The 60,357-nt window shown below is 37.5% G+C and overlaps 5 protein-coding genes, 1 non-coding gene and 1 pseudogene across 10 annotated transcripts; 6 read left to right on the forward strand and 1 right to left on the reverse strand.

Moving 5' to 3' along the window:
- Nucleotides 1-9,861: 9,861 nt before the first annotated feature.
- On the forward strand, nt 9,862-13,638 carry LOC125200731 (protein LYK5-like). Its single transcript, XM_048098477.1, has 2 exons — nt 9,862-10,092; nt 11,011-13,638. Exon 2 carries the CDS (start codon nt 11,079-11,081, stop codon nt 12,918-12,920), a length of 1,842 nt encoding a protein of 613 aa, XP_047954434.1. The 5' UTR covers nt 9,862-10,092; nt 11,011-11,078; the 3' UTR covers nt 12,921-13,638.
- Nucleotides 13,639-14,187: 549 nt separating this feature from the next.
- LOC125200732 (glucan endo-1,3-beta-glucosidase 9-like) lies at nt 14,188-16,839 on the forward strand. Its single transcript, XM_048098478.1, has 2 exons — nt 14,188-14,669; nt 15,327-16,839. The coding sequence occupies exons 1-2, from the start codon at nt 14,314-14,316 to the stop codon at nt 16,450-16,452; spliced, it is 1,482 nt and encodes a 493-aa protein (XP_047954435.1). The 5' UTR covers nt 14,188-14,313; the 3' UTR covers nt 16,453-16,839.
- A 9,691-nt stretch (nt 16,840-26,530) lies between these two features.
- Nucleotides 26,531-29,719, reverse strand: LOC125202090 (probable receptor-like protein kinase At2g23200). 5 transcript variants are annotated; one of them, XM_048100417.1, is made up of 7 exons: nt 28,594-29,719; nt 28,257-28,492; nt 28,047-28,167; nt 27,693-27,966; nt 27,506-27,626; nt 27,308-27,373; nt 26,531-26,965 (listed from the first exon to the last, which is right to left on the reverse strand). In XM_048100417.1, the coding sequence occupies exons 1-7, from the start codon at nt 29,612-29,614 to the stop codon at nt 26,825-26,827; spliced, it is 1,980 nt and encodes a 659-aa protein (XP_047956374.1). In that variant the 5' UTR covers nt 29,615-29,719; the 3' UTR covers nt 26,531-26,824. The 5 variants fall into 5 exon arrangements, with proteins under 5 accessions (XP_047956374.1, XP_047956372.1, XP_047956375.1 ...); XM_048100415.1 differs by having other exon boundaries at nt 28,257-28,516; XM_048100419.1 differs by lacking the exon at nt 26,531-26,965 and adding an exon at nt 27,004-27,217 and having other exon boundaries at nt 28,257-28,516.
- A 9,835-nt stretch (nt 29,720-39,554) lies between these two features.
- Nucleotides 39,555-44,515, forward strand: LOC125207022 (annotated as a pseudogene).
- Nucleotides 44,516-44,607: 92 nt separating this feature from the next.
- On the forward strand, nt 44,608-44,730 carry LOC125202928. The gene has a single exon (XR_007173258.1). It is a non-coding gene; the product is annotated as a U5 spliceosomal RNA (small nuclear RNA).
- A 1,131-nt stretch (nt 44,731-45,861) lies between these two features.
- LOC125192467 (protein DOUBLE-STRAND BREAK FORMATION) lies at nt 45,862-49,313 on the forward strand. Its single transcript, XM_048090085.1, has 6 exons — nt 45,862-45,935; nt 46,014-46,221; nt 46,657-46,800; nt 47,466-47,598; nt 48,350-48,513; nt 49,057-49,313. Exons 1-6 carry the CDS (start codon nt 45,871-45,873, stop codon nt 49,069-49,071), a joined length of 729 nt encoding a protein of 242 aa, XP_047946042.1. The 5' UTR covers nt 45,862-45,870; the 3' UTR covers nt 49,072-49,313.
- Nucleotides 49,314-54,612: 5,299 nt separating this feature from the next.
- On the forward strand, nt 54,613-55,538 carry LOC125201597 (LOB domain-containing protein 12-like). The gene is made up of 2 exons (XM_048099770.1): nt 54,613-54,863; nt 54,948-55,538. The coding sequence occupies exons 1-2, from the start codon at nt 54,705-54,707 to the stop codon at nt 55,305-55,307; spliced, it is 519 nt and encodes a 172-aa protein (XP_047955727.1). The 5' UTR covers nt 54,613-54,704; the 3' UTR covers nt 55,308-55,538.
- The last annotated feature ends 4,819 nt before the right edge of the window (nt 55,539-60,357 follow it).

Here is a 60,357-nt window from a genome sequence, read left to right on the forward strand (position 1 = left end):
TGAATTTTAATCCCAAAATCATCTATAAATACACACGATTCATCATCAGATTTTTAACATGAAATTATCTCTCATTCATACTTTTTCGTACTTTTTAATTTTATGGATTTTAATTACATAATTTTTAATTTTTAGGATTTGAATTATGTAATTTTTAATTATTTTATAATTTGTAATAGTGCTGGAATTTTTTAATGCATTTTAATATTGTGAAAATGTTTTTATAAATTGAATAATAGAATGGGTGGGACCGCTTGAGCTTGTCCTTAGCTAAGAGCACAGGATGTGGGTGTTGTGCTCTTAATAGGACAAGCGGTAAAAGTAGGTGCGGAGCTACTAGATTGCTCTTTAGCTAAGAGCACAGAGATGGGGATGCTCTAATAGAGAAGTAAGAGCATAACCATGTCTCAAAAGTACACAATATATGATCAAAACCAAGTAAAACTACCCTCTAAAGTCATGTAAAAATCAGAGTGAATCAACAAAGAAAACAAAAAATATTGGGTGCGTGTTAAAGCTACAACGTGTCAGTTTTTTCAAGTACTAGGGATCAAATCCAGATCTTAAACGAGTTGGACTCTTATGGAATTCCTAGCACGAGATGTCGTGCGGTTTGGATCACGGTTGTAGACATAGAGTTGTGTTATTTGATTGTGAATGGGTGTCAAAAGGAGAAAACGTTAAAGGCAGTCTTCAATGGATTTACATTAGATAATTTTCAAATGTGATACGCCAAAATGAACCATTTATTCTTGCATCTCAAGCTGAGCAAGTCTTCTATGTAGACGATCCAGCGAATCACAATGGAGTAGTAGGTGTCTCCTCTGCGGCTTGAGCTCATTATGACATGGAACCTATTATTGATGTCGAGACATACTTACAAAGTAACATTTGTGTTCTGTGATAGTATAGAGTCAGAAATGGCTTTGGTTGGTTCGTGCGGTACATCGATGGAATAGAGATTGACTTAAATGAATGATTTTGATGACTAAATGTTATCAAATGGTGGTTATAGAACATCATTCGGTATGGAAGCTACGAAAGTGAGTACGAATTATTTTCTTTGACAATACGATATATGATTATTTGATATGCGTTGTTTTTGTGATTCTTGATTGTCTATATATTGTGTATCATACGAATAAACACATCTTTGTCAAAATCGAACTAGTTTTCAAGTTGTTATCTAGTTTTGCCGCATCAATATTTTGGCATCTCGAAATCATAGTCAACTAATTTTCTATTTCTTATTCTATTGCAGCATAAAAATTTTGGAATCTCGAAAATTAGAGTGAAGAGGTGTATTGTTGGTTATTGAGTAAAGATAAATTACATCCTATTTCGGAATTGTTAATTAGGATTTAGGTCCCTCTGCGTAGGTATTTGGTATGAATCTTAGTTTGTGTCGAATTGAGATTGGTGTGAACATTTTTGCGAGTCACATTTTAATTATGATTTTACGCTAAGCTTGTCCTTATTTACGTAAATTATGATTTTACGGGTTATCTTGTCCATGTTGGATATGTGTTGGATATGGAAATTATGTGTCTGTCAATTGAAACCAATACCAAGGCAGAAAAGAAAGGGGGCCAGTGAAGTGTGGTCATCCACATTTCAACTCTTCCTTTATATCTTACAAGAGCTATTATGCTTTATGGTCTTGAAACTTTTGGTCTTTTAATATCTTACGGTATTTGTTGTGCAATTTGGCTCCCATAATTGGATTCGATCGTAGATGGTGTCGTTAGTATGACTACGTGTCTAGTATTTTATGTCAATGTTCTAGTAGATTAGATTGACTTTCTTAGTTTGAAATTTATAAAATAGTGCTAAGAATTATGCAAATTGAATTTTTCAATACCGATTTCAGTTATCTTAATATTGAAATTGTTGGAGTTTCTTTTTTAAGCACATGCCTTGTTGCTTCAAGTGCTCTAGTTCCATTTTAATTTTGATTGAAGTTGCTTGATATTTTTAACTCGATTCTCTTAGATATTGATGTCATGTGCCAGCTTTTGATGAGAGATTCATTTGTTTTCTGTTTACACTTTAGCTCTCAAAATTTGTTTTCTAATCGTTGTTTAGTTGTGCCTTTAAATTTCCGCTGAGTAGAGACAAAAAGTTTGTGTTGGTCTGAAAGTATTCTAAAGCGATGCTCGCATTCCAGTTGTTTTGTGATGGCTACTTTCTAGTTCTGCCCAAGAATGTGAAGATTCGAAACTACAATCGGCAGTGAAGATTAATGCTCGACTTCTAGAACATCTATTTGGAATACAAGGTAAGTATTTTACAATTTTGATGGATAATTTCTGTATACATGTTGAATTGTAGAGTTTCTCGATGGAATTATTTGATGAGGTGAAATAATGATTGATATTAGTTGAAATTGGTTAATATATTTTGTCCTTGTTTTGAGAAGACTATTATTTCAGCTAGGAATACAATTTTTGACATTCTTGGGTGCATTGAGGGAACTTCATTGATAGTTGTTTAGGATTATTTTTGGTGAAATATAAATATAATCTCTTATTCTTCCACTTATATTAGTCAATAGAGGATGCTAAATAATGTAGTTTATCTGCCAAAAATTTAAATGGTTAGCTTTCAATCCCTTTAATGAATGAGTTTTCAACCTAAGGTTCGTTTTCTCTAGAAAATAATCCTAAATTATTAATTTATTGAAGTTTGGCTGTCGATTATGTACAATGTAGAGTTTATAACATAATTGATGCACTTTTTAGTAGCACTAAATAAACACATAGGAAATTATACAGTATATATAGTATAGCTAAAAAGGTTAGTACCGGATATCAAACACGGGAAAGACGAACACAAAGTGTCTATCCTCTACTAAGACTCAAATACTATACGGAAAAACAATTGGGTTTTGAAAGCTTTTGAAAAACTAAAAACAATAGAAAGCATAGATCAACTAAAAGCAGAGATAAATCAAGAGGAAGACAATAGAATAAGGGAATCCCGAGGGATGTGTGTTCTGATAATGGTTATACAAAATTCTACTCTATTGATACCTAACCTGATTTATACTTTTTGAGAAAGACGAGTCACCTAGCTTATGCTCATGCGAAACAAATGTTGATTACAAGATTAGGGTTGTCAATCTAACACGTAACTCCAAAAAGCTCCTAAGACCACATGAAAGTCCTCACTCTCGGTGCGATGCCGTTTTTAAGGGAAGCTAAACGTAATGTCTACTAGTGAATCTAACTCGCTAGAACTACGTCACGAGTTATAAAGCAAGTTATATTAAATCATACACGGTGTGTCACTCAATCATGCAGCATCAAAACTACTTAGGAAAGAAACAAAGTAAAAAACAACTGAGATATTAGATAGAAAAAGAGATTTGTATAACCAAAGTCGTTACTAACACGTCCACACAGAATCCTGTGAGTTTAGTTACATAATTGAATAAGCTAAAAACATAGATTGAAGGAGACAATTTGAACATAAAACTAAAGCAAATATAAAACCATAGGTTGAATCCTTGTGTTCTTGATATTCTTAGTCCTTCTCAACTTCTTGCACCAGTGAGTACTCTAGGTCTTGATCCTCAAGTATTTGCAGTGAAGTTCTCTCCTCTTTTTGATGAAGCTTGAGGTCTTATTTATAGGGGAAAGCCATGCCTTGTTGTAGAGAAAGGAAAAAATCTCAAAATATAGTAAAAACTGAGCAAATCTAGGGCTTCTCGGATTCGCCGCCTTTCTCCCGTGACGCCGCACCGTAATGGCGGTCGCCGCGTTGGAATCAGTCTGTTCCTGGCGGCGGACCGCCCGCATCTTCCGACAGTCGCGGTGGGGCTTCCTCTTCCAAGAACATTTTTTCCAAGCCGGACCGCTGCATTGATCTGCCCGCAGGCTCCGTGATCGCCCGTCCCGACTCAGTTCTTTTGGCGTTTTGGCTCCCTTTTGGCTCAATTATGCACATTTCTCACAAAACACGTCAAAATACCAAATAGATAAAATATGCAAATAATGGACGTGTAATTGACTTTGACATAAAACGGACCAAAATATTATAAGCGGTGCAAAATCCGAGCGTATCCAACTCCCCCAAACTTGCATTTTTGTTTGATATAGACAAAACAATAAGACAAAGAATAAACCGCACGGAATGCACAAGGACTAGATGTCATAGTGCCTCAAAGATGGAAGAGCAGTTTAAACATGTATTAAACGCAATCAAATCAAGCAAGGCTTATTAGTGAACTTTCATTACTAACTCGTGGAACACCTTGAATTCCAAGCCTCGCACGTGGCAAACTTCCAAAAGATGGGAAGTGTTCTCTCACTCTCAAAGTGTATAAAAGGATAATGTGTACATAAGCACTCAAATCATACATCATGAAAAGTTTACCATAGGCTTGCTCAAAGTCTACTCCCTCCTCTATAAATGTGATTAAGCTTTAAAAGTCCGAAGGTCTTTATCTTTGGTTGTAATGTAGGCTCTTTGGTAGGTGGTATGTTGGCTAAAAAGTGACTAAAAATAAAAATATCCCAAGTAGAGTAAAGATAACTCCTTTTTCTAAACCCAGGCACTTTTAACACTTCATTTATCTCCTTCAACTCACTTTTCAATCTTTTGATTTTATTTTCTTTTCACAACCTTTCACACATTTGTTTCCTTTTTTTTTTCCTTCTTTTTTTTTTTACATCCTTTTTTTTTTTCTAAGATCAAGCACATATTTGGAATTTTTCTCAATTTCACAACTTGTACTTTCTTAATATTGAGCACACTACTTTTATATTTCCTCCTTATCTCTCCAATTCCTTTACAAAATAAGATAGCAAAAACTAACTAACCCAAGGAATTGTCCCCATTATTTTGGCTTCCAAAGAAAAGGCTTAAACTTGGCTCCGAAGGTAAAAATTTTTTGAGAGGGTCAAAATTTTGGATAAAAGTAGGCTAAGAAAAGATGGCCAATCATCCTCCTAAATCAACTTAAACACTATGTAAACTTAGGTAAGACTAGGAGCAAGTTCTAGAAAAAAATACATGAATCGAGATAAATCACACAAGAATGAAATAATGGCTCAAATCCTCACAAGGTATAAGCATGATTCAAGGCGAACAAGCAATTCATAATTATGCACCTTTTCACCAAACCATCAAATCAAACGTTAAGCCACACTTAAACATAGATGGAATGTAATATCATCGGCAACTCGATCCCAAAATGTGTCCCCAAGCATGGTGTTTCTAAGTTCTTCATGTTAAGTTCACGACATGGATTCAAGAAAATATTTTTTAGAACACAAAATTCACCTACGGGGTTATTGAAACAAAAACAAAAACTTAAAGCAAAAAGAATAATCCTAAACTCACGGTCCACCACTTCATCCCCCAAACTTATGTACAACAAAGTGTAAAATAAGTTTGCGAGTTGGAGGACGTGAGTGCACTCGAAAAAAACGTACCTAAAAAATTCTCGCTTTGAGGCGACAGGGAAAGTTGAAGATCTTTAAAAAAATGTACATATTCCTAAACCAAAGAACCCTAACAATGTACATATTCCTAAACCAAAGAACTTGGACAATGCCCATCTAGTGTTCAACTTTTCAAAACGTGTTTTGTTTCTTCAAATGGAAGCACAAGTGATGTTTTTTCCAGCAAAATTGTATGTGGTATATTTGTCCATTATATGAAATAAATTATGCAATCTAATCGTGCATTAACTTTTTAAAATTTCTGCATTAACTTTTAAAATTTTTGTAAACGATCGGCAAGGAAAAGCTTATCCTTATCTTCCTTAAAATACTTCAAATTCATCACAAACATCACTTCCCTTTGCAGTCATCCCTCCCGGCCTACCGGCATCCACGTCGAACTCAGAATACAAAGCACAATGACAAAAACAAGGGCCAAGGTTAGGATTTTCGAGCAAGAAGAAGCCATAGTAGAGTCAATATATATAGCTCCAACTTTTTTTGTTTTTGGTTTGGGTGGAGGAGGGGAGGGGTTTATATATAGTTTAGTGCCAAGTATTTTACATGCTAGGGCAAGGGTTTACTAAAATAATTAATCGATCATATATTTCCTTCTACTTTTTATAATTAAACCAAATCAGTTTCGAGTTTAGACTATATTTCCACTGTGTTTGCTCCAGGAATGCATTGCATGGTGTGTCTGTCAACATGGAAAGGAAATCATTAGTAAAGGAAAGGAAGATTGAATGGTAGTAATAGATATTATGGAATTTCTACGCATATAAAATATGTCGATACATATATAGAGTCAGTGGCTGATCCATGATATGCAAACGGAAGGACGGAATATATAGTATTAGCTTGATTTAGTGGGGATATGACTATTTTTTCGTTGTTCGGAGCGAGCCGGATGCAAAGCGAGGGGCGGAAATTGTAATTTTACGTCCCGATAAGGGGAAAAAAGTCGCACGAAGGCGGCTGCCCGCTCTGCCCTAGATCCGCCACTTTTATAGAGTATGAATTCATTACATAGTAGAATATTTATCATTATATATTCAATATTAAATATATTGGAAATATCAAATCTTAAATATTACTCTCTCTCCGCCATTAGGAGTCACATTTACGAGGCACATGGGTTTTAAAAAATGTTTAAAAAGCGAGTAAAAAAAAGGTAATAGTTTATACTTATGGGTCCCACTTATATATAGTACTCCTCGTTCCATAGTAATGGAGGCAAAACTTTCGGCACGGAGATTAAGAAAAATTGTGTTAGGTGAGTTAAGTAAAGAGAGAATAAAGTGGAAAATGAAAAAGGTAGAGAGATGAAGAGAGAAAAAAGTAAGGGAGAGTAAAGTAGGTGAGGAAAAATGTGTTGACTTTTACTAAAAATGGAAATGACTCTATTACTATGGAACGGACGGAAATGGAAACGCCCTATTACTATGGAACGGAGGGAGTATTATTTTTAAAAGAAATGCGAGTGAAATGAGTAAGTTTGCCATGTGAGACCTATTTACCATGAGGATATATTTATAAATTATATAACTTGAATATTAATTATAAATGAAAAATATATTTATAAAAATAAATCTTAAATAATTTTGATATACTAAAGATGGGGTGCGTTAAAATGACAACACTCTTAAAATGACACTGTGACATCACGCTAGGCTACAATATTATATATGCTAGACTGCAATAGTATAAACGCTAGACTGCAATCTACAACAATCTATAGATTGCAGTCTAGTGTATTGGATATTGCAGTCTAGCGTATTGGATATTGCAGTCTAGAGTATTGGATGTTGCAGTCTGCATAAATTTACCCTTGTGATTTTTTTATGATTGCCACATGGCAGCTGATTATTCGTCCACGTGTACAAATGATTGGCAAAGAATGATAGTATGATGTTATTTTAAGATGAGTTGTCATTTTAAATATTAGTAGACATCCCTCCTAAAGATAGTAATATATATTCAATAAATTAATGTATAGAAATTAGTAGTACTTAATTAAAAAGAATTTTATTTTAAATATTATACAAAAATTCTGAGTTCTATTGAGTTTAATTTCGTTATCGGTTAATTGAATGTTTATGAATGTTTATTTCTAAACAATCCAAACAATTTATGGAACAATTAAAAATAATGCACTTCTGAATAAAACATCGTATCGAGAAGAAGACATCCCAATTGTGTTTATTCCTAGTTATATAAATTAATTTATCATAAAAATGACAAATTTGATGCAACAAAAACACTACAGCATTTAATACTAACCATAATACTTTTGCGCAATATATATAATCTTAAAAATTATCTAACTTCAATTTGACAGTAAAATATAGTAATCCCTCCGTCCCATAAAAGTTGATAATTACTTTTGGGCACATGAGATTAAGAATTTATATTAAATAAATAGGAGGAGATGAAAAAAGTAGGAAAAATAAGAGTAGAGTGAAAGTAAATGACTGGAATAAAGTAAGAGTGATTTAGATGTTTTGTCTTTTGTTAAAAAGGAATGACTCAACTTATTTTGGGACCTAACTAAAAAGGAATACGACTGATCTTTTATGGGACGGAGGGAGTACTAATCTAGTACTCCCTATTATATAGTGAAAAGCATAAAAATAAAGCAGACCGTCATTTGTTGTAACAATAAAAAAAAAAGTAAAGACCAAATGTGGTCTTTTAATATATGATTGTTTTATTAATTTGGTCATAAATATTATCTTTTTGATTATTTGATCCCTCATAAATGAACTCGGACTCAAATCGGTCCTTAAATTAATAGAACCGTCTAAAATAGACTGCCAACGTCGTTTAATCATGTTTTGACCAAAAATTAACCATTTTAATTAATATTTTTAATTATATCAGAAAAAATAAAAAAAAATAAAATGGTGTTTTCCGGTAAAATTCCCATACACACTCTCCTCTTCTTCCTCACTCTCTCTCTCTCTCCTCACCCTCTACGCTCTCCACCACCGCCACCGTCACCGTCACCCCTTCCCCTCCCGCTCCTCCCCCGCCGCCAGCCTATTCCTCTCCTCCGCCAGCAAATCCACCGTCTACGTCCTCTCCCAGTTCCGGTCCCTCGGCCTCCCATCAATACGGATTCAACAAAAACCATCATCAAAACCCATCAAACCACAAAATGCCCCAGCTTCCTCTTCCCCTTCAATTCGATCCCGAATTCCCCCAAATCCACGCTCAGCGACGAAATCTTCCTCCCCCAATCCGTTCAACCTCCCTGAATTCAACTCCCTTTTATTCAATCCTTTGGATTCCTCTTCCTCCTGCTCTCCCTCTCAGCCCTTCCAGATGCCCGCTTTTTTACCCCCTAAATCCGCAATGCCCTCTCTCTTCACCGCTAATTTTGATAATGGCAGCTTCGATTTGAGCTGCGATCAGAGCTACTTTCGCGCTCCGAACGCGGTTTCTGCACCTATGATGATGGGTTTTAACTGATTTAATTCTCAATTTTCGACCCTAGCTGTGGATTGTGGAGTGGGATTGAATCCCAACAGGACTAAGCTGTTGAGGCCTCTCGAGGTTCAGCCGCCGGTGGGAGCGCAGTCGACTCTGTTTCAGAAGAGGGCGGCGCTGCGGCAGAGCTCGAGGCTGCAGAATTTGGGGGCTATGAACTCGAAGAGCGACAAGGGCTTGACAAGCGTTGACGATGCAGAAGAGATAAAATTGGGGAGGAAGAGGAGCTTTGATGATGAAATGGAGGATATAGGCGCTGATAAAATTAGAAATTAAGAATTTTAATCAAGTGTAACTAATTACAATTAAAATGGTTAATTTTTGGTCAAAACATGATTAAATGACGTTGACTGTCTATTTTAGACGATTCTGTTAATTTAGGACTCGATTTGGGTCCGAGTTCATTTATGAGAGACCAAATAAAAAAAAAAATGATTCCCTCCGTCCCATGATTATGAGTCACTTTTTGCCAAAACGAGTCATATCTCAGTTTAAGAGTCGGACCTTTGAGAATCTTTACATATTTGATTATACAATTTTACCCCATTCTTTATTAAAATTACATCAAAATGCTATTATCTACACTCAAATAAACCTAAATAAAAATCAAAAGTCAAAAGGGACCCACCTTCAACCAACTCTACCATCTCACCTCATTTATTACACACTCCATCATCTCACTTCATTTATTACACACTTCAACTCTTTCTTAAAATCCGAACCATAACAATAAGTGACTCTAAATATGGGACAGAGAGAGTAATATTTAAGACCAAACTAATAAAACGAACGTATATTAAGAATCACATTTGGCCTTTAGTCATAAAAAAACATAAAATTAATGTGTGTGATGAAGAAATCGTACTCAATATATACTGTCCAATTGTCCATAATAGAGCCCAAATTATCAACACATAAAAAAGCCCAAATTAAATCCTATCGGCTGACTCTAATTGTCAAAGTCAGTCGTCGCCGTCGTCGTTACTTCCATCTCAATCTCATCCTCTATTATAATTCAGAGCATATTTGAATTTTCCTTTCTGTGCACATATATATACCGCACGCCGAGAGCTCACCGATTTCGTGGACGCTAATTTCTCCACCGGATATTCAAGCTCTAAGCTCGATTACACGTCAATCAATCGGAATTGAGGTAACTACTTATCTCAGCTCATCATTTTTTTTCTTGAATTATCGAAGAATTTCAACTTTGAGAAACCCTATTTTCGGTCCTCCTCTGTTGCGTGTATTATCAGTTCAAAATTTATTGTATTTTCATTTTATTTCTCTGCATTTTCATTCAACAAAATTTTTGTAATTCTGTGTTAAATTGGATGTTTACAATTTTAATTTTATTTCCTTTTATATCATTCGATATATTGTAGTTCTACACAAAATTTTCTCATCAATGTTAGTGTACAGTTTACAACTCATTTGTGCATAGTAATCTTGATCTATGATAATGAAAGATTGATTTTGGGGCCGGAGTGTTGCCCGCTAGGGTGACGGAATCGCTTTTTGCTGCTATGAAAGATTGATTTTGCTTTTTTCTGCACCTTGGTTTTCACAGTACCAAGTTAAAACAGATAACTTCGTCGCTTTCAAATAAAAAATTTGAACCACTTTGTGTTCGCAGTTCGCAGATAGCAGAGTGGCATGTGTCCCTCCATAAATTTTTTTTTGGATTGATTGGAACAACATTACTACATAGATATAGATATGATCAGCAATACAACCACAAAAAAGAAAGAAATGAAACTGAAATAGATAAAAACAAAACTGATAACATTAGTAGTTCTGTAAAGCTCATAGACGAATGACGTTGGAAATTAGTTTGTATAATGACAGTGTTGGTTAATAAATTTGGTATTTATAGAAGTTAAAAACTAGTATAGATAAATAAAACATAAAAAATGTTAACCAATAGATAGCTTTCCTGCCAAAATGGTATTTCTGAAAATTTTCCCAAAACTCCCCCTTTATATTAGTATAGTTTGTATAAATATAGATTTATGTAGTATTGCAACTTTAAATTTACTTATTTATATCTAATTGTGAACTTTATATTTAGATAAAAGTGGTTAGGAAGGGGAGAGAATTATAACATCCAGCAACACCTTCACCTAATCCAAATAATCAATGGCAATGGCAATGGCATTTCTTGGTGATGTGGTGGTGGTGTTAGTAGTAGCATTGGCGGTGGCAGCAGAGGCCCAGCAAAGCTACGTAAACAACAAGCAGCTCAGGTGCGAACAAAGCCCCAACACCACTCTAGGATTCGTGTGCAACGCCGCCCCCTCGTGCACCGCCTACCTCACCTTCCGATCCACCCCCGTCTACAACACCCCCGTCACCATCGCCTACCTCCTCTCCGCCAACGCCTCCCAGATCGCGGCCGCCAACAACATATCCGACATCACCCCTCTCCCCACCGACACCCTCCTCATTGTCCCCATCCCCTGCTCCTGCTCCTCCATTTACTACCAGCACAACGCCTCCTACACCCTCAAATCCCTGGGCGAGACCTACTTATCTGTCGCCAACAACACCTACCAGTCCCTCTCCACCTGCCAAGCCCTCATGGCGCAGAACCCCTACGATCTCCTCCACCTCCTCCCCGAAATGACGCTTGCCGTTCCCCTCCGCTGTGCCTGCCCCACTCCCTCTCAGACCGCCGCCGGCTTCACTTCTCTCCTCACCTACCTCCTCCGTCAGGGGGAGGACGCCACCTCTGTTGCTGCCAAGTTCGCTGCTGCTGGAGCCGACGTCCCCGCCATCATGGATGCTAACATGCTCAACCAAACCTCCACCATCTTCTACTTCACTCCACTCCTCGTCCCTCTCAAAACCGACCCCACTCTCCAAAACACCAACACCAACACCACCCCCGCCCCCTCCCCGCCACAGCCTCTCCCCACCACCAGCCCCGCCTCTTCCCACAAGTGGATTTTCATCGGTGTGGGAATCGGGGCTGCTCTTTTGGTAATCCTTTCTGTGATCGCTCTAGTCTGGTTATTCCGCCGCCGCAGCAGCCACAAATCCTCCAGTCCTCTGCCTACAAAGGAGGAGGTGCCGCGGCCGCCATTGTCGGAGTTGTCCCAAGGCATCCGGAGCGCCATGGAAACTCTGAGCTTATACAAGCTGGAAGAATTGGAGATTGCCACTAACTCTTTTTCAGAATCCAACAGAATTGCAGGAAGCTCGGTGTATCGTGGCTGGTTCAATGGTGATGAAGCCGTGGTGAAGGTAATAAAAGAAGACGTCTCGGGCGAGATCAATACGCTGAGACAGATAAACCATTCCCGCATCATCAGGCTGTCAGGCTTCTGCCTCCACCAGGGCACCACCTATCTCGTGTACGAGTACGCCCACAACGGCTCTCTCAAGGATTGGCTGCACAAGCCTCACCTTAATTGGAAACAACGGATCCAGATAGCCTACGACGTAGCCGATGCCTTGAATTACCTCCACAACTTCACCAACCCTCCTTACATCCACAAGAATCTCAACACCAGCAACATCCTCCTCGACTCCAACATGCGTGCCAAGCTCGCCAATTTCGGCCTGGCCAGGGCCTTGGAATTCGACAAGGTCACCACCAGACATGTTGTGGGCGCACAAGGATACATGGCGCCCGAGTACATAGAGACAGGCCTCCTCACTCCCAAACTCGATGTCTTCGCCTTTGGGGTGATCATGCTGGAGCTCCTATCCGGAAAAGAGGCCGCTGCGGATAAGTTGCACGAGAGCATAGACGGGGTGTTGAGCGGAGACAATGTGAGGGACAAGCTGCAAGGATTCATGGATCCCGATCTCGACTACCCCTTGGAGCTCGCCTACTCCATGGCTCAACTTGCTCGTAAGTGCGTAGGTCACAATGTGGATGTGCGGCCCCCCATCTCAGAAGTCTTGCTGGCTCTTTCCGATCTGCTCTCCTCATCCACCGACTGGGAGGATACATCCTTCACCTTCACCGACTAGCTATCTATCTCTAGTTTGTACTACATCACAATACAGTAAAGGAATCAAAGACAGAGAAAATGGATTTGGTGTTCTGGTATTCTATGACCAAAGGAAATATAAACAGAAATGTCATTAAAATTAATAAAGATTGTTGGGGAGCTTGGAATTTACGATTCTATTTTCTGAGATGGCTGATTTAATTGACCTCCTCCTCCTCCTCCTCGAGGTGTTTCCACATGATCTTCTGTGATCCTTGGGAGATGCAGCTGAAAAGCCGTCCAGTAGAGGGAAAGAAGACGACGTTCCAAACGCAATATTTCAACTTCAAGTGTGGCAATCTCTCTCACCAGCTCGGCAGAAGGCTGCATATAACAATCAACATGCAACCAATATATAAGTCTACAAAGTTTCAAAGCTGAACTGCTGAAAAGGGCATGCTTATTTTTGCATCCTAATTCAAGGAATTGCTGCATATAGGTTCTTGTCATTTCTTTTTGAGCTAAAAACACAGCTATGGGTGAAGAATTTTTACTTCAAGAAGTGCAATTCTATTATTGTACGAAATCTTGATTCAACATTACAAGTAGAAAGTAGAATTCACGAAGTAAAGCATATGGGTACCTTAGATGTTGTGTTGCAATGGGAATGAGGAGAACTAATCAAGCTTGTGGTGTCTGAGGCACTACTGTTACATACTTGCATGTATGTTTTTTCCAATGCTTAGTCTAGAATGTAATCAAATGCAAACTCTAAATATTGTGCAAACTTCAAACTATGATCTGGACTACTAGAAAATGTCAATGGATGAAAAAATAATATCAACAGAAAAAGTCAACAGTTGATGTTGTGTTGACAATGGGTTGACATTTTTTGTTGCTGAAATTTTGTCATTTGTTGAACGGATCAAATTATAGGTTGTAAATGGCAGAAGTTTTAATGACACAAGTTATAAATGATTAGTATTGATTTAAAACTTTTTTTTCTAAAATTAATCTAATTTGATGGATAACTCAAAATGATAAAACTTTTACTTTCTCTGTCCTATTAAAAATGAAACGTTTTTTAAAATAAATAATTTTATCTTTACTTTTCTCTCTCTTTTGCTTTACTTTCTCTTCTTTAACTCACAAAACACATCATATAAAATCTCGTGCCGAAAAGCAAACGTTTCATATTTATTGGGACGGAGGGAATATATTGTATTTTTTTTTTTGGATAGAGGGAGTATAATTATAAATTAGAATTGAACCTACCTCACATTGATTTCCATTTATATTGACCAGACAAAAATTCCCTAATGAGAAAATCTGTGTCACGAAAAAAGCAAACCTTTAATTTTATGCTTTAAACAGGTGGCGCGCAACATCTAGCTAACACGGTAACACCGGCGGCGAAATCTCCCACCGCCGAAATGCTTCTACCAAAATCCAACTCTTCCCTCATTTCCCTCTCATTCTCCCTCCTCCTACTTTCCCTCTCCTCAAATGTCGGATGCATCGGCGTCAACTGGGGAACGGCGGCGTCGCACCCTCTGCCGCCGCCCAAGGTGGTGGAGCTTCTCAAGGCCAACGGCGTCGCCAAAGTGAAGCTGCTCGACGCCGATCCGCTGGTTCTCCAGTCTCTCTCCGGCTCCAGAATCCGCGTAACCGTTGGCATTCCCAACACCATGCTTCGCAGCCTCAACGCTTCGCTCAAGGCCGCCCAGAGCTGGGTGCACGATAACCTCACCCGCTTCGTTTCCGACGGCGCCTCCAGAGTCCTCATTGAGTGCGTTTTCTGATTGATTCCATTTGTTTTCGTGCTCTTCTATTTTGCAGTTGTGATTTTGAATCGCAGTTTAATTTCTCTCGAGAAACGAAAACCTAATTGATAGATGTTTGAGACAGAGAGAGATAGCTGCTCGAGAGAGGAAAATTAAACATACACACAGAGGGAGAGAGATGTGATTGATACTGAATTTTGATGGATGAAATTGAAAACTGTAAACTCAATAGAGAGAGAGAGCTGCTTGATACTGAACTTTGATAGATGGAAACTGTAAACTCGAGAGAGAAAAGGGGAGAGCTGCTTGATACTGAACTTTGATAGATGAAAATGTAAACTAGATATAGAAAATCAAGCTGCTTGATACTGATTCACGATGAGTTTCGTTCAACCTCAAAGTTTGTTTAAAACGTGATAGGTAATCAAACTAATGTGATAACATCTGAGTGTAACTTTATCGAAGCTCGAAATAGATTCATACATGCATAACTAAGTTCCTGAATGATCAAGAGGAGTGGACGACTGATTGTTAGATGGTGCATGTTTCATTGCATTGTTGTAACTTATAAGGGAAATGCTTGCTGCTTTTGATTGTTGATTTTTGCGGATGTTTGATTCTTTTATCATGGATTGTCTTATGTACCTCTAACATTTTTGTAGTTATGTTGCTATTGGAGACGAGCCTTTCCTCCAAAGCTATGGTGACCAGTTCCACCCCTTTGTTGCTGGAGCGGCTGCCAACATCCAAACAGCGTTGCTCAAGGCTAACTTGGCTGAAAAGGTGAAAGTTGTTGGAACCTGCAGTTTTGATGCTTTTGTATCAGAAACTGGTCTGCCATCAAAAGCGCGAATCAGGCCATCAGTCAATAGAACCATGATTGAGCTCCTCACGTTTTTGAACAGACATAGATCTCCGTTTTTCGTATCCCTAACCCCCTTCCAGAGCTACCAAAATAACAAGAACATTTCACTTGACTTTTCTCTTTTCAGAGAAAGAGCACGGCCCCGAAATGATAGCCACAAGACCTACAAAAACAGCTTTGACATGAGCTATGATACCGTCATTTCAGCCCTATCTGGTGCTGGATTCCCCCAGATAGACGTAGTCATTGGGCGAATTGGTTGGCCCACTGACGGTGCTCCAAATGCTACCTCATCTCTTGCCGAGGAATTCACTAAAGGCTTGATCAACCACCTCCCGAGCAATGCAGCAAAATCTTCTAAGCAACAACAAGCCTTGCCAACGGAAATATACATCTCTGGCCTTTTGGACGAAGATAACAGAAGCATAGCCACAGGGAGCTTTGAGAGGCATTGGGGTGTGTTCACATTCGATGGCCAAGCGAAATATCAAGTCGACCTTGGGCAGGGATCGAAGAAACTGGAGAATGCTCAAGGCGTGCAGTACCTCTCTCCCAGATGGTGTGTTGTGAACAACAACAAAGACTTGTCAAACGCGGCAGCACTTGCCTCCGAGGCTTGTGCTGGTGCTGCGGACTGCACTGCAGCGTCGCCAGGTGGTTCGTGCTTTAACCTTAGCTGGCCTGGCAATGTCTCGTATGCGTTCAACAGTTACTATCAGCAGCATGGTCAAAATGCAGATAGCTGTGGTTTCTCAGGCTTGGGATTGATCACTACCGTCAATCCATCCATTGGTGCATGCAGGTTTATTGTCGGACTCAAGACATCTCTTTCGATCTCCCTACAAGAATCTGCGCGCATCTGTCAATTTATACCGCCAACAGTAACTGTCTTGCTGTGGTTGCTTGCTGAGTTATGGTCGTAGATCTTGGTTAATGTTTTGAGGATTCATGGTTGTACTTTTCATCATTTTGGTGCGTGTAACCAAATTTTCAATTGTATCTATATTATGCTACTTTCTACTACTAGTCAGGTTGCATCGTTAGTGTAACATTTCAGAAATGGTGAGAATTTTGATGTATTTTGATACCATTTTTGTGTTTTAAGAGACAACGTTGGTTGTCTCAGGACACATTCGAAATTTGGTATGGATTATTATGATTGTGCAGGATTGAAGTTCATATCTCTGCATCAATCGTTTAGTATTGATAAGTCTGCAAATAGGAGATCAAATATAGAATACACATTTACCTTGGTGTACTAAGAAGATGGTGTATATTCATATACGTAGTATTTTCACTTCTTCTATCAACACATAAATTCCTATGTCAATTCGAAACAAATTATTCCAGCTCACAACACTACAAAAAGTAACCAAATACCTAAGCGTACACTGCTTGTATTATATTGATAGTTTACGACTAGATGTTGTAACTAATTGCAAAAAGAAAAAAGAGAAATATCTCCTACTCAAGGCAAAGTGACTTACTGTTGAAGAAACCCCCAGCTGAATGTGCTGCAGATGGATCTTCATAAGATAAAACCGCACAACCTTTATTCTTTCCTTGTTCACCTATGTATAATTTGATGCTCCAGGGCCATTGATCTTTGTAGCCTCGCTTTTGCTTGATTCCTGCTGCACATATTTTTATGAGATTGACGAAAATGAAAAATGCACACGTCTTTATAAGAGCATCTCCAATGGTACTTCGGCAAAAAATCGGCCAGAAATCGGCCAGCAGTTTCTCCCCCTGCCACGTCAGCAGCACTAAAAATCCATCTCGCCACATTAGATTTAGGCCACCATAGGTCAGCCATATAAAGCCAAATTCGCAATAAAAATAATTCAAAAAATACTATATTTACGGAATTAAAATTACGATTAAATTACGGAATTAAATTTACGAGACATATACGGGAAAATTCATTAATTGCATTTAAAAAAGGTACATAGATAAAAAAAAATACATTTAAAAAGGTACATAATAAAGAAAAAACACTATCGCCGTGCAATCCTCCGTACCCACAACTCTTCAATTATATCCTTTTGGAGTTGAATATGAGCATCCACTTGGCGCATGTTGACAAATTTCTTGAGGCGGCCGGCTTCATCGAGAGGTACCCCACGTCGTACACTAGGGGTGGCCGTTCCGTGGCTTGGACCGGCTTCATCATCATTGGCCCAACTAGTCGGTTGTACGTCTTACGCCTTCGACGATCATGTTGTGCAGGATAATGCAGCGTACATTATCCGGGAAACGCATCCGACATCCCACAAACGCGTTGGACCCTTAATTGCCGCCCATCGAGACCGGAGCACACCAAATGCGCGCTCCCACGTCCTTGCGCGCCGACTCTTGTCGTTCCGCAAAGTAGGCCTTCCTTTCATCACTTGTTTGCCTGATCGTCTTCACAAAGACCGGCCACCGAGGGTATATCCCATCCGCCAAGTAGTAGCCCATATCATGCCGGTTGCCGTTGGCCACAAATGAGACGGCCGGACCGACGCCCCGGCACTTCTCGTTGAAGAGGGGAGACGAGTTTAGGACGTTGAGGTCGTTGTTCGACCCGGCTACCCCAAAATACGCATGCCGACCCGGTAATCAGCTACGGCCTCGAGGATCAACGTGGGATTCTTTGACTTGGAGCCGGTCGTGTAGGCCCCCTTCCGAGCAGTCGGACGCTTCTTCCACTCCCAATGCATACAATCTATGTCGCCTAACATCCCGGGAACCCATGCTTCTCCTCGTGCATCTGCATCAAATTCCGACAATCTTCGGGAGTAGGGCTTCAGAAGGTACCGCTCACCGAAAAACGTTTATCACGCCCCCCTACGTAAATCCTTCGACATTCCAGGGTCAAGTCGATCCGACCGATGGAGGTACTCATCCCACATGTCTGCCGCGCCTCCATAGGCCAACCGCCCGATTGCCGCCGTGCACTTTTGAATAGGGGTGTGGCCGGGTCTGCCAGCCGCATCGTGCCTAAAGCGGAAACACAGATATCGACGCTCTAATGCGCCAACGATGCGCATAAACAACTCCCTGCGCATTCTAAAACGCCGCCGGAACATGTTGGCGGGAAACCGCGGGTTCTCTGAAAAGTAGTCGTCGTACAGCCGCTGATGTGCAGCGGCGTGATCCCGATCAATCACCGCTCGGCGGTGGATAACCCGTGGAGGGCGAGGTATCGCCTGCTGTTGCACCCTACGCATGTACCGCTCCATCCCGCGGTTCATGTAGGCATTCATAGCCTCGTTCATCCTCCTCAGCATCCCCACCACTACCACCACCGTTACCACCCGCGTTACTCATCGCTCGATGATGCTCTTGTACAGAAAGTTAGAGAGAGAGAAAACTCGTTAAAACAAGTGGTGCAAATGAAAATGAAACTAAAATCGCGTTTATATAGGTTTTTTTTTTTTAAAAGAATATTCGGCGCTGGTCGATCGGGCTGCCACAATGGCGGCCAGCGCATCGGCGCGCCCACCCAATGACGGAAGGAGGTGGGGTCGCGCGGGGTCGGCCGACCCCACCGTGGGACCACGAATACCGAAAATCTCTATTGAATTTCGGCCTTTTGATCAGCGGTCGACCCTACCAACAACCTTTCGTCCCAAAAAAGATAGCCACTCTTTGAAATAGATGATGAAAATTGTAACTTTGGTTCTTGTTTATTGTTGTTTTTTGGGCTTGTTAAATGGTAATGAATTTATTCACATATATATCAAGGAATTATATATGGTGTTCGTGTTTCTGTTTTTTCTTCAATAAGCTTGTTGTGTGTGTGTGTTTTACAGAGAAAACTGAAAAGAGAGACCGAGGGAGTTCCTTCGTATATATGGCTTGATGATGCTTCTACTGTTAATTTTACTTTGTGTATTGAATGACTAGCAGCAATATATCATTACATGCTGTGTTTTTCAATAATTTTATTATAAATCATTTAAAAGTGACATTAATTAATGGGGTGTAAATTATTACTACAAGTGAATAAGAAGAACTATATCATATCACTAGTTGTCTAACCATACATTCACCGACTTTACAAAAATATATCACCATTATCTATTTGATGCACTCATCAACTATAAAAATTTATCAAAACAAAAAAAGTTTTCTTTAAGATTTTACATCAACAACGTCGAGCAGAGACGAAAGTCGGCCTTAGTGAGCTGATATGCCGAGTGGAAGGGTCGTCGCCTAATGGATAAAAGTTACTCTAGGATTTAATGCTAATTCGTCCGACCCCACTTTGAATGTTTTCGGGTCCGTCATTGCGCCCACCAATCGGCCAGCCCACGCCGATCGGCTCGCCGGTTGGCCGCTCGCCGCCTCCAATGGTTCGGCTAGCCGATCTGCCAGCGCGAAGAATCGGCTAGCCGGTCGCTAGCCGTCCAATGGAGATGCTCTAAGACGGAGGGAGTTTATAAAAGCACCATTTAATGAATATAAGATTCAAAATTTGCATTTACTTGGCTAATACTTCCAAACAGTTCTCTGAGCTCGTCGGTGGTGACATCTGGAGGCAAATTTGATATGTGAAGCTTTTCGTATTTTTGGTGGTGTTCTGCAATCTTCTTGCGATTGGATTTATAGGCAGCACTGTTTTTACAGTATTTTTACCTTCATAACTCTTGAGATTATGGGAAAACATTGCTAGATTATGCAAATCACCTTCTTAAGCATCACAGTTGCCTCCTCATCAAAATCGAACTTTGCCGTCATGGGGTCATCAATACCATAGCAACATCGAATAACAAGATAATAAAGAGTTTGAGAGAGAATCATATAATTCACACTCAGGGGCTTGGTAACCAGAATGAAGATTAGCAACATCGTAATTGCCAAAAACCAGAATGTTTGTGGTCTGTGGACTTGATGTTGTGATGAAATAATTTTATAGTTTGAGGACAGTGTCATTTCTATGAGAAGAAAGGAAAATTATCCAATGTTTACAATTTTCATCCGATATTTACCAATTAAAGTTTTTATTTCTTATATTTTAATTCACTTCTAAGTAATTAAACAATACTATTAAGTTATAAATTAAATTACGAAATAAGATGAAATTATATATATTTAAAATTAAATCTAACTAATAAAGTTCGCATAACTTCTTAATATAAGGAGTACGTTGAATAATAGAATTGAAATTGGGAAATGTAATACTAAAATTAAAGAACATCAAGAAATTTGAAGACTATATTTTGATAGATGACTTTGTTGGTTTTTTCAATAATATGGCACCCTTATATAGGGTATTACAAAACTTGTGCTCCAAGTAATCTTTGGCACCAAACTAATGTATTTTTTAGCCGCTAATATGTTTCTTCTCCTCCAAGCTAACACATTTCTTGATCTCCAAGCTAACACGTTTCTTGACCTCCAAGCTAATATATTTTCCTTTTTCTAACACTCCCCCTCAAATTGAGCATCTTCAAAGCTTCTTGAGTTGACTGTCTTGGTTCCTTAATTTTCTCTTAATTGATTTCTTCATTCCAACACTCCCTCTCAAGTTGAGTATCGAATCTTTCGATACTTAACTTGCACGATCTTCAATTTTCAAGTTTGATAAATAGTTTATACTCGTATTTAAGAGTTCTTCAATTTCCATTGACAGTTTAGGCTCGTATCAAAGAGCTTCTTCAATTCATCATTGAAAGTTTAGACTCATTTCATGGAGTTCTTCAATTTTTTGTTGATAGTTTTAACTCATGTCAAGGAGCTCTTCAATTTTTTGGTTGACAGTTTTAACTCGTGTCAAGGAGCTTGTTTAAACAGTTTTTACTCATATTTAGGAGTCATCATAGATAGTTTTAGCTCGTATCTAGGAGTCATCTGAAACAATTTTTACTCTTGTCGTGGAGCTAATCTAGACAGTTTTTGCTTGTATCTAGGAGCCGATTCAGATAGTTTTAACTCTTGTCGAGGAGCTAATTTAACAGTTTTTGCTCGTATCTAGGAGCCATCAGATAGTTTTGACTCATGTCGAGGGGCTAATCTAGACAATTTTTGCTCGTATCTAGGAGCCAACTTAGACCATTCTCGGTCCATTCTAAACTCAAACTATGAGCTCATTATTTTCATTTCTTTTCTTTCTTGAGCCTAATAACCAGTAGGCCCAAATTTACTTCTCGGTGACCACTTCGGGCGCCAAACTTCCTCCAACAGTGTGGCGGTTCTCTCTCTCTCTCCTCAGTGGATGATCATCACTCTTTCTCGAGGACCTTCTGACTTCAACACCGATTACTTGATGAAACTTCACCAGTATTCACCTATTAGTTCTCGCTCTCTTGGCGACTCCATCTCTTCCGGCAGGGTATTGTTTCTCCCCCTCTGCCGGATAATTCTTCGACTGCTTTACCTTTCCGGGTTGTCTTGGTACCAATCTTTCATGCGATTGTATCTGGGATTCAGCTCTTTTCCAGCAGTATTCTCTTGCTGAGGGGGAGAGTAGTACCTAGTAGTACCACAGCCGGATAGTTCCACCCAGAGTACCAAGAAACCAGAAGGAGGCGGCTCATTAGAAGGAGGAGGCTTTCTCTCTGTTGGCGAGACTTTGTTGCCATCTCTTTTCTTTGCAATGGCTGTGTGGAGGGGATTCGCGTAGACGTTGGGGTTGCTGGGGGAGGTGTTGTTGACGGATGGATTTGTGGTGTTCCTTGGTTGTGAGCTTGGATTTGTGTCCAATTTGGAAGGCTTGAGTTGGGAATCTGGTATGTTTTGTGGTGGGTTTTGGTGGTGGAATGGATTGACTTGATCGTTTTTTTTTTCGACAGGTTGAAGAGCACAAATCCGGGCACCATTTGAAGGATTTGGCCTTATTTTCTTATTCTTATTTTTTCTTTTTGGTTTTCGAACAAAACTAATGAATAAGGATCGTTAGCTGCTCTGATATCATGTTGAATAATAGAATTGAAATGGGGAAATGTAAATACTAAAATTAAAGAACATCGAAGAACTTCGAAGACTACATTTTGATAGATGACTTTGTTGGTTTCTTCAATAATATGACACCCTTATACAAGGTATTACAAAACTTGTGCTTCAAGTATTCTTGGGCACCAAGCTAATGTATTTCTTAGCCTCTAAGCTAATATTTCTTCTCCTCTAAGCTAACACATTTCTTGATCTCCAACCTAACACGTTTCTTGATCTCCAAGCTAATATATTTTCCTTTTTCTAACAGAGTAGTATAAATTGTCACATTATTCAACACAAACAAGATGGATAAATATTATCATTGTTAAGTGATAATTTACTTTTTATATGTATATGTGGCGGAAAGTAAGAAATTTATTCTTTCCAATATTAAAAATTCATTTAATCTTTGGCCATGCTTATCAAGTTATGCTATGGTAAAAAATAAAAGGAAGAAATAAATAGTCAACTAAAATGTGATTATTGGATAATACAAATTTTCCAACTTTGACTTTTCAAAGAAGTTTTAAATTTTTATGATTTAAATTATTCATATATTTAATGTGTATACGTTTAAATTTTAATATTCCATATATATTTTTCAAATTAATTTTTTTAATTAAGCTATTAAATTTATATATTAAATTATCTTTTATTTGGAATAATGATTTGCATAGCATTGTCAATAAATATTTTTACTCACACATATTTTCTTTATTTGTATATCTTATTTTAATTAACTCATATTCTTTGATCATTAGTCACACATCTTTTTTTTGTCATTAATTTTATTGTTTTTACTCCACTTAGATTATAAATTAAAATTATATAAATGTTTCAAGGGAGTAGTAAATTCTTCATTTAAAGTACATTGAATTCTTATTTTCTATATATTTATTATATTTTGTATTCATTATTTGAAATACTTATGTTTCATGCATTGCACGAGTGTTAATACTAGTTTATGCAAACTCAAACTCATTTTAAAACAATATTTTCTATATTATGTCATTTTAACTCACGAAATTTGAAAAGAGTTTTTGACTTTATTTTAGTGTACACCTAAAATTGGGTACTTTATACTCAAAAATGAAAAATGGATTGATTTTGGATAACCATTAGGCAGTGTTTGGTACCCAGAATTCAACTCATGGAATTGGAATTAGAGGCTTCAATTCCAAATTTGTTGTTTGTATTAGAAAAGTATGTAGACTGGGAATTGAATTGTAATTCCAAAATTTTGAATTTCATAATTTCAATTCTAAAATTTTAAATGAAGAATTCCAAATCCAACATCTCAATCCAACAGGTCAAATTGAAAAAGTGCGGATCCTAACAGGGTCGAAAATAAAAAAAAACGGGTCAAACAAAATTCTCGCTTCCTCTCTCTCCCTCTCCTCCCCCCTCTCTCTGCGACGGGAACCCTCCCCTCTCTGGAGAGCTTCCTTCATCTAACAACAATCGATCAGGTATTATTAGTCATCAAAAATTTGTTATTCTTATCGTGCTTGTGCTTGATTTTGTTTCAGTTTTGCCAATTTTTTCAAATCTCCATTGTAGGTTTCAGTGAGATGGTCTTAGGATTATTTTTTTGATTTGTAGACAGCTGGCCTAAGGATTTAAGGCTGCTCCATATCAAAGACAACGATCAATTCATTGACCATTTGATTAAGAATGGACAAGTCTCATTTTACTGACCACACCCATTGGGTTTGTCTCAGGGAAACTTCGATAAACGGACAACTTGAAGTCTTTGGCATCCATGCCAGTGCTCCTTGAGACACATCTCCCTCACCTTGAGAAATGTCATTGCAGAGGAGAGGATTCCGCTGCAAGTTTGATCGCAAACAATTCCATATCACCAACTCATTTTAGGTCCTTGCACCGTTGCACAGCCATGCTCGTTGTACAAGATTCCATAAATATTGTTTCGAAGATTGAGAATTCAATGAGGATTCAAATCTTCAACGAGAGCAAGAATAAAAATCACAATGTACGAAACCATACCATGACCATTCTTCATTGTTTAAGAAAGATTAGGAGAAGAAGTTCACTACTTCCTGGAACCATGAGGCATTCAAGAAATCATTATTAATGCCCAAGATAAATAAACTAAACATGATAAAAACACACATTTTAGGTCTTTTTTTTCATAAAACTCCAAGATAGATGAGTCATCTATCTTAAGGAAATGCCCCTTATTAGGTTACAGTCTTATAACCCTGAACTCGTCATCATATACTGAGTTATAATTACAAATTATTTGGCTATGAAAAAGAGCTGAAGAAACCCAAAGCTTGAGTAGAGAGAGTGTTGTTATCCCTTGATTGGAGGCTTTTCTTTTGGATGCTTTGAGCAATTCACAAAATTCAATAGATGATCTTGCATATATGAGTAATCGTCAGTACTACTGTCCCTTTTAACCCACAGACCATATATACTGGAATATGATTGATGATCACAAGCTTGCAATACTCACTTCAGGAGATAACCTCTATTTATCATACTACTATTTTAGAATAAATTTCGGGGGTTTATTTTATAAACTGCATTCATTCAATCACGTTATGTATAGTGTTGATATATCCTCCATAAGATAATAGGATTAAGACAAGGACATCTAAATGAGAAGCTAGCCAGTATGAGTCGAGCCAAGAGCTAACAACGGTTAATGCTGAACAATCAATGTCAATTCATAAACAATAGATAGATGCTCCTGCATATATGAATAATCCCTTTTCACCCACAGGCCAGACTCTATGATTGATGATCACAAGCTTGCAATATTCAGTTCAGAAGCTAATCTATAATTCTCAGCAGTTAGAATCTAAAAGTGATTGACAAGATTTTTGCCATAATACATCAATAAAACTTGGGGCTTTATTTAAAAAACTGCATTTGATTCATCACTCCATATGATAATGGTGGCACGACAAGGACATCTAAAGCAATGCACATAAATGAGAAGCTAACTACAGTTAATGCTGAACAATCTATTGCTTACTTAATTGGGTTGCTTATTCATCAGGAATCACTTTTTTACCATACTCAACATATCCATCCATAAATTAAACATAAGTCAAACATGCACCTAAATAAAACTGTTCATATAGGCTTAGGAATGAGGATGTGGCAAAGAGAGAAAGAGTGCTATCAGTATCATTTTACTGCCAGCCATCTCAAGAGCTTCTAGTTAAAGCGAATGAAAGCTGAAGCATAATGTGTCAGTGTCACCACAGAAAGGAAACATCGTAAAGCATAGCTTGCTTATATCCAACTTACTTGAATTTCTTCTTCGTTTTCACCTCCACAACCCAATGACCAACGCAATTAAAATCAGTTCGTTTGGGAGAAGGACCTAAAACCATCGACCATAAAAGTTAATACCTATATTTGGAAAAAATCAAAACAGAGCAACACAAAAACATTAATGGAACCACTCAAGGCAGGAAAGACTAGCTAGTAAGGTCACCTTTGGAGGGTTCTGCGCTCGTTGGCAGGGCTCTCTCTCGTTCTTGAGTGGAAGAGTGGAATAGGAGATGACATAGGTGATCTCATCTGCGTAGCTTTTCTACAGCAGAGTAGCTACTGCCCCAAAATGGTGCAATATGCATTTCAAGCTTGGCCTTTTACATGCCTTTCCACTTATTACATCTAATTTACTTTATTCTTATTTTTTATTTTATTACCTATTTCTACTGTACCTACTATTTTATTTGTTCTTCTACTTTATTCTTTATTCACTTAATTATTTCTGTTTATTCTCTATTCATTAACCCATATTACTTTATTCATTCTACTACTTTATTCTCTATTCTCTCTTTTATTTTATACTTTCTTTCTATCTCCTACTTTATTCCCACTTTATTAACTCATAAAGTAAAATATCTAATCACTTTTATATTATTTTCTCCTACTTTATTACCTATTCAACTTTATTCTCTCCTCATTTATTTAAAAAATAAAACATCTAATCACTTTTACTTTATCTTCTCCTAGTTTATTCTCTCATCTGCCTTATTCTTTCTTCATTAACTCAAAAAGTAAAACATTTAAATACTTCTATATTATTTTCTCATACTTTCGCTTACTCTATCCTACTTTATTCTTCGGTAACTGACTGAAAAAGTAAAACACAATCACTTCTATATTATTTATTTATACTTTCGCTTATTCTATCCTACTTTATTCTCTGCTCACGGACTCAAAAAGTAAAACTCGAATCACTGCTAGTTTATTCTCCCTATTTTATTCTTTCTTCTACTTTACTTACTCGTTCTCTCACTTTATTTCTCTTACCTAAACTCAAATAAATTACTTATCATTTTCTTAAAACACCTAAGTAGTTTGAAGGCTGGTAAAACGGCTGAAATCTCAGCTCGAGATTGCCGCAGTTTTTTCTTGATAATAAGCTTCTGTATCCCATGAAGCATCCCTGAGACTTCTCCAAACTGTAGTCATTGCAGGGCGAGCATCAGATTCCTTTGCAAGGCAACTTGCAATAATTGCAGCCATCTGTTTCAAGAAAATCATCATAATCGTGAATCCAATGCATATTATCATCCCATGCTATTCTTTCGTCTAAGATGGGGTTCGGTTTCATAAATAAAACAGTATCAAGATATAATCTAGGATTAAGTTGTGTGATTATTTTAGTTGAAAGAGACTATGACTAGTTATCACATTATTATCCGTCTAAGATTAAGTAGTGATATTCAATCTCATGAACAAACACGCCACATATTTAATCTCGAGACCGAGCAGCCCCTAAGAAAAAAAAAAAATAGTATGTGTGAAAAAAACATGATTTCACATATAGAATAGAAAGAGACTAATCAACGAAATAACATAGTTAACCTTTGCAACGGAACGGGGAGGATAGTCTTTTCCAAGTCTAGCATCCACAACATCCTCATTATTTGCCTGGTGTTGTAGAACTTATTCAATTACAGCATATACAATACACACTAAAAGAACCATGTATGAACACCCTATTATAAACTGAAGCAGGGTTGCAGAAACATTAATGTCACAAACTTAGAGAAAACTACATACCAATTTTGAGAGGCTCTGTTGTACAAGTTTCTGTGTGGGTTTCTGTCCAGTCAAGATTTCTATGAGAATCACACCAAAGCTGTAAACATCGCCTTTCTGAGTTTGGTTAGTTGATACACATCTGAAATAAGAGCAATTAGTACAAATTCAGACTAAAACTTTTCTCCTGTCCAAGAGAAGAACATACTCGTGGGGGTGATAGCAATAACCACAGGGAGCTTGCTCAGGATAGCGTTTCGGACCCCAAGCCGCCTTACAAGGGCGTGCAGACGCAGTTGACAGACTAACATTATTTATCTTAGCATTTTCATCTTCAAAAACTAAAATATTGCTAGATTTGATGTCATGATGAATTAGCCCACTCTCATGTATGTGGTTTAATCCTTCTGCAGCCCCATACATAATCTTGATTCTTTGAGCCCATGACAAAGCTGGTTGTGGCTCCTTTTTTCTGCCTATACCTATTGCATAAAAAACATGTGTAAGTATTCTAACACAAAGAGTTAGAGTATATTATTATCAAGGAGTAGGAGGAGCAAACCATGGAGAATTTCATATACGGATGGCGCAAACTCAAATGCTAAAACCTGTTGATCACCATTCACGCAGTAACCAAGAAGACGGACGACGTTCGCGTGCTGCAGGCGAGATAGTTTTTGTACCTAGGAAAACATATATGAAAGCAACTCAATTATTCCCAAAGTTCTTGACTTTGCAGAGACATCAGCATAATATCCTTTTGACAACCAACCTGGGCTTCATATTCTTGGTTTGACAATTTCTTGTCGAACCTTTTAATTGCAGCAGCCTTTCCATTTTTAAGGACTCCATAGAATGAACTAACTCCAGCGGATGATCTCTTAGAAATCATGCACTTGGAACTAAAATTATCAGTTATATCCTGCAAATCAGCCAGCGGAATTGTATGGAGGACAGCCTCCCTGTTCTCTATTTCATCTTCTTGAATTGGGTTGTCTTGCAGTAATCCTGTAATATCATCATGTGGTAATCCTGAATAACAACAAGTACAACATTAAATGTCTCTATAGGCTATAGCTATGCATATAAATTGGGGAACACACTCTTACCGGATTGTATAAGTTCTATTGGAGGTACTTCAGGTTTTTGCTTTTCCCACTCCTTCTGTAAACGATGGGCTTTTATAAGCTCAACGAAAACATCAGTCATTTTTGGCCGTTTCTCTGGTTCGATCTGCAAGCATCCTTCAACGATCTCTAAAAAGCATATGAGGCAAGATTCCGAGATATATTCCCTCAAATTTGAAGCCACAATCTCATGGCCTTTTCGCTCACTAATTTTCTCACGAGCCCATGAGGCCAGTACTCTATACTCATGGCTAGGCTCATTAGCTCGTCTCTCACTCAATACTTCCACCAACACCACCCCAAAAGCATACACGTCACTAGCCTCAGTGAGCTCACCAGTGACACAGAAACTAGGATCAATATAACCACGCGAGCACATAACTTGCGTGCTAGGGTTGCTCCCTGAGTTATCCGCAGGAATCAGTTTGGCCGAGCCAAAGTCCGAAATCTTGGCTACTAAACCTATATCTACAAGAATATTCTCAGTTTTGACATCGCGATGTAAAACTAAGTTGTCGGGGCAGCAAGTATGGAGGTACTCCAACCCGCGACAAGCTCCAACACAGATGCCGAGTCGCTCAATCCACGTCAGCGATCGACCTTTTCTCAGCTGTCGACCATGAAGATGATCTTTAAGCGTGCCATTCGAAATGTACTCGTACACTAAAATTGTCTCGTTCTCCTCAATACAATATCCTTTCAGAGTGATAATATTACGATGTCGGAGCTTTGTTAGGGCCTCGATTTCCCTCAAGAATCCCTTCCTGGTCAGCGAATCAGCATTCCTCCCCCGCTTTTGACGCTTCACTGCAACCACCACGCCACCGATGGTAGCTTTGTAAACTTCTCCACACCCGCCTTCGCCGATCAAACAATCCGCACTGAAACCTCCGGTGCCGGACAGTATCTCAGCTAGAGTGAACCGACGTTGATCCGTTAACTGTGGATTCGAACATTCAGGCATAACTGGCTTGCGGAGCCAAAACCGATTCCACCACCCCATTGAAAATCAATATGAATTCTTTTATGGGAACAAGCTAGGGTTCATGATGATAAAAGGGAAAGTTGAGTATTAGAGATTTGTTTTAAGGTGGTGCGTAGTTGTAACTCCGACCAAGTTCCGACATAATAAGAGCGTAAGTGGGAGCTAGTTAGAAAAGAATCAATATATAATACGTAGTATACTTTTTAGATTATGATTGTTTCACATAATATAAAATTCTTAATACACATTAATACACTTCTTGGGTTATATACATACACAAGCTTGGAATATTAAAAAATATATGTAGTTATTTAATATTAATAATTTTAACTTGTTTATAAAATAAATGCATTATCAATTTTTGAAAGCAAAATATTTTCTTTCATTGAAAAGTTTTCTGTCAAAAAATTTAATATTAAATTTAAATTTTATTTAGGAATAAAAATTTATAATATAATTTTCAATAAACAAATATGAAAAAGTTTTAATACTCTATAGTGTTTCTTTTTTATAATTTTCTTATTAATATTACAACTTTTCTTCAATGTTAAATTCAAATAAATTTACTAATTTTATCCTTTTGGCATTTTCAAACTTTTTATATGTTGGTTTCTGGATTTACAAGATATAAGCCGGGCGTAATACAACCCAAAAGAAGGAATACAAAGAACTAACTGAATCAAAATTACAAAGGAAGATTCGAAACAAATAAACTGAAAAGGAATTTAGCCGAGTCGAGGAGGCCTCTTTCCGCAAGACGAGATACGCCCCAGTAGTGCTCTTCGGATTGGCGTTTCGTCCCCAAAGATAAAACGGCTGCGTCTTCGGTGAAGACTGCTATCAACAGAGCTCCGGCGAACCTGGATGGAGGAGAGGACAGAGCTTTGACAGAAGAACAATGCGGAGAGAGAGAGAGAGTGTATGATGTAGAGTGTGGATTCTAGTTTCGTGTCTAGAATGCTAGAATGACTAGCCTATTTATAGACTCACCCACTGTAGAGGGTCAACGCAGCCTTGATGGTCAGTCATCAATGCCAGACCGTAACGGTAGTCGGTTACGAGCCAGTAACTTCAGTCATGACGTGGACTCACGTGTCAGCCACGTTGGCTTACCGCGTCATACTAACGAGGTGCCATCCCGCTTGGCTCGCTGACGTGGAAACGGTGGTGGTCTAAAAAGAATTAGACCCTAGACCCACTAGCCTTGGGCCAAGCCCACAACTAGGCCCAAGCACCAAGCCCACGACCAGGCCCAAAGACCACCCAAAGACCAATTGTCAATTGCCAAGATCCAAGTCCAAGTCCAAGGACAAGGGCACGGACACGGGCACGAGCACGAGCACGAGCGCGGGCGCGGGCTCGGGCTCGAGGCTCGCGGCGGGGCGAGCGGCGGCGGCGGCACGCGCGTGTGGGCTCTACAGCCCATCTTAGTCCACTATAATTATTCCATGTAATAATCCTTCTTATTAAATACTAGTTTAATAAGGTTGTAACTTCCAATGTGAGATAATTAACTCTCTTAATTATTACCTAAGCTTTTCTCATAGCTCATTAAGTTTGCAATTTTGCACAACTTTAATCCCTTATTTCTCACTCACCGGGAATCGGATTTGAGAAAATGAATATACCACGGTCATCCACTCCGAATGTAGATCGACACTATATCATTTAATTTCACAAAATTAAATATTTCGTTGAAATTATAATTGGTCAAAGTACATTGACCGGACATAGATTCCAACAATCCCCCACATGAGTGTAAATAGCCAAATGCAAATGCATGCAGACACAAGCTCAACCCTCGAGAGGTATATAAGCATAAGGATATGTAGCTTATAGCTTTGAACCTTCCATAGTCAACGCCATCGGATACACAGGCGGCCTAGTAGCGCGATGCTTTGAACTAGTCCCCCACGGCGTGCACCGAGACAATGGTGTTAACATTTAAACACCTCAACCTCATCCGTTCTCACGTTTTGTGTCCGTTGCGGCCTTGGACACCACTTTGGATTCATAGGTGTGTGATTTGAAGCGGCCACACTTCACACTTACATAGGTGATTCCTGCTCGAGTATCTTGCCCTACTCGGTCTCTATGAGAACTTAATCTCCTTGAGATCCTTAGGAATCATTAAAAGTCATAGACTTATCCTCACCACAAGGCAAGTTTTCAACACTCTACTGCTCCTTAGGGAATAGATGTAGATGAGTGTTTCATACGAACTCTCATAGCTTAGTTTTCCTATTGAACCAAGTTCTTGGGATCTCCAGTCATCATGGTTGGGTTACCACTATGACAATTCTTTAGTTTGGATTTCAAACCCATTCCCTCTAGCAACTTATTCATTTGATCACGGTTTAACCCTTTGGTTAGCGGATCCGCTAGATTATCTATTGACTTCACATAGTCAATTGTAATCACGCCTGTTGTGATCAAATGTCTCACGGTATTATGTTGTCGACGAATATGTCGGGACTTACCGTTATACAAGCCATTGTTCGCCCTCCCGATAGCGGCTTGGCTATCACAGTGAATCAACACTGGTGGCACTGGCTTAGACCAACCAGGAATATCCTCAAGGAAGTTCTTAAGCCATTCGGCTTCTTCCCCAGCTTTATCTAAAGCTATGAATTCTGATTCCATAGTTGAACGGGCTATACATGTCTGTTTCGTGGATTTCCACGAGACAACACCACCCCCAATAGTAAAGACGTATCCACTTGTTGAAAGTGAGTCCTTATTGTCGGATATCCAATTCGCATCACAGTACCCTTCAAGTACCGGGGGGTATCTCGAAAAGTGTAGCCCATGATTTTGAGTATGTTTTAGATATCTCAAAACCCTTACAAGAGCTCTCCAATGCTCTTTGCTTGGATTACTCGTGTAGCGACTCAACTTGTTCACGGCACAAGCAATGTCCGGCCGAGTGCAATTAGTTAAGTACATAATGCACCCAATGACCCGTGCATATTCTTCTTGTGCAACGGGTTCGCCCTTGTTTTTGCTCAAGTGAACATTGAGTTCAATTGGAGTCTTAACCGGCGCGCCATCGTAGGCATTGAATTTCTTCAATATCTTCTCAACATAATGAGATTGGGTTAAGATGATTCCATCGGATGTTCTTAGAATTTTCATTCCAAGAATTACATCGGCTAGACCCATGTCTTTCATGTCAAAGTTTCTCTTTAACATGGTTTTTGTCTCGTTAATCACTTGAGTGTTACTACCCATGATTAACATGTCATCAACGTAGAGACACACTATAACGTACCCGTTATCAGTGCTTTTAATATAGACACATTTGTCACACTCGTTGATTTTAAACCCATTTGATAACATCACATTATCAAACTTCAAGTGCCATTGCAACGGCGCTTGTTTCAATCCATATAGGGACTTTACGAGTTTGCATACCTTTTTCTCTTGTCCAGGTACTACAAACCCTTCGGGTTGTTCCATATAGATTTCATCCTCTAATTCACCATTTAGAAACGCAGTCTTAACATCCATTTGATGAATCTCAAGATTGTGCAATGCAGCAATCGCGAGAAGCACTCGGATAGATGTAATCCTCGTTACAGGTGAATAGGTATCGAAGAAGTCATGTCCTTCCTTTTGTTTAAAACCCTTTACAACCAATCGGGCTTTATACTTATCCACTGTTCCATCGGCCTTAAATTTTCTTTTAAGCACCCATTTGCACCCTAAAGGTTTGGCACCTTCGGGCAAATCAACCAACACCCAAGTGTGGTTTAGCAAAATTGAGTCAATTTCGCTTTGAACAGCTTCTCTCCAATGTAACCCGTCTGGGCCATCGAATGCTACTTTTATTGACGTTGGCTCTTCATCCAACATAAAAGCAATGTAGTCAGGACCAAATGTTTTTGGTGTTCTGACCCTACTACCACGTCTTAGTACTGCATCACTTGGATCAGGCCTCACTCGCTTGCGCGATTTAGGCTCTTCATCCGCGGATTTAGAACTAGTGGCTTCATCCACTGTTTTAGAACTAGTGGCCTCATCTTCAATTCTTGTCTCGGAATTGATTGGGACTTCTTCTTTGTCCTTGCAAGGAAACGTATTTTCGAGAAATACGGCATTCCTTGACTCGATTGTTGTTCCTACTGTAATAGTCGATATTTCAGACTTGTGAACAACAAATCTATATGCACTACTGTTAAGTGCATATCCAATGAAGATACAATCGACTGTTTTAGGGCCAATTGTAACTTCTTTGGGCGGGGGAACCATCACCTTTGCCAAACACCCCCACACTTTGAGGTATTTGTAGGATGGTTTCCTACCTTTCCACAACTCATAAGGAGTGACGTCTTTTCCTTTGAGTGGAATTTTGTTTAGGATATAGTTGGCTGTCAAAATAGCCTCCCCCCACATGTTATGTGGTAATCCTGAACTTAGTAGCAACGCATTCATCATCTCTTTTAGAGTTCGATTTTTGCGTTCTGCTACACCATTAGATTGTGGTGAGTATGGAGCTGTTGTTTGATGAATTATACCACTTGCGTTGCATAACTCCTCAAACGGGGCTACATACTCGCCTCCTCTATCACTTCGAATCGCTTTGATTTTACAACCAAGTTGATTCTCAACTTCGTTCTTATAATTTTTGAACGCTTCAATTGCTTCATCTTTACTTCTTAAAAGATAAATGTAGCAATATCTTGTGCAATCATCTATAAAAGTAATAAAGTACTTTTTACCACCTCTAGTTTGCACCATCTTTAAATCACATACATCCGTGTGAATTAATTCAAGGGGTTTTGTTTTTCGTTCAACTGAGTGAAACGGTAACTTAGTCATTTTAGCCTCAAGACATATTTCACATTTGTCTTGGCTATCCACTTCAATTGCCTTTAGTAAATCTAAGTTTACCAATCTTTTAACGGCTTTTGAATTTACATGTCCCAATCTACAATGCCACAAATTTGAAGACTCGGTCAAATAAGAGAAAGTAGATGCTTTATTATTATTGTTAGCCAAAGGCTTTGGAACAAGGCGCGTAGCCACACTAAGCTTGAAAAGTCCGTCGGTTACATAACCTTTTCCGAGGGACTTCCCAAACTTGTACAAAACAAACCTATCAGACTCGAATACAAGTTTAAACCCCTTATTAACTAGTATTGATCCTGACACTAGGTTCTTGCGGATGTCCGGGACATGCAGCACATCCTTCAAAGTGATAGTGACGCCAGACGTCATCATGAGAATCACGTTGCCAATGCCGAGGACTTCGGACGATGCTTGATTCCCCATGTTGATCTTCCTCCCTTCAACAGCAGTGTAGGAGGCAAACTTGCTCCTATCGGAGCAAACATGAGCAGTAGCGCCGGTGTCGATGTACCAGCCGCCCTTGTTGTCAACAATGTTGACTTCTTCAGTGACCACGGCAACGAGGTCATCTTCATTCCAGTCCTTGAACTCTTTCTCAACGACGTGGGCTGCCGGCTTCTTCTTCTTGCTGCGGCAGTCTTTGGCAAAGTGGCCAATTTTGCCACACTTGTAGCACTCGCCTTCAAATTTCTTTGCAGGCTGCTTGCCCTTCCCTTTGTCTTTCTGATTTGGGCGGGGGCGTTTGTTGGAGGGTCCGCCCCGCTCCAACAAGTTGGCTTTGGCATCAAGTGGGCTAAAGCCCTTAGCCTTTTGGTCGATCTTGCGCACATCCGCTTCAATGCGCAGCTTCACGATCAAGTCTTCAAGACTCATCTTCTTTCGCTTGTGCTTGAGGTAGTGCTTGAAGTCCTTCCAACTAGGAGGGAGTTTCTCAATAAGTATGCACCGAACAAAGTTGTCGGGCAAGTTCATCCCTTCAGCCGCGAGTCCGTGGATGATCATTTGGAACTCTTGAACTTGTTCCATGACCGGTCTAGAGTCGACCATTTTGTAGTCCATGAATTTGGATACTACAACATGTTCCGTACCGGCGGCATTGTCGATACTATACTTCTTTTCTAGGCTTTCCCACATCTCTTTGGATGTGGTTACAAGGGAGTATACATTGTACAAGCTATCATCTAAAGCACTTAGAATGAAATTTTTACAAAGATAATCTCCTTTGCGCCATGCTTCATAGTCCGCCATGACCTCAACACTTGTCTCTTGATCACTTGGCGCGGGCGGCTCGTTCTCCGTGAGGAAGTTGGCGATGCCCAATGTTGTCAAGTAGAACAACATCTTTTGGTACCACCTCTTGAAGTCAGCTCCTCCAAATTTAGGTGGTTTTTCGGCGGGTGGCATCATTCTCGGTGCCAAAGGTGCCGCACTTGGTCCTTGGAAGGAACCAATTCCGTTGCCCCCGAAGGAGCCAACAACATGGTTGGGCATAGAGCCCCCACCATTCATGTTGGGCGTAGAGCCCGCCATGGTCGCATTGGTCCCGAAGGAGCCAAAGCCCGTGTTGAACCCGAAGGTTCCAACACTCGCATGAGACCCGAAGGCCCCAGCAGTCGCGTGAGACTCGAAGGTCCCCGCATTCGTGTGAGACCCGAAGGCCCCAACACTCGATCCATTAAAGGATCCGAAGGAACCACTAAAAGTGGAACCAACCGACCCACTCGAGGTGGATCCACCAGTGAGCCCCTGGGTATTAGTATGCACCCAAGGGGTTGTTGATGAAGATGGATAGAGCCCGGGAGTTGGCATCATCGTGGTGGATGCCATAGTGGAGGAAATGATGGCGGCGGTGGTGGCCGGAGTGGTGGAAGCGGCAGTGTTTGATTCGGTCGACATCTCCAAGCAAAGGTGTTAAGTTTCGAAAGTTTTAGGTTCAGTTATGTCCAAATTCCTTCAAAGGCAAGTTATATCTCGTCTTGCGATTGTTGGTTTCTGGATTTACAAGATATAAGCCGGGCGTAATACAACCCAAAAGAAGGAATACAAAGAACTAACTGAATCGAAATTACAAAGGAAGATTCGAAACAAATAAACTGAAAAGGAATTTAGCCGAGTCGAGGAGGCCTCTTTCCGCAAGACGAGATACGCCCCGGTAGTGCTCTTCGGATTGACGTTTCGTCCCCAAAGATAAAACGGCTGCGTCTCTGGTGAAGCAGCACCGCTATCAACAGAGCTCCGGCGAATTGGATGGAGGAGAGGGCAGGGCTTCGACGGAAGAACAATGCAGAGAGAGGAGAGAGGAGTGGACTGTCACGTGTCACGAGCCAACGTTCGGCGTTACACGCTCAGTCATAGAGAGGTTGAATCTGACGCTTCTAGATTCGATCATGACGTGGACTGTCACGTGTCAGCCACGTTCTTACCGCGTCATACTGACGAGGTGTCATCCCGCTGCTGACGTGGAAACGGTGGTGGTCTAAAAAGAATTAGACCCTAGACCCACTAGCCTTGGGCCAAGCCCACAACTAGGCCCAAGCACCAAGCCCAAAGAACAGCCCAAAGACCACCCAAAGACCAATTGCCAAGATCCAAGGGCAAGGGCACGGGCACGAGCGCGGGGCTCGCGGCTCGCGGCGGGGCGGGCGGCGGCGGCGCGCGCGTGTGGGCTCTACAGCCCATCTTAGTCCACTATAATTATTCCATGTAATAATCCTTCTTATTAAATACTAGTTTAATAAGGTTGTAACTTCCAATGTGAGATAATTAACTCTCTTAATTATTCCCTAAGCTTCTCTCATAGCTCATTAAGTTTGCAATTTTGCACAACTTTAATCCCTTATTTCTCACTCACCGGGAATCGGATTTGAGAAAATGAATATACCACGGTCATCTACTCCGAATGTAGATCGACGTTATATCATTTAATTTCACAAAAGTAAATGTCTCGTTGAAATTATAATTGGTCAAAGTTCATTGACCGGGCATAGATTCCAACATTATATTCCTTTTAATTCAACATGCTAAAACTTGTTAACTTTTACAATTGTTTATATTTTTGTTTATTGTTATGAGAAATTGAAATTATGAATGCGAAAAAACACATTATGCATTGTAGACTTGGAGTTATAGTCTGATTTATGTAGGATTCTGTGATTTATTCTAAAATGATTGAGCTTGTCTTTTAGATTTGAGTTTAAGATATTGGATTAGATTTAAGAATGTTAAAAAACCACGGCATGCATTGGAAATCGATTATAACTTTAAAATTAAAATTTTAAATTATCAGTTTTATTAGTTTATCATTATTGACAAAAAAAGATGGTGAAAGTGATAACTTTTTCCTTATCCTTCTTTTCTTTTCTTTTTCATTTTTTCAAGCGGTACAAGTGAATTTTTTTTTAAAAAGAGTTAAGACTTAAGAGTGATCAACTTAAAAGTGAGTCCCAACTGTTTTCATATATATCTTGTGTAATTAAGCATTGAGATCTTAATAATACTCTTACATATAGATAATCATAAATACAAGAGCAATGAAATATATAGACACACTATAACTTTAATTAAATAAAAATAAAATATAATGCATAATTACTATTTTAACCTCTGGCACTGAGATTGTGTCTCTAAATCATTTCTCAAAAATAAAATAGATTCTTTTCTATACTGAGATAGCTTCTTCAACGTTATAATCCGTATCCATACCAAAAACCACATTTGGAAAATAATCCTTCGTACTGAATTAACTACTTTACTCATTAATGTCCAATGACAATTCTATTTGCATGTGAAATTCAATATATATTTAGACAGGTTAGAGGAAAAATCTTGGAGAGAGATAAAAAGAAAAGAAATTTTAAAATTATCACCAATGCTTCTGAAGAAAAGAGATAAAATTAACTGTGAATTTCTCAAATTGCAATTTTAAGAAATTAAGGTTGGCTACCTTTTAACTTTAGCAAAATGTAACATAGCATCCGCACCGCAAGTTTTAAATCGCGTCCCGTCCCGTCCCGTCCCATCCAATCTAGACGAGCCGAGATTGGGGGAGACGCGTTGCAAGCGTTCCATTTCTATAGGACTCATGAGGAATGTGGAGGGAGCGTAAGCTATCTCACCGCCCCCACATGGAGACCTCTGGTTACGGTGGGGGCGAGTGGGCTTCAATTATAACCTTTTGATTTTTTCTTAAAACAAATGGGAAATTAAATACTACCTCCGTCCCTGAAATATAGTATTCCCTTCGTTCCTTCATAGTTGAGTCATTTTTCCATTTTGGAAAGTTCCCTCATAGTTGAGTCATTTCCATTTATAGTAACTTTTTCCTCTTTCTTACTTTACTCTCTCTTACTTTATTCTCTCTACTTTATTCACTTTTTACTTTATTCTCTCTACCTTTTTCTCGTTCTTACTTTTTTATCTATTTATTTAACACACTCAACATTCATTTCTTAAACTCCGTGCCGAAAAGTTCCGGCTCAACTATGAGGGAACGGAGGGAGTACTATGAACTTTTGAAAGAACTCAAGTTTTAATGCACAACTAATAAAGAATGAGAGATAAAAAAAATGTAATTGAAGTATTGTTAATGAAAAACAGATCTCACCTCATGAAATAAAATTCTTTTTCTCAAAATCATAAATTTAAGGGCGGTGGGGAGAAGGCTCTATGTCGGACAGCCCGTACGAGTCGGTGCTGAAGTCGGAATCTTACTCGGCGTTGGTGTCGAATGGCCGGTATTCGTCGGGTTCTGTACCCGGCCATCGTGCACCACCGAACATCGGACTATTCGGATTTGGATAATCTCCAAAATCTATTTTGCTTGAAATGTAGAAAATGTAGTGTGAATTTGAGAGTGAAGAGAATGAAAAATGAAGTGAAAATGAGAGGTATATATAAGTTTAGAAAATTTAATAAAATTAAAAAAAAAAACGGACGTAAATCGTCTACGATGTGACGACGATACGACGGACGATAGAGTATCCTCCGTGCATCGTCCGCGGATGATGTATCGGGCGCGGACGATGGTTAACCCATCGTCCGCGATGCTGCAGTGGCGGACCATGCATCATCCGCACCATTGCAGATGCCCTAAAAGGGAAACTGAACAGGCCCTTTATCTGAATTAAGAATGGCGTTTTGAAATCTGATCAATTTGTCCCAGGGTTGGTGATGTAACCATTAGAGTTCTTGAGTCGATTTTAGTTTCAAAAAGATGTGCAGTCGTCGATTGAATTCAAATCGGTTTTGAAACGATTCATGAGAGACGAATCTCTTCTTATATTTGGTGAAATCAGTCGAGATTAAGCTTACATGTGCTGAGTTTCTGATTTGTGTTTCTGCTATGATTGGCGACGTCGAGGTAATAGCTCAAGTCACTGTTTCTATGGTTTAATTCTTCCGTTAAAGACAAATCTGATCACTTGTGATAAATTTTCGCATGAAATTATAAATTACGCACTATAAATTTACACTAGATTGCGGAAACATGGTGTAATTATTGACTCTTTCTGTTTTCGTATTAACTCCAATTCTCTTCTTAAGTAATGCTTCTATAACTAGAAATTACTGTTAGTGGCAAGCTCTATGATTCTTTACATTCAATGAGACTATTGTGTCCACTTGCATTTTATAATCATCGACTTGTTTTACAAAAAGTTGCTGTCGATTATAGATTGTTCTGGTAAAACGATCTTCACAAATTTACAATCGTGAAGATATCAGTTTGGAGTATTGGCCTGTATCATATTCTTCCCCTTTGGGATTGAGTGATTCGATTTTTGGCAGACTTGCTTAGCCTTGAGATACGAAGCATTGGTTCTGCGAGACGAGATGACTATTATTCATCCTGAGCTTCAAGTCACTTCTAAAGAATGGCTCGCCTTCACCGATCATTCACTTGAAAGTGGATTCCATTCCATTGCAAATCAGGTAAACTTTGTAGTTCTGGTGACGATTGATGTGGACATTCCACTTGTATCAAGTTTGTTGTTTTCACTTTTCAGATCTCCAAATATGGATAAAACAAAATCTTAATCATTCTTGCATTAGAAATTTCTATGGCTCTGTGATTTGTGAACCAGATCCACTGTTCAGATTATTGTTCGTATATACGAATGTGCTTGTGTTGTGTGATTCTGATTTACAATTATATATGATGAACCCATATATATCAGTCAAAGACTCTGAAGCAAGAGTTGTAGTACTTATCAATTTTATGTTTCTGTGGAGTTGATAACATGACAGATATCTTTTATATAGCTGGATATTTGGCTGAAGATTATTGTGTTAGTCTGAGATTCTGAATTGATGATAAGCAATTTCGAACACAAGTATATTAGTTATAATTCGCAAAAAGGGTAGGTTTCTGTTCTAGTGATATAGTCTAAGCTCTTAATATGTAAGTGATACTCCACCAATTATTAATAACAATGTTTACAGTTTGAGGGTTGCTGAATGCATCTTGTCTCTTCTAGCTGAATATGTATTTACTATTTACAGAGATCCTGTACCTTTTTCTCCTGTGATATGGTATTGATCATGTGGATCAGCGTTGGTATAACCAGGATAAATGATGATTAACTGAATTTTCATTGTACATTTCTTATTGAAGGCATGCGAAAAGGCACATATGTCCTCAGGCGCTATTCATCTGGAATCAGATGATCTCTTCCATGATGTGAATGTGATGGAAAAAATCGATAGACTGAAGGATGGTGCTTTGCTAAAGATTTCTTCACAATCTGGTACATATTTTGAGCACCTGGTTCCTGAATATTTCAAGATCATTTGTTAGGGATTTGATGCTCAAACTTAGTAAAATTACTAGGGGTAACCTGAACTACAGTTCAGTTATGCAGATCAGTTATAAGGTTTGATCCTGATGCTAATATCTGTGTTTAGCCTTAAAGTTATGGTATTGGAATATTGTAAGATAGCATGCATTTATCTGTTATAAGAGGTGAAAGCATGGTTATGGTCAAGAAAGCATTAAAAAGTAGTAAGAGGCAGAATGTATTTTGGTAGAAACTCTAGCCTGGGATTGAGGGATATTCATGAATTGTATGATCCATAGTGCACCACAGCCCTTATTTATTTCTTTAGCAGAATAAGGATAGCGAACATATAGAGAATGAAAATTGTGAAATCTTGGAGTTGAGTTCTCATACAGATGGTAGAGTTTCTAAAAGTTTGGAAAATACATTCTTGAGATTCACATCACCACTGGAGCTTACCTGAAACATTCAGCTTATTGTTTCAATTTGGATGAGGCGAAACTAGACTGAAATGCACATTTGCATATAATGTTTCAGAACTCTATACTTTTCTACCTCAATGCAATTACTCTGTAGATTTTGTTGTCTTCTCTTCTGTAAAAATATTATTAACGACTATTTAGCTGGTTTAGATATTTGACTCTATCTTACCTTCTCTGCATGTTGATGTTTGTAACAAGTAGTCCAGTCCAGGCACAGGCTAAAGCATACTCGAAGTGGAAAAAAGTTAAGGAGAGTACACAGCAGTTAACCGTCTCTACCGAATCACAGAAAGAAAGCTCTCGGTTTAGAAGTGGGATCAAAACGCATAATTTGCAGAAATTGCATGAATATCAATATCTTCGAAGGTTATCCCGATGAAGGTAAGTTGAAGTTGAACCATTAAGTGGTACTCCTTCCACTTCTAATCTGGTTATTTATTTCATAATTAAGAGTAAAGGCAGCTCACATTATTTCTTTGACCAATAATTCCCCTTTTAATCATCCACTGCTCAACTTCCTCAGCTAAGCTGTGTTAGTTAACACCACAGCAACGTGCGATTTAAGTAGTTATCTTAGTAAACAGTTTTTGGGATGAAATGTAGAGAATAATGAAAATCTTTTTCAAATACCAGATCATATCACAGCTCATATTTAATAAATCTGGACGGCGTTGATAAGTATCGTCTAGATTCTCTAGGAAAAACAGTTGGTTAAATTAGCTATATTTCAATTGATTATTATCCTACAATTACAAGCCACTTTCAACTAGTTTGCAGAATAGGCAGGCTGGATATTTTATCCTACAATTTGAAACTAGCACACCATTCTGCGTCTGTCTCTGTCTGTCTTAATGCACTACCTTCTTTTTTTTCTCTTTTATATTCTGTAACGCATTGTCACAGGGAATCTGCAATTAATTCCAAGTTAGTAATATGACCATGCACCTAAGCATTGGCTTGATACTGAATTTTGATGGATGAAAACTGTAAACTCAATAGAGAGAGAGAGCTGCTTGATACTGAACTTTGATAGATGAAAACTGTAAACTCGAGTGAGAGAAGGGGAGAGCTGCTTGATACTGAACTTTGATAGATGAAAATGTAAACTAGATATAGAAAATCAAGCTGCTTGATACTGATTCACGATGAGTTCTGTTAAACCTCAAAGTTCTTTTAAAACGTGATAGGTAATCAAACTAATGTGATAACATCTGAGTGTAACTTTAGCTCATACCCTTATTGATGCAGGCAAATGATCAAGAAGAGTGGACGGCTGATAGAATGATGGTGCATGTATCATTGTATAGTTGTAAATTGTGAGGGGAAAGCTTGCTGCTTTTGATGGCTGATTTTTGTAGATGTTTGATCCTTTTATCATGAATTGTCTTATGTACCTCCCAACTTGAGTGTTTGGCTGATTGTTGTCTAACATTTTTGTAGTTATGTTGCTATTGGAGATGAGCCTTTCCTCCAAAGCTATGCCGACCAGTTCCACCCCTTTGCCGCTGGAGCAGCTGCCAACATCCAAACAGCGTTGCTCAAGGCTAACTTGGCTGAAAAGGTAAAAGTTGTTGGAACCTGCAGTTTCGATGCTTTTGTATCAGAAACTGGTCTGCCATCAAAAGCGCGTTTTAGGCCATCAGTCAATAGAACCATGATTGAGCTCCTCACGTTTTTGAACAGACATAGATCTCCATTTTTCGTATCCCTAACCCCCTTCCAGAGCTACCAAAATAACAAGAACATTTCACTTGACTTTTCTCTTTTCAGAGAAAGAGCACGGCCCCGAAATGATAGCCACAAGACCTACAGAAACAGCTTCGACATGAGCTATGATACCATCATTTCAGCCCTATCCGGTGCTGGATTCCCCCAGACAGATGTAGTCATTGGACGAATTGGTTGGCCCACTGACGGTGCTCCAAATGCTACCTCATCTCTTGCCGAGGAATTCACTAAAGGCCTGATCAACCATCTCCTGAGCAACGCAAATCTTCTAAGCGACAAGCCTTGCCAATGGAAATATACATCTCTAGCCTTTTGGACGAAGATGAGAGAAGCATAGCCACAGGGAGCTTTGAGAGGCATTGGGGTGTGTTCACATTCGATGGCCAAGCGAAATATCAAGTCGACCTTGGGCAGGGATCGAAGAAACTGGTGAATGCTCAAGGCGTGCAGTACCTCTCTTCCAGATGGTGTGTTGTGAACAACAACAAAGACTTGTCAAACGCGACAGCACTTGCCTCCGAGGCGTGTGCTGGTGCTGCGGACTGTACTGCAGCGTCGCCAGGTGGTTCGTGCTTCAACCTTAGCTGGCCTGGCAATGTCTCGTATGCATTCAACAGTTACTATCAGCAGCATGGTCAAAATGCAGATAGCTGTGGTTTCTCAGGCTTGGGATTGATCACTACCGTCAAGCCATCCATTGGTGCATGCAGGTTTATTGTCGGACTCGAGACATCACTTTCGATCTCCCTACAACAATCTGCGCGTGTCTGTCAATTTATAACGCCAACGGTAACTGTCTTGCTGTGGTTGCTTGCTGAGTTATGGTCGTAGATCTTGGCTAATGTTTTGAGGATTCATGGTTGTACTTTCATTATTTTGGTGCGTGTAACCAAATTTTCAATTGTATCTATATTATGCTACTTTCTACTAGTCAGGTTGCATCGTTAGTGTAACATTTTAGAAATGGTGAGAAGTTGATGTATTTTGATACCATTTTGAGTTTTAAGAGACAGCGTTGGTTGTCTCAGGACTCGTTCGAAATTTGGTATGGATTATTATTATTGATGTGCAAGATTGAAGTTAAATATCTTTGCATTAATCGTTTAGATTGGTGAGTAACACACTCTACTAAATGTAACAAAATAACTCATTCACGCTGTTGTAATACCCAATTGTGTATTACCGCCACGCGTTGAGCACTAGTGAATTATTCTTTCACCTTTTACTATAGAACACCGTGTGCCCGTGGCTATTCAAGTGACATACACTTCTTTTTGGAGGGTTGTCTAGTTGACACCCCCTCCCCGAAAAAAAGACCCAATTGTGCTATTCAAGTGACATACACTTTTTCTCAACATTATTCTCTCTATTATTTTACCATTTATTCACTTTAACTATCATTCAGAAAAATGACTTGAACTCCTAAAGTGGAATGGGAGAGTAGTATTTTGGTTGTTTAGGCCACTCAAATAGTGATATCGTCCATTGTTGCAGCTCCTCACCCTAGACACCCGCCCTTCGCTATGATCGCGCTCGAAGGTTGGCCGACCAATTGTCCGCCATTGCAAACGCTCGAGCGATAGCCTGCCCAATGAATTCTTTATTTTATTTTTTTTCATTTTCACTCTATATGTACACCTCATTTCACCTTCGTTTCTCACACTTTCTTTTACTCCAATCTCTCTACCCATCTAATTTCTCTCTCACACCAGTAATTCCAAGATGAATCCCGGTGGTTACCCAAATCCGACTATTCTCGACGAAATGCCAATGTTCCCCGGTAGCAAGGGCGTAGCCAGCTTATGGGGACATGGGGCAAATGCCCCTCCTCATCCACTCATTTCCTTATATACTTCAACCACACTAAATGCCCATTTTCAAATACATAAATTTTTCCTGTCCAATAAAATCCTGGCTCTGCCCCTGCTCGGTAGTCCCCCGATGTACCACGTTGTCCAAGACCCTTGGGTTTTAACTCCCTTGGACAAAAAAAAGAACTTATTGGTGTTTTGTCACCTTGGTATTCCTTAAGTACAAATTTTTCTCAAATCTTTTCAACAATGTATCCATATAACAGGCCTATCATATGAGAATTAATTCTCTAGTCAAGGAATATCAAGGTGACGATTCTGTTTGGTATGTCACATTCAAAAAATTTTGACAAATGAAAATTAGAGTGTTTCCATAATCTATATATCTAGTTGGAATTAGAGTTATATATATTTCCATTTGTCAAAAGTTTATGGGTGTCACATATTGTCACCTAGGTATTCCTTGACTATGGAATTTTTTTTAATTATCATGCGCAACCTTAAGCAATAATCGAATCAAATAAATTTGAAATATGTACCAATCAAAATGCAAGTTCGCGTGTTCAAACCTCAACATATATAAGTAGAGGCCATTCAAATCTCCAACCGTCAATATCTCGTCTCGAAAAATGCCACACTCAGCTACAATATATCAGGAAATTTCCCTCTTTCGCTCTCGGATTCAAAATCGATGGTTAGAATACTCGTATATTTGTTGCACATATGTAGCTCTAGTTCGTCATCCACGTTTGAAATCGGATCATTTTCTCAGGGTTGATGATGTAACAATTCGAGTTCTCGAGTCGATTTTAGTTTCAAAAGATGTGCAGTCGTCGATTGATTTCAAATCGGTTTTGAAACGGTTCATGAGAGACGAATCTCTTCTTATCTTCGGTGAAATCGCGGAAGAATCAGTCGAGACTAAGCTTACATGTGCTGAGTTTCTGATTCGTGTTTTTGCTATGATTGGCGACGTCGAGGTAATAGCTCGCTCAAATCACTGTTTCTATTGTTTAATTCTTCCGTTATTGGATCGTGTGTGATGAATTAAAATACGTGTAAATTTACACTGGATTGCTTAAACTTGTACACTACTAGTAATATTTACTCTCTGTTTTCTTATTAACTCCAATTCTCTTCTTAAGGACTGTAGGAGTACCTGGTAATGCTTCTGTAACCGTGAATTTACAGATCGCTGTTAGTGACAAGCTCTATTATTCTTTTACATCCAAGAGACTATTGTGTTTAATTGTCATCTTATAATCATCGTCTTGATTTACCAAAAGTTGTTGTCGATAATGCATTGTTCTGATAAAACGATCCTCACAAATTTACAATCGCAAAAATACCAGTTAGGAGTATTGACCAGTATCATATTCTTCACCTTTGGGATTGAGTGATCGGATATTTGGCAGAGTTGCTTGGCCTTGAGATATGAAGCATTGGTTCTGCGAGACGAGATGACTACTATTCACCCTGAGCTTCAAGTCACTTCTAAAGAATGGCTCACCTTCACTGAGCATTCAGTTGAAAATGGATTCCATTCCATTGCAAATCAGGTAAACTTTGAAATTCTGGTGATGATTGATGTGGACATTCCACTTGTATCATGTTGGTTGTTTTCAGATCTCCAAATATGGATGAAACAAAATGTCAGTCATTCTTGCATTAGAAATTTCTACAACTGACAGTGAACCAGATCCACTATTGAGATAATTGTTCGTATATACAAATGTGCTGGTGTTTTGCAGTTCTGCTTAATAATTATATATGATGAACCCATTTCTATATATCAGTCAGAGACTCTGAAACAAGAGCTGAAGTACTTAACAATTTTATGTTTCTGTGGAGTTGATAACATGACAGATCTTTTAAGCATATAACTGGATATTTGTCTTAAGATTATGTAGTTAATCTGATTTGGTGCCAAGCAACTTCTAACACGAGTATATTAGTTATAATTCGCAACACGGTTACATTTCTGTTCTAATATTGTAATACAGTCTAATCTCTTTATATGTAAGTGATACCAATTAAGTACTCCATTTGATAACGATGTTTACAGTTTGAGGGTAGCTGATTGCATCTTGTTGAATACTTATGTTTTTACAGTGATCCTGTACCCTTTTCTCATGTGATGTTGTATTGATTGTGTGGAACAGCGTTGATATAACCAAGATAAAAGATGATTAACAGAATTTTCATTGTAAATTTCTTATTGAAGGCATGCGAAAAGGCACATATGTCCTCAGGCGCTATTCATCTGGAATCAGATGATCTCTTCCATGATGTGAATGCGATGGAGAAAATCGATAGATTGAAGGATGGTGCTTTGCTAAAGATTTCTTCACAATCTGGTACGCATTTTGGGCACATGGTTCCTGAAAATTTCAAGCTCATTTGTTAGAGATTTGATGCTCAATCTTGGTAAAATTACTAGGGGTAACATGAACTACAATTCAGTTATGCAGACCAGTTATAAGGTCTGATCTTGATGCTAATATCTATGTTAGCCTTAAAGTTGTGCGATAGTATTGTAATATTGCAAGATAGCATGCATTTATCTGTTATGAGAGGTGAAAGCATGGTTCTGGTCAAGAAAGCATTAGAAAGTTAAGAGGCAGAAAATTGGAATTTATGTATTTTGGTAGAAACTCTGGCCTGGGATTGAGGGAAATTCATGAATTGTATGATCCATAGTACACCACAGCCCTTATTTATTTCTTTAGCAGAATAAGGATACCGAACATATAGAAAATGAAAATCGTGAAATCTTGGAGTTGAGTTCTCATACAGATGGTAGATTTTCTAAAAATTTGGAAAATACATTCTTGAGATTCACATCACTGGAGCTTACCTGAAACATTCAGCTTATTGTTTCAATTTGGATGGGGTGAAACTAGACTGAAATGCACGTTTGCATATAATGTTTCAGATCTTTATACTTTTCTACCTCAATGCAATTTCCTCTGTTCTACCTCAATGCAATTTCCTCTGTAGATTTTGTTGTCTTCTCATCTGTGAAAATATTATTAACGACTATTTATCTGGTTTAGCTACCTGACTCTATCTTACCTTCTCTGCACGTTGATGTTTGTAACTGAGTAGTCCAGGCACAGGCTAAAGCATACTCAAAGTGGAAAAAAGTTAAGGAGAGTGCACAACAGTTAACCATCCCTACCGAATCACAAAAAGGAAGTTCTCTGTTTAGAAGTGGGATCAAAATGCATAATTTGCGGAAATTGCATGAATATCAACGTCTTCAAATGAAGGTAAGTTGAACCTTAGGTGGTACCCCTTCAACTACTCAATTTGGTTATTTATTTCTTGATTTAGAGTAAAGGCAACTCACATTATTTCTAACCAAAAATTCCTCCTTTTTTGATCCCAGTGCTTCAACTGAAATTTAAATGAATCCCTTGCTCTCACCTAAGCTGTCGTTAGTTAGCACTAAGCACCATAGCAACGTGCGATTTAAGTAGTAGTTATCATAGTAAACAGTTTTTGGGATGAAATGTAGAGAATAATGAAAATCTTTTTAAAATACCAGATCATATCACAGCTCATATTTAATAAATCTGGACGGCGTTGATAAGAATCGTCTAGATTCTCTAGGAAAAATTGTTGGTTAAATTAGCTATATTTCAATTGATTACTATCCTACACTTGCAAGCCACTTTCAACTAGTTTGCAGAATAGGCAGGCTGGATATTTTATCCTACAATTTGAAACTAGCACACCAGTCTGTGTCTGTCTGTCTTAATGCACTAACTTCTTGTTTTTTCTCTTTTATATTCTGTTACTTAATGTCACAGGGAATCTGCAATTAATTCCGAGTTAGTGATATGACAATGCAGCTAAGCATTATTGGCTTGTGATGAAATGAAGTCCATTCGGTCACGTGCCTATGTTATCCTGCACAACTAGTTAATTTCCCTTCTTCCACTTGGGATTGTGCCTACGGTAGCATGGAATCAAGAATGATAAGCAAGGTTAGAATCCTATTATCCTTTAGGCACACACCTAACACATGAATTAGATCAAACACAATTATTTTATGGTTATATAAATAGAAATTTTAAAAGAACGCATCACAATGGACTCGGATTCAAGACTTTTTGTTTCGAACATTATACACTAGGCCAACACACGCACATGACCAAACATGTTTCCTGCGATTATGAGGGGAGGTGTATGGTGCTTTAGAGATGGATAAAATTGGAGATATAAACACTTCGAATCGGATTCATAGTGCAATATTTATATAAACTAGATTATAATCAACACGAACATCATCATGGATACTTTATCAAATGCAAACATAATAATGTGTCATTACACACAGAAACACAATGTTATATGAAAAGAGAATTATAATATCCTACAAAATCTAGAAAATACCTAAATATTTAATAACTACTAGCTGAACACGGTATTTTTTTGTTTTTTGACACGGTAATACCAGTAATGTGATAATTCTAAATGCTAACTCATGTAACGTTTTGATGATCATCTATATTAAGCCACTGTCATCCCTAGATAGTGTACAGTAATATGAAATTACGAGCCAATAGATTGGTCCTCGAAGCATCTAAAATAACACGTGGCTAGACAAAATCGAGAAGAAAAACATTTTATTAGAAATGAAATGAAAATAGGATTGCACCGTTTGGGGTGGGTTTGAAAATGGAATCTTCCATATCAGAAAGCGCGCATTAAATGGGTGTCGCATCGAAGGTCACCACGTTTTATTTATTTGGTCCAAGAGGGTGAAGATGTCTGTGTTTTTGACTTAGTTTAATCGAAACGAAACAAAGGAAACACGCTTCCACACGCATTAATTAATTAAACAAACATTACAAGGTTCTCATCCTGTCTCACCACACACCGTCGCGCTTGCTTGAAACTTGAGTTCCTTTTCAAAATGCGCGTTTCAAGAGCTTACTACTGTGTGTGTCTGTGTGAAAATATTTCAACAAAACTGGCTTCTACTACTAATTAGTCTAATCTTGACTAGTCTTTGCCCCCCTGATCACCCTCTAATTACTCTAAATTAATCATGGATTGTTTTTTTTCATGACGATACTTCTCCATCTCATTTTGGAGCTATACTGATTGCATTACAAAATAATTATGTGAGAGCTAAGATGATGTCTATATTCAGTTATCTATCCTGTGGCGTGGAGTATTTTTTTATTTTGTTAAAATTTATTGTCTCACATGCTTTAAAAAGTCCTATATGCTTTCAATTTTAATTGTGTTCCTATATATAGTTGGTACAAGATATTGACTATGAATTACTAATGAACTATTACTCTACCAAGATGGTTACGTGATAAGATGGATAAAAAATACTATAGGCTAAATCTTTATTTGAATGGTTCACAATTTTGGGAATATTATCACAACGCTATTTTACTAGCTAATTTTCCTTGAATTACATTCCATTAAAAGAGTGTGATTGGAAAAATCTAAGTAATGATAGATAAAAATATCAATCTATCTACCTTATTAGTTATATAAATGTTGGAGTTCAAACCATCTCACACTTGAGAATTAGAAAATTTGCAAACAATATATAAATGTAACCCCCACTCCATTAGTATGAGGTCTTTTGGGGTTGTTCCTTAAGCAAAATAGTGAGGCTTTTGCCCAAAACAGACAATATCATACTAATGTGGAGAATTAGATAATGTGCAAGTAATATATAAGTGCAACCCCTATTTCTTTAGTATGAGACTTTTTGGAGAGTGATCCGAGCACTCAAAGTGGATAATATCATATTCCAAATCATCGCAAAAACTAATTAATGATTTAATATGGATTTCGGGTGTGCATAATCGAATCCTCACAATAACTAAACGTCCTTAAAGAGGAAACAATTTGAATAAAACTAGGGTAATATTTAGTTGTATTAATATTACTAGCATTCTTATCAAACCCTAGTACTAGGCTACATATACTTACATTTCTTTCAACTAGCAATAGAGGGTGTCATAGAGAATGAATAAAGTATAATTGAAAATATAATTAATGTAGAGATTAAATATAAAATTGTGAATAAGAGAGGTGGGGAAGGAGAGCTGTTTTCCTCGGAATGGCAGATTAGAAGCTTGGAATCATGTGATGTGCATTAAATACGAGGCTGAGGGAATCCCTCTTAATTTATTAGAAGTAGAGTTTTCACAAAAACCCCCCTCGTGATCATACACTAGCACAAGATGATGACAATTTCAATTAATGAGCCATCACCAACAATTTATTACTTATTGATCATCATTATTTAATTATTATCATTTCATGTACCATCACAAAATATGTAGATTAAATTAATGTTGTACTAGTGCTCGAATCAATTCAAAGATTTGTTATAAGATCATATAGTTGATTAGGAGTTGTTGTAGCTAGCCTTTTAGATTTCTCAATCCGATTAAGATGAATTTTTATTTTGAAATGGACATAAATGATTTCAAGTGGGGTGTTCAAATATTTCGAGTGATCAAGTTTGTGGCACAACGGTAGATTTGATTTATCATAGTAAGGAACAAAGAAAATGGAAAAACAACAAAAAAAAATATGAAAAACAAGAGTCATTATTGTTAGATTTCAGTCATTGTAGCTTAATCCATGTGATCATGTTCACTTGAATATAAGTTTTCTACATTAATATATAATGGTCTCTTTGTTTGAAAGTTTGTACTCTTAGATTTCAGTCTCATGTCGGATCTATTAACTTCCTCATTTATTGTTATTTGATTTGATTATATATGTGAGTGTGCAGTGAATGTGTTCTTCATCGTGCTTCTTCACTAATTTCATTGATTATGCCTTTCAATTTACAGTCGTTTATTGCACGAATAAATTCATGTGTACACAATACTTATATCATAAGATTTAAGATTTGAATTTGACAATTCGACAGCACATATTTATGAAAAGTTGGTGTTAGTAGTGTTAGTGGGTTTTTCATACATTTATGAAAAGTTTATTTTCAAACTCTTTTGTGTTTGGTTGTAAATCTAATAACATTAAACAATGTAGTTCAATGTTTGATTTAAAATACATCTGTTATATAAGGGTGCTTTGTGACATCTTTAACGCGAGATCCATCTGAAAATCAAGCAACCTAACTAAACACGGTGTGAAAGATGTACTCCGACATTGTATATATCATGCTAAAGTGCATGTTTGGTAGCGAAGATAAATAAACAAAACATGATAATAAAACACATTTTAGATCATGTTTTATCATATAACTCCAATATAAAAACTAAACCTAACATCTCGATCGTAGACGTAATTTATTATCTAAATCTGGATATTTGTTAAATGATCACTGCCATAGATCTTTCTCCTTTATTTTGAGAAACGCTCAAATGCCAACTCCTTTTATCATTAGAAAAAATATTTGTTTCTAGTACTACTAACAAAAGACACGCTCAGAAAATGAAATACAATTCAGTTGATAGAATGCTTTCATAGTTTAGTCAGTAAGATGTTTTTCCTCCTACTATCAAGTTGAGTGTATATAAGTTACATATGCTACTTGTGTGTAAGTTCTAAGTTCTAACTAAAATATACTCCCTCCGTCCCGGATAATTCAGGTCATTTTGACCGGGCACGAGTTTTAAGAATTGTAATGAAAAGTGGGTTGAAAAAGTTAGTGGAATGTGGGTCCTACTTTTATATATTATTATTATAATAAAATGTGAGTAGGAATGAGTTAGTGGAATATGAGGTCCACTACCAAAAATGGTAAAAGTGAAGTGGGACAAATTATGTGGGACGAACTGAAATGGAAAACTGGGACGAATTATCTGGGACGGAGGGAGTATCACACAATTATTTATGAACTCCCTCTGTTTCCTTGTTAATTGAGAAGTTTCTTTTTGGCACGGAGTTTAAAAATAGTGTGTTAAGTGGATGGTGAATAAAATAAGAGAGAATAAAGTAAGACCGCCCTACCATGATTCAAAATTCAAATCCAAATCCAAAACCATATTTTAGTGATATATTTATAACTATAATATGATGTTGGATTTATAGTGGATGTGGTTCTCGATTCACATTGAATTAGAATATTGAATCGACATAGGGTAAAATAGTTTCATGCAAGTTTGTATATAAATATCGTTAATTATAATGAAAAAAAAAATGGACGATTATATAGTAGTATGTGTTTGATGTGAATTGAATGCCCTCCCAACAAACATTCACGTCGAACTCATCTTTCCCTCGGTCCGGTCTTCCCTCGTTTCATGCTACACATAATGTGCTAAACCCTAACCCTAGTTCTTCCCACCAATTTATTGCTTTTGTCTTTCCCTATTCTTTAAACAATTAGTATTCCCAATTCCAATTCATTTTGTTTTTCTTTCTTCACACAATCAAGCTATTGACTAATTAATTGTGTGTATGCATGTGCTTATACATTATTATACTCCTATAAACAGAAATGCAAAAGAGGAAAAAGGAAAATGCAAAAAAAAAAGTCAAATAAGGGCAATGTGGAAAAAAGAAACCAATTTTGCATGGATGGCTAATTTTTCTCATGGCGGTGGTCAACCTCTCATGATCTTGCCGATGTCACGTCTTTAAAATGACTAAAATGCCCATCATTGACGGTAACTATTTGAGGATTTCAAACTTATGGCCAATTAAATTAAAACCACTTAACCAACGGGTCTTAGCGCAGTTGGCAGTGTGGAGTTATGGTGATCTTGAGGTAATGAGTTAAAAAACTCAGTTTAATCCGCAAATTCGGTCTCGCAGGATTAGTCGAATTCCACTAAAGGCGTGTTCTGTACACATACAATAAAACCAAAAAGAAATTAAAAAAATAAAACCTCTTAGGCTTTCGAGCTAGTGCTCAAACTAATATAATTCTACTATACAACCATGTTCACTAATCACAAGCTCGTTTCATGAAAGCTCATGTGATTAGATAGGTTATCGATATACAACATTGATATTTAATAGAAGACTTTATTGGCATATGTATTTAATTGGTTCAATGCACTCATCATATAATCTTATTAACCTTGATTTTAAGCAAATGTCATTTTAACTCCCATGTTTTCTTCCTTAGTCAATAAAGAAACAAACTTTAAAATAAAACAAGTAGCGAGTTACTATTTCATTAATTTTTTTAATTATTGCCACCATACATACATGCAAATTAAGAACTGTGGCCTTCAATCTTCCCTAACATGTACTCAACCATTTTTTTAATATTGAAAAGAAATTCACATCACATAGATTTGAAAAAGATAAACACACACGTAGTTATAATTTAATCATGGAACGATTTCCATGGTGGACTATAACGCCTACCATTATAAATACCCTTTCTCCATTCTCACAACCTTACTACAATTGTTTCCTCCACAACAAAACCTAAGGCAAAAAAAAAAAAAAATCAAAATCTCCCTACAAAAGAAAATTAAAACACCACAACCCAAAAATGGGAGGAGGAACTTCGCCCTGCGCCTCCTGCAAACTTCTCCGGAGACGCTGCGCAAAAGACTGCATTTTCTCCCCTTATTTCCCTCCCGACGATCCTCACAAGTTCGCCATCGTTCACAAGGTGTTTGGAGCTAGCAATGTGAGCAAGATGCTGCAGGTTTGATCATTTTCTTGACTCTTTTTTTTGCTAAAACACTTGTTTTTAGGGTTTTGTTAAAAAAATAATTTTGGGTATTCTTAGGAGCTCCCATTTCATCAAAGAGGAGATGCAGTGAGTAGCTTAGTGTATGAGGCTAATGCTAGGATGAGGGACCCTGTGTATGGCTGCGTTGGGGCGATTTCATTTCTGCAGAATCAAGTTTCTCAGCTGCAGATGCAGCTAGCAGTGGCTCAAGCAGAGATACTTTGCATTCAGATGCAGCAAGAGCAGCAGCAGCCGCCTCCGTTGATGACTCATAACAATGATCATCATAGCGGTGAAGATGACAAGTCCTCTCTTGTTAATTATAGTAGCCTCCAACACTATCTTAGCTTTGCTTCCACTAGTTCTACTAATAATGTGATGCAAGATCCTCTCAAGAGAGAGTCCCTTTGGACTTGATTCATGAGTAGGGAGTTAGTTAATTAGCTAGCTAGCCAGGGTTAATTTTGGAAATGTAGCTTGCGCGCGACCATCTGTGGTGTTCTTGTGTTTCGTTTCATCAGTATGTTGTGTTATGATAAGTACTCGTGAGACTGTCTTATACAAGGCTCGAACAAAATAGAGGGACCTAGCTAGCCATTGTGTGTATTAATCTTGAACAATTTTTAATCAATCTAACTATCTTAATTATGTTCAAATTTGTCTTCCCCTAGTTCTCATTCTCAACTACTACTTTTGACTTTTTCCCCTCCCCTTAATTTCTTGTAGAGAATATATATGTATTACTATGTCTTGTGTTCTTGAATGAGCTAGTTTATGCTAATTAAAATAAGTGGTCTTCCTATAAAAATGCAAGCCCCACATGGGCTTGTAAAATTAGAGTTTCGAAAAGCAGCATTGAGATTTGTTGGCATTGCTTAGAAAACACATAACCTTAATTGTGCAAAATTTGAGCTAGACCTGAAGTATGAATGAAGTAAATGTTGAGCTAGTGTGTGTGTGTGTGTGTGAGAGAGAGAGAGAGAGAGCCATATATGAAATCCATCTTCTTCACTAACGTCATACGCGCACAATCAAATGTTGCTGGATATAGTTAAAGAAACCTAGGTAAATTTAATCTAGAGGGAACATCTTTTTTGGTCCACGAACTTTGCCAAAGTATCATTTTAGGTCCGTGAACTTTGAAAATATCATTTGAGGTCCATCAACTATAAGTTAATATAATTTGAAGTATTTTTTTACTATTTCCAAATTTTTCAGGACGAAAATACCCTCAATACCTTAAAGGGTATATATTCATAATAAACTTATCATATACTCATATTTTTTTATAAATATCTTTACAATATATTTTTGACGAATTTTCTAAATATAATTTGACCTTCAATATTATCACTTAATTTTGTGACATGCAAGTAAAATTGCTTCTTCAATTTTTTATATTAGAGAATTTTAAAATTGAATAAAGAACTTTCTTTAATAATATAAAATTGAATAAGGATATTTTCTTGCATATCACAAAATTAAGTTATAATAGTGAAGGTTGAATAAAGATTTTTTTTTTAATAATAAAAAATTGAATAAAGATATTTTCTTGCATGTCACAAAATTAAGTGATAATATTGAAAGTCAAATTATATTTAGAAAATTCATCAAAAATATATAGTAAAGATATTTATAAAAAATATGAGTATATAATAAGTTTATTAAAAATATATACCCTTAAAGATATTGAGGTTATTTTTGTCTAGAAAAACTTGGAAATAGTAAAAAAGTACTTAAAATGATATTAACTCATAGTTGATGGAGCTCAAATAATATTTTCAATGTTCACGGACCTAAAATGATACTTTGGCAAAGTTCGTGGACCAAAAGAGATGTTCCCTCTTTAATCTAATTAATTAGTTGAATCAAATACAGATATAAATATTACTCCCTCCGTCCCCCATTAAGAGTCACATTTTTCCATTTCGGTCCGTCCCCAATTAAGAGTCACACTTCATTTTTACCATAAATGGTAGGTAGGTCCCACATTCCACTAACTCACTTCACACACATTTTATTATAAAACCAATATAAAAAGGTGGGTCCCACATTCCACTAACTTTTTCAACCAACTTTTCTTTACATTTCTTAAAACCCGTGTCCGGTCAAACTGTGACTCCTAATCGGGGACGGAGGGAGTAATATTTTAGAACTGATATTACCCCATTCTAATACTTAGGATAAAGTATGAAGCGCTACCTATACATTATTATTTTTACATTTCACTAGCTATCTTTGTAACTTTTATTTAACCCTGATTAATAAGTATAAATAAATTAGTTGGAATTCGGAATTTGGAATTTGGAATTTGGAATTTGGAATTTGGAATTCCATTTGAAAGACTCAAATTCAGGAGCCTGGTTGAATTTATGAGTTGTCGGTGGCGACTAATTTATTTCTATCGTACATTAATTATGCATATCCTATATTGATGATTTATTCATAAGTTAACGTACGTAATTATACGTAAATTTGGATAAGTTTTCGTAAATACATGCTACTAATAAATACTGACAAGTTCATTGACTACAATGTAACATAGGGTTTAGGGACCAAACCCTCCCGGTCTCCATGTTAAAATAAACAAAAACAATTAAACTTTAACCAGCTTAAAGGAGAGTGGATTATATGTTGCCTTTGCGTTTTAATTGGCTTTTAGACAAAAAAGTAGAGAGGTTTGATTATTTGAAATGACATACTCAAAATTATTGTCGGGGAGTATGTGGCTTTCTCTTGAAAAGTTGTACTCAATTCGTCCCAACGTAATTAAGTGAGAAATTTCTTTTTGATAAGAGATTTAAGATATTAATGTTTAGATAATCAAATAGAATGAAAATAAAAATAGAGATATTTTACGAAAAAAGTGTAAATAACTCACTTTATGTGAGACATTCCAAAAAAAAAATACGAATTGCTTATGATGGGACGAAGGAAATAGTATACTATATTTACTTTTGAAAACCTAGCCATATACTATTGTGTATAAAGAGAGGAGTGTGATAAAAAGAGAACCACATTTAAAATGAAAACTAAGAATTGCTTTCATTCGATATCAAGAATTAAGAGATCTCGCTTATGTCAAGTGTCACTTTTTTTTAAGAAAAAATTATTCGAAAAATGGTATTATTATCAAAATGTCGACATCTTCTTACACTCGTAAAAAAAAATCGACATTACTCTATACAATTGAGATTATAAGTTTAAAATGAAAAACACTCCATATTTAGTTCTCCTTAACATCGATATCATTTAAAACATTTAACATATTTTAGTAACAATTTTATCGTATATTTTTACACTAACAAAATAATTGGGCGTATCAATTTACAATAAAAAAATATCAGTGATTTTTAACATCAGTATCAATTAAAAAATTCAACATGTTTTATCAACAAATTTATCGTATTTTATATTAACAAAATAATTGGGCATATTAGTTTATAATGCAAAATATATCAGTTTCAAACGCAAAACACATCAGTTCTCTTTAACATCAATATCAATAGAAAAATTATTACAAGTATTCTACTTTTTTGAAAATATACGAACATGATACAATATTTTTCAAATTTCTTAATCTGAACACATGCAATTCGGATTTTGTTATATTTATGAAAAAATAATTTAAATCAAAAGAGGCATGTGAAATTCAAAGTTCATAGATAATTCTACTACGAATACTACGACAATGTTATGAAGATCTTTGTTTTTTATTCATAACTCTTGTTGTTATTTTGACTTTTCAGTTACTTTTACATTTATTTGTTTGATCCTCTTATAAATGAATGATTGCATTTGTTACGAGATTCAAGAGATGAATAGCATTTGTTTGAATGGTTAATAACCGAACACCTTTATTAACCATAGTTGTAAAATTTGATTAGTACTGTGTGTATGAGTTGGTCTAACAGTACAGCGATAATGCCCTAAGTCTAAAGGTCTCAAGTTCAAGTTTATCTTGATACGGATCTTGAATGAAGGAATTGAATCTTCGAAGCTATTAGTACTTGTTTATTGAGTAAATTGAGAAATTTGAGATCTTGTATGAAGGAATTGAAATTTCGAAGCTATTAGGATTTCTGTGTTAATCATGATTAGAAGTGGGCTTATCTATTGGGTACTTCAAGAGAATGCATAATCTATCTTCGTGATTCCCTTAATAATTCTTGATACACGTAAAGACATGGATTTTGTATAGATTAATTGATATGAGATGTGATCAAATGAAAACTCTAAATATTGTACAAACTCAAAACTATTATATGGACCATTGAAAAATGTCAACAGATCACAAAAAAGCATCAACAAGAAAATGTCAACAGAATTTCAACGGTAGTCAATGATTGATGTTGTGTTGATATTGTGTTGATACTGTGTTGACATTAAAATCTTGAAATTTTACACTGTTAATATTGTATTGAAACTGTATTGAAACTGTGTTGAAGCGTTTTGAATTTGTATAATATATAAATTTGTATTTTATCACTATCCTAATTAATATAGAACCATAGTTATCGAAACCTCGAACGCTACCTTCTCTTTATTTATTTGCACACTTTGTTTTTATTATTCTTTACATAAATTGAATTTGTTAGAAGTATAGAACATTAAATTCAATCGTTAATTGTCTAAATAATGATTTAGATTGATTTGTGGTACTACATCTAGTCCAATAGTTCTTACAAATCCAATACTCTTTCCATTTATCTTAGCCCCATACACTTTTTGGGTATCTATCTAGCAGAGCTAACACCTGATTGGGCTTCATCTGTTGGGTCTTTATCTAATATTTATTATTTATTTACTTAAGCCCAGCCCATGTTACATGCAACACCAACACTAATAAATCTTGTCCAAACCTTACAAGGATATTACCTATTTCCGACACAGTATCAAATTTGGGCATGCACAAATCAATTACGAAATTTTATCATATTTACAATCTCAATTTTATCATAATTAAATATATAGGCACGATAATCATTTTTGCTTTTGATTATAGATTTCATTACTATGTGGGAATAGGGTATTTTGTATATATTGGATTTAATAATACTCGATTTGATGCTTGTTAGGTATTGGATACACGAAAACCATTAAAATGGAATTGGGCATGAGACGTGAGGGGAGTATTAGGATCCTTTTGCCTCCTTAGTGTCTATTTCTTTCTTAATATCAATCATTAGATTAGAGATGTGGACGGTCAAGATCAAGATTAAGTAACTGATCCCGTGTTGCATTATTAGTCCTAATCTGTGCATTATGAGGGTATAAGAGTAAAAAGGCATTGGATGACAATAATTACGGGATTTTTTGGGATAACCAATTGACATACCATTCTCACTTCATCATTCTACTCTCTCTCATCAACCACGTTCCCTCAATTCTTCTCTCCACAAAAAACCCTAGTCGCCCCAAATTGATGTCGAGAAGAAACTTTTGCCATAGTCTGTCGCCGTAAAAA

The sequence above is a fragment of the Salvia hispanica genome, chromosome 1, assembly GCF_023119035.1.
Source record: "Salvia hispanica cultivar TCC Black 2014 chromosome 1, UniMelb_Shisp_WGS_1.0, whole genome shotgun sequence".
NCBI classification, from domain to species: Eukaryota; Viridiplantae; Streptophyta; class Magnoliopsida; order Lamiales; family Lamiaceae; genus Salvia; species Salvia hispanica.

Bases quoted from the DNA above. Each gene is read 5' to 3' on its own strand.
- LOC125200731 (XM_048098477.1), top strand. From the start codon at position 11,079: ATGGCAATGGCAATGGCATTTCTTGGTGATGTGGTGGTGGTGTTAGTA.
- LOC125200732 (XM_048098478.1), top strand. From the start codon at position 14,314: ATGCTTCTACCAAAATCCAACTCTTCCCTCATTTCCCTCTCATTCTCC. The intron at 14,670-15,326 runs GTGCGTTTTCTG...ACATTTTTGTAG, and splicing joins GCCTCCAGAGTCCTCATTGA to TTATGTTGCTATTGGAGACG.
- LOC125202090 (XM_048100415.1), bottom strand. From the start codon at position 29,614: ATGGGGTGGTGGAATCGGTTTTGGCTCCGCAAGCCAGTTATGCCTGAA. The intron at 27,374-27,505 runs GTATGTAGTTTT...CTACAACACCAG, and splicing joins AACAGAGCCTCTCAAAATTG to GCAAATAATGAGGATGTTGT. The intron at 26,966-27,307 runs GTTAACTATGTT...TTCTTGAAACAG, and splicing joins CTCCCCGTTCCGTTGCAAAG to ATGGCTGCAATTATTGCAAG.
- LOC125192467 (XM_048090085.1), top strand. From the start codon at position 45,871: ATGCCACACTCAGCTACAATATATCAGGAAATTTCCCTCTTTCGCTCT. The intron at 46,801-47,465 runs GTAAACTTTGAA...TTCTTATTGAAG, and splicing joins TCCATTCCATTGCAAATCAG to GCATGCGAAAAGGCACATAT. The intron at 47,599-48,349 runs GTACGCATTTTG...GTAACTGAGTAG, and splicing joins AAAGATTTCTTCACAATCTG to TCCAGGCACAGGCTAAAGCA.
- LOC125201597 (XM_048099770.1), top strand. From the start codon at position 54,705: ATGGGAGGAGGAACTTCGCCCTGCGCCTCCTGCAAACTTCTCCGGAGA. The intron at 54,864-54,947 runs GTTTGATCATTT...GGGTATTCTTAG, and splicing joins ATGTGAGCAAGATGCTGCAG to GAGCTCCCATTTCATCAAAG.